This window comes from Thunnus maccoyii, chromosome 23, assembly GCF_910596095.1.
Source record: "Thunnus maccoyii chromosome 23, fThuMac1.1, whole genome shotgun sequence".
NCBI classification, from domain to species: Eukaryota; Metazoa; Chordata; class Actinopteri; order Scombriformes; family Scombridae; genus Thunnus; species Thunnus maccoyii.
Genome location: NC_056555.1, coordinates 11,708,576 through 11,769,523, shown reverse-complemented (window position 1 = coordinate 11,769,523; position 60,948 = coordinate 11,708,576). Strand labels below are relative to the sequence as shown.

At 39.3% G+C, this 60,948-nt stretch overlaps 3 protein-coding genes and 1 long non-coding RNA gene across 7 annotated transcripts; 1 reads left to right on the top strand and 3 right to left on the bottom strand.

Moving 5' to 3' along the window:
- Window positions 1-1,083: 1,083 nt before the first annotated feature.
- Window positions 1,084-8,279, bottom strand: LOC121890913 (tetraspanin-8-like). The gene is made up of 9 exons (XM_042403545.1): window positions 8,023-8,279; window positions 7,006-7,071; window positions 6,334-6,450; window positions 6,171-6,245; window positions 5,742-5,837; window positions 5,113-5,205; window positions 4,843-4,911; window positions 2,389-2,472; window positions 1,084-1,855 (listed from the first exon to the last, which is right to left on the bottom strand). The coding sequence occupies exons 1-9, from the start codon at window positions 8,080-8,082 to the stop codon at window positions 1,721-1,723; spliced, it is 795 nt and encodes a 264-aa protein (XP_042259479.1). The 5' UTR covers window positions 8,083-8,279; the 3' UTR covers window positions 1,084-1,720.
- A 9,691-nt stretch (window positions 8,280-17,970) lies between these two features.
- Window positions 17,971-23,216, bottom strand: LOC121890912 (tetraspanin-8-like). Of its 2 annotated transcripts, none has more exons than XM_042403543.1 (9): window positions 23,024-23,216; window positions 21,950-22,015; window positions 21,223-21,339; window positions 21,040-21,114; window positions 20,615-20,710; window positions 19,994-20,086; window positions 19,736-19,804; window positions 18,896-18,979; window positions 17,971-18,426 (listed from the first exon to the last, which is right to left on the bottom strand). In XM_042403543.1, the coding sequence occupies exons 1-9, from the start codon at window positions 23,081-23,083 to the stop codon at window positions 18,292-18,294; spliced, it is 795 nt and encodes a 264-aa protein (XP_042259477.1). In that variant the 5' UTR covers window positions 23,084-23,216; the 3' UTR covers window positions 17,971-18,291. The 2 variants fall into 2 exon arrangements, with proteins under 2 accessions (XP_042259477.1, XP_042259478.1); XM_042403544.1 differs by having other exon boundaries at window positions 23,134-23,185.
- Window positions 23,217-27,640: 4,424 nt separating this feature from the next.
- pus7l (pseudouridine synthase 7 like) lies at window positions 27,641-33,064 on the top strand. 2 transcript variants are annotated; one of them, XM_042403322.1, is made up of 10 exons: window positions 27,641-27,741; window positions 27,996-28,834; window positions 29,149-29,308; window positions 29,433-29,652; window positions 30,625-30,723; window positions 30,852-30,933; window positions 31,254-31,419; window positions 31,714-31,837; window positions 32,087-32,140; window positions 32,231-33,064. In XM_042403322.1, exons 2-10 carry the CDS (start codon window positions 28,021-28,023, stop codon window positions 32,612-32,614), a joined length of 2,103 nt encoding a protein of 700 aa, XP_042259256.1. In that variant the 5' UTR covers window positions 27,641-27,741; window positions 27,996-28,020; the 3' UTR covers window positions 32,615-33,064. The 2 variants fall into 2 exon arrangements, with proteins under 2 accessions (XP_042259256.1, XP_042259255.1); XM_042403321.1 differs by having other exon boundaries at window positions 27,648-27,841.
- An 18,976-nt stretch (window positions 33,065-52,040) lies between these two features.
- On the bottom strand, window positions 52,041-57,212 carry LOC121890980. 2 transcript variants are annotated; one of them, XR_006093997.1, is made up of 4 exons: window positions 56,681-57,212; window positions 53,178-54,005; window positions 52,753-53,045; window positions 52,041-52,545 (listed from the first exon to the last, which is right to left on the bottom strand). It is a non-coding gene; the product is annotated as an uncharacterized LOC121890980 (long non-coding RNA). The 2 variants fall into 2 exon arrangements; XR_006093996.1 differs by lacking the exon at window positions 56,681-57,212 and having other exon boundaries at window positions 53,178-54,533.
- Between the last annotated feature and the right edge of the window lie 3,736 nt (window positions 57,213-60,948).

Sequence of the window (60,948 nt, the reverse complement as noted above, 5' to 3'; positions counted from 1 at the left end):
ACAATGAATACAACCATTTTATTACACAATTCAAAGTATCCACAGGAATTCTCATTACTGTCTCTACAAGTACCAACAGACAGAAGGTTACAGTTGACACCTGATTGGGAGGGGGAGGGATAAGGGAGTGACAGGATGCTGTGACACGGCAATGCTTAAGAAAGAAGAGACCGGTATTGATTGGCAACTGCATCCAAAACATACAGAGGTCAGCTCACTGGTCGCACCATTCCTCTCATCTGTATTCCGGTGTCTTTTCCTAAGTTGCTACAGTGCCATGAACACAAGCACCTGATTCTGGAAATACGATAGACGATAAAACTGTGCCCAAGTAATCACTCACGCAGCTTCTTAAATTCAAAAGTGATTGATCATTTGTTTTTACCCTAACATTTGGCTGAATATGATACAGAACATTTCAGAAAGCTAAAAAAAAACCCTCACAGATATCAAACATTCTTAATAAATATGCATTGCATCCACATATTGTAAATATTTCTACAGTCATATCTTCATCAGTGCGGTTTCTTGAACCATCTCATTTTTTAATGCCTATTTTCCATACTTTATGCTTCAGTTTGCAGCTCATCAGTGCTTACAATCTTGAATCAAATGTGCTCATGATTAGACTCTGGGATGAAAATATGACAAGAAAGTTAAAAATGTATTTATTAGCTAAGACACGTCATATGAAAAAATGACATTTATTTGAGCTTTTTGCTGCCTATTGAAGACAGTGGAGGCAACAGTTCTACAATACTATATCCCACCTTTTTGAGACAGCAGGAGTGTGAGGGTGAAGCAACTTTTATGTAATTTATTGATTACATAATTATCCATTCTGCCTTAACTGGTCTCAGATTTAATATGCAACTTGTATAACTTAGTTTTTCCATCATCTTCTTTGATTATCGCAAAGTAAGGGAAATAATCAAAATAATTGTGGCCAATTTGCATAGCCCACAATTTTGCCATTGTGAGACAAAAAAATGTATTTGCACGGATGACAAAAAGATGTTCATGATGTAAGAGAACCAACCCTAATATAAAGACAGTATATTTTAAGTATAATTTAAGAAATAATAAAAATGCAGCCATGTTTTTATTGTTGATGCAATGTGGACTGTTTAAGAAATGAACAGTAAAGAGACGTGCTGTAAATACACTTTGTTTCCTTCAGTGATGTTTTACTTAAAGATCCCCTCCAGAAATGTATTACAACAAATTTAAAAAAAACTCTGCTTTAAGTAATTTAAAATGTGTCTGATATGTTTTTTGCACAAAAAGTCACCTTACAACTATGGTGTTGAACATTCTTAAAATGACATGTACTCCTTTGTCCTCACTGAAAAATACATAATCTATGAATATGGAAAATAGCTTTCATTTCAACCTTCTTGACACAAGATGTCTCGTAATTTACTGAAAAGTCTATTCTCAGCACTGGAGGTTTCAAGTTTCCACATCACACTTGTGGAAGTTGCAAACTGGACCACGATTGTTTTCCAAACTAGTTGTGACGTCACAATATCATCTCATACATACATACATGTATCAAACTCAGATTTAAGGACCATCTGCTAGTGTCAAACTCTGCACATACATCATTCTGCACAGTGAGGCAAAACACATTTTTGATTAGAGGGGTGGCTTTAACTCTTCTAGACATGGTGACCTTCACCATAGTGAAGAGCAACCAAAAATAAAAAAAATTAAAAATTCAGGTGTATTCTGCAGTCTCTGTGAGGACGGTGTAATTGCCACTTTTTGCCTCTGCACTGTAGACCACTGGAGGGGTGTCTTTATTCCGTCTCAGCTGGCACAGGATGATAATACAGAGCACTACTGACAATGTCTAGAGGAAAATGAAAGAGACAATTATATACTTTTCATTTGTGTTTTTGTTGTTTCAGCCAATAAATTGCTTTAAATTGAGCTGCAATTTTAGAAAGAGACTGCAGGTGGTGGAGGAGACAAAGAAAATGAAGTGACAGATTGACATGTTAGACTGAGCTGCTGAGATAACAGAAAGTACTGGTAAATAAAGTATAACAAGATGAAAGAAGTTATTTAAAAATTGTTTTAATGACTCTGACTTATGAAAACATAAACAACTGTGAATTATTGTTAATAAGAGCTCCAAAGGCATTGGACAGGTAAAAACACTTGCCAATGTCGTTTAGAGCAGAATGGAGGCTTTGCATTAAGAATGAAGGTCATGGCCAATCAATGCATATTGTGTGTTGAAATGGCAGAAACTGGAGAGAAAGAAGGATAAACAAAAGACCAAAAGAAAACAAATGTAAGTGAAACTATAGTATAGAAGATAATGAGGGAGGCAGGTAGGTGCATACAATCAAAATAGACATACAGACAGACAGTACATACCCAGATTAATGTGAGTCCCAATACTGTACCCATTACCAAATTTATGGCCATTGAAGCATGTGAGATCAAGTATGGAAGGCATGGCTGAAACAGAAGAGGATCACAGCAATTTATCATACAATGGAGAACTCATACTACATGAGCATACTTAGTAACACATTTTTTTTCATACAGCAAAAACATATTTGTAGTAGAAAAACAGTTCTTGCAGATGATTCCAAAGGAAAACAGGATGAGAAGGATATTGTAAACACCAAGCCTTGTCTGCTGCAAGCATCCTCAAGACTGAATTCTTATGACATCTGGGGTTAAGTCATCAAGCGTTAACATTAAATTATAATGAAGGTTACGATATTGTAAACCTAGTTCTATAGGCACAGGCGGAGCCCTCCATTGGACTCTATGGGTAATACTCTCACTGAAATTTGCAGAAATGTAGCTGGGCAATCAGGAAAGGCCTACCTGAATATGTGTGGAGCCCACAGTATATAAGGCAGCAGCATCACCACTGTCTGCCATCCCACAACCTCTTCTATTGAGTGGTGTAGGAGCAACAGGGCCTGTAGGTGGAAGGCCCTGCTGTGCTTATAGAACTAGAGTTACAATATCTGATATAATATATAATAGTAACCTTCATTCTATCTCATCTATCATCTATCTCTATTTCATTCTATCTCCTGACTGGCAAAAGGTTAGTCGCCACAGCCCACCTATCTTTTATAACCTAGGCCGCCTCAGCAGAGAAATAGGGGGTCCCAGCCAACCCAGGTAGTATGCAACTGAACTGGGTAAAGCCATGGCCTAATCTCACAGGGGTTCAATGACAAGCAACAGACCCCCTGCAAACCTCATTCCTTGGGTCATCAAGGAGTACGGAAATATGCAGTTGTATCATGCCTAGGGGGGGTCAGGTGAAACACAACTGACACATACCTACCCCTTTCACCGGTCCAGAGTCATTCCACAGACCATGAAAAGGAGTCTGACATATTCAAGGAACAGAACTGTTGAACTCTATGAACAGACAGTTCTATCGTAGACCATGATGCCGTCATGCATATGTCCTCAACACTCAATCCACTAAGTAAGGCCGCCAACACTGCCATGGTCTGTGTAGTGTGCGCGGACCACAATGGGAGGGTCTCCTCCTGCTAATGCTGCCACATTAATAGTGGCATGACACAGCCCCCATCCAGCAAACACTGCAAAAAGGAGCGATAGAACCGACTGCACGGTTCAGGGGATCTAACCTCCTTTCCTCGCATCAGCATTGGAACCCCAACCACTTTGCCCTGTATCAGGCAGGGGTGCCCCTTGCTGCCTGGATAGTCTGTACAACCTGTACAGGCAGCCCAGCCCACATCGGCTTGTCCCTCTCAGGAGCCAAGCCTGGAGAGGTTGGCCCAGAGTGGGCAATGCACTTCCCCCTGCTTCCTGAGACAGAGCCCCCCAAAACCGGGGGATGGTCCAGGGCTGGGCTGCCAGCATTTGAGACATCTCTACCTACCACAGTGCCCAGCAGCGACCTGGGGCCAGCAGAATGACTGACAACTGCTCCTGTCTCACTCTCTCCTACAGGAGAGGAATGAGACGGAGAGGTGGAGAGGCATAAAGCAGCTTTCCTGGCCATAGCACACGTGCAAACGTGTCCACCTCCAAAGGTGGTTCATCTTGTGGCATCAGAGAGAACAACAGTGGACAGTGGGTGTTAGGCCGGTTGGCGAACAGATCCACTTCTGCCTCCCCAAACTGGGTCCAAATCTGTGTCACCACCTCGGGGTGAAGCCTTCAGTCATCTGGCAGGTGTCCGCCCCTCAACATGAGGTTGAGCCCCCTGTTTTCCAGCCCTGGAACATAGAGAGCCTTCGGAGACAACAGATGCTCTGACACTCACATCCACAGGTTCTTCGCCATCCTCAACAGAGCAGCGGATCGAACTCCACCTTGCCTATTGATGCAGGCCATCGCGGTTCCCCTGTGCCCGGGGCTTGAGGTGTTGGAGGACCAAAAGACACCACCTGAAGCTTGAGGAGGTTAATGTGTCAAACCTCCATTGGAGGCCACACTCCACCTATCTCTCTCCCCATGCAGGTCCTTCCCCACCCCGTCAGGGGCACATTCATGAACACAGTGACGTAAGAGGTCACTCGTCCCAGTGGTGTTCCTTGTGACAGGGCTGTCTGTCTGAGTTTCGACAGAAGTCTGCATGAGTTGAGCACAACCCCCAGATATTCCACCTGTGGCTGGGGGCTGCTCTACTTTCAGTTGATTGCAAACCCCAACCTGGTTAGGTGCAAGATCAGCTGGGCTGTGTGGAACATAGCCCATGCCTAACAATTGCACTGCTATTTTATGTACATGATGAGCAAAATCACTGAGTATGAAAGGATACAAGCTTTTTAGTTACAGGTTTATGCATCAACCTGTGAACCTGGGAATGAACATTTTTTTTACCTCTTTATAAATCATGATGGGCTGGTCATGCTTCCGATGAGACAGACTGCTGTTCTTAGGAGCTTCCACCTACAATACACATAGACACGAATCATTAGTTCAATGACTAACAAATAGTAACAGGTGCCGCTCTACCAGTGGAGTACATGTCACAGTGATGGAGGTGTGCAGTTTGGATTTGAGCTGTTTGGTGGAAATCACAAAGCGTCTGTTAATTCTGACTTTTTGTAAATCATGTCACACAACACCAAGAGTAGCTTTGACGCTCACACATGGATTTGTGGAGTCTTGGAGGCACAGGCAGGATTCTGAGATGTTGTAGCCCCAGTCCTGGTAGCCTTGATCCAGTCCACAACACTGCAACTGAGAAGGAACCCAGAAGAAATAATTAGAATATATCAAAACAAATTTCGACTTTGATTGCTGATTCTGTATTCTTCCTATTACTAATATATTCAGCCTCTTATCAACATGTGTGTCACAACACATATGAGTTGCCATCAATGGGTCACCAAAATTGCAAACATTTGTTGGTCACATCTTGTCCTCAGAATACACTCATGCCTTTGTCATCTGCAGACTAAACTACTGCGATTACAATAGAATTTCAGTCTTTCCTTTGTTCAACTGCAGGGCAGTTGTGACAACGAATGATGTCCTTCAAGCAGCTGAACAATGAGCCTTAAGTGCTCACATTATCAGGGGAGCATGTGTTTTATCCACCACATCCGGCAAACTTCTGTGAAGGGTTTTCTGCATCATAGGGAGCCAATTTATATATATATATATACACATATACATATACACACACATACAAACATATACATACACACACACACACACACACACATACATACAAGTGAACTTGAACATGAACACACACACACAATGTTACCTACTTCCATCTGTACATCTTTGAGGCCTTCTATTTCATGCTCACTGGCGTTACTCAGCGGCAGCAAACTCAGGTAATGCTCCTTCATATCCTCAGCTACCTGAACAACAAAACGAAGAATTAGTGATTTAAAAATATTACTTTGTTGGAACAGATTAGGCATTGGTTAGGAAGTTATTTATTAGGTTCAACAGTTGTATGGCTCATTTGACTAAAACTAATGATCATAGACACTGGGAAGCTGCTTTCTTTATCTCAAAGACACATACAGATAAGCATGTTGATTTACTTGACCACAATAAAAACTGTCCCAAAGCGATGTCTCTGTTCAGTTTGCTATCTTTGGGTGGTTTGAGGTTAAAATGCTTATATATTGTGTGCAAGAAATATCTCAGAAAAGAACAATACATTTCAAAAGTCAGCTTTGTAATACCTTTGGTCGCATAGCCAGTCCTCGCCTTTCAAAATCAAACATGAACAGAGTGCACGGGATCATTCCAACTGTAAACTGAAACACACATACAGGCATGGGCAATCAGTTTCTGGGAAAAAGACTAAGGATTACTAAAACTAGTAATGTTTTCTTCTTTACTGACCACAATAAGTGCCCATTTCTTCTCTTTGCAGGTGCCATACACACCAATGATGGGCAAGAGCAGGGTTATGACGGAAATAGCATACATCAAATGTATACCTGCAAGCATCTTGTCTATCTGTGGAGAAAACAAACAAAAAAGCCAAGTCAGCAGGCTGAGTTCAGCTGGAAAAGGAGAAAATCTGGGTCCAATGCCACTGAGTCAGCATGCCAGAACTGTACTTACGGGTTAAACTTATATACTGAATAACTCATTGGAAGACAACAAGCTAGACAGACAGGTCAGGGTTTGGTTATGGTTGGGTGATATAAGATCTATACCATGAGACAACAGTAATTTCAGAACCATGAGAGATTTTGCTATACTTTAATATCTGTGGTTGTATTAGATCATTGTGGACAGTTTAGCATATCAATTCGCAGGAATGCTTTGCAGCAGTATTGGATTGTTGAATGAGGAACCTTGATGTGTCCACTCAGCTTTCACTCCCATGTGCTTATTCTATATATTTTTATCCAATGGATTCTCAGTTGAATTTTCTTGAATTGCTTGTTTCACAATACATATCTCAATATTGTGATATAAAATGACATATACCATGATGGAAGATGTTATCAATATTGTCAACTTCTAAGATAGATACACAGACAAACAGACAGATAGACGTGTTACCTCTTCATCCTCATGGAAGTATCCATGGCTAAACAGAGTGCCTGCCAACAGCAGGGCACTGATGATCTGCAACATTAGCAACACATTATGCATTACTCATTATTTTTAGGCCTTAAACTCTGTAATCCAAATATAAACTAGGGGGTAGCCCCACCACTGCTCATCAAAACATGGAATTAGAAAACTAATTTAAGTGGTTTACTGCCGTTAACTCCCAACACTATTGATACAGGGAAAGTTTATGATAAGCATCACTGCTGTAACTTGTTGAGAAATAAGTTATTTATTCTCCTGTACATTGTACTGACTATGTACTCTAGCTGTTACATGCCTACCTCAGTGCCAGTGTTGCTATTAGTGAGGCATCACAAAGTCTTTTTCTACTGTAAGAGCTTCGGGCCAAATCATGAGGAGCGTGTTGCTCACACAGCATGTACATGAAGTCAGAATGATCTAAACAGCAAGAGGGCAACCATCTTAGAATAACAGGAACATTTAAAAAACACCACAGGTTGCATAATCTAGTTCCCATAAACATTGTGCAATTATGAGGAGGAAGAAGAAGAGGTTGAGATTTATATAATTATAGGATTTTAAACACTCTACTTTTCTTGTTCTTGTTTAGTTTTAGAATTAAACTTTGAGTTGATATAAGAATCTCAGTTAAATGTGTGCTGAAAATACTGTGAAATATTGGGGTTATTGTAATAAGGACAAGTGTAACTGGGTTATTGGTAACTAATAATACTGAACAGGAAACCTGCTACATCACATGATAATAACAAATGTTATCAAGAGGAGTTTTCATTAGAGTTATGCCAAAAGGGGACTAATATTACTAAAAAAATGTGTTTTTATTATATTGACGAGAGGTTTGTTTTTGAATTTACAACACCACCCTGTTCTTCTTGCTTTACAACCCAAAACTGTATTTTTTTAGAGTGTGGCTGATAATACAAGTAGATATTCAGCTTTCTAACTTTTTCTGTCTAAAGCAGCAGCAAAAGAAACACTTACCCCAATCAAACTTGTCACGACAATGTAACTCCATTTCACACAGACGTTCACTTTCCCCATTTTCCTTTGCTTAAACTCGCAGCAATATTTTCCAGGCTTAAGAAATCATAGATCTTTTGAGAGAGATGATCCTGGTTTTACATAGAAACTTTCCTGCTAGAAAGTATCAGCAGCCTGATGATTATAAATGCGGAAGGGAGGGAACCCTGCTGCTCTGCTGGTAAAGGCCCACCCATCTGGGCAGACTGGCCGAGTATGTGTGGGTAGATGGGTGGGTGTGTAGTGAGAATGGATGAGGGAATAATGAGTGTCGTTTTTGGAGGGGAAAACAGTTTGTTCAGAAATATCTGTAGAAGGGATTTTAAAATGTAATTACATTTTTTTTCTGTTGGTCACAGACAGATTTTGAGGCTTGATCCAAGAAGTGAGAGATAAATGTCATATATGCAGTAAAAGTTTTCCTGAAGGACTGTCTCTGTCTAGCACTGCAAACCTCCCACACACAGGTGTGTTAAAGATTCCCTCCAGACATATTTTAAGACATAAAAATACCCTGCATTGAATAATAATGTGTCTGATGTGTTTCTTCTGCAAAAAATCACCTTGTTAAAAAAAATCCTAAAATTACATCTACTCCTCTCTCTCATTGAAAAATCCAGAATCTGTGACTATGCACATATTGTTCATTTGGAAAGTTAAACTGCTGGATGCAACATGTCTCTTACTTCACTGTGAAGTCTCTGGAAATTTCAGCTTCCCACATCACATTTGTGTAAGTTGCATACTGGAACATGATTGACTCCAAAATATTTGTGATGTCACAAATCCTGCTCGTAGGTACACACTTCAAACTCTGATTAAAGGTGAGCTCATCATTCTGCATAGTGAAGCTCAAACATCCAACTAAAGGAAAAGGAAGAACAACAGATTTTTGAGTGGTGGGGAGCTTTTCTGGATCAACCAGAATAGATTAATATGGATGAGCTCACTTACTATGCTGCTGTCTTAAGCGTGTGTGAGCGAGAAAGATTGATTTACAAAACCCGACAATGTGGCTAATGAAGAGAGAAAGAGACTGATAGGAGGGCTGATAATAAAGAAAACTGAGCTTAATTTGAGCTCAGAGGAAGTAGAAATATGAGGAAGGAGCGTCAAATTCTTAGATTGTGTGTGTTTTTGTATGACTGAACTTGCCTTCAGCTCAGTCCCCATAAAGCACTTTTTGTCTGTTGTTGTCTTGAAAGAACAAAGGAACTAGTGAGGGGCTGCATCACATGACCTCTCAGAGTTCCACACATACATCTATCCATCCATCCATCCATCCATCTCACCCCCCCCCCCCCCCCCCCCCCACACACACACACACACACAACATTGCTGCAATGTTATTGATCCCTAGAGTTCCCTGTAAGAACAAAAAGGTTCAATTGTTAAAACAGATCCAGAGTGGAGCATTTCCCGTTGGAGCATACGAACATCTGGTGAGCAGGATGAATACACACACACACACACACACACACACACACACACACACACACACACACACACACACACACACACACACACACACACACACACACACACACACACACACACACACACACACACATCATGCGCTCATGCAGACATCCCTGTACACACATATCTATACAGCTTTCTTAGTTCCATGCTTCCAAATGTTTTAGTGCACATCCTTGACACAAAATGTGTCACACATATGTGTACATATGCACAGCTGGTGCACGCACACACACACACACACGCACACACACGCACACACACACACACACAGGAAATCAATGCACAGTGACGTTCTGTGGTGCAGAGGATGTTGGTGGGTGGAAAGACGCAGAGGGCCAAAAGCCTTTACTGGAGATGCTTGGACAAATTCTGTTTTGTTGAGATAAATGTTGCATAGTTTTATTCTCATGGAGCAACATCTTCAGGATATGTGGGAATACTTAGAAATATTAGTGAAGGAAGATAAAAATGAATGTAGTGTAGTGTAGAGAGAGAGTTGTTATATGGCTTAGATTATCCTTGTGCAGACCTATAATGGAATATAATTACAAAATAAATAATTTTGAGTCTCCTACAATCTTAATATCTCTGGTTTTAGTTTGGTTAAAAACAGCTATAGGTTGTTGATGTATCATATCATTAAGTAAGTAAAAGTATCTGTAAATGCTGTAAGTGGTTCTTGCATTGAATTATAAATGTGCCTGTAATATTCAAGTTTATATTTGCAGGCATTAGTTTAAGGTGATGATAACATTTAATGTCCAATAAGGTTCCTGGCAAGTTGATGACATTGTTTCTTGGCTTCAAACCATCACAAACAAGAACTCTGACCTGCCGGCACTGGAATATGTTATACTGATAGTGAACACTTTGTCTACATGTGTGAATGTTATGTATAAAGTCATGAAAACATTAATAAGTGATGTAACCATAATTGTGAAAAGGCTCAAAGTGATTATTTTGTTGCACTATCCCGAGAAAAAAAACCCCCCAAAACACTTGACCCCATGTTCCCATTAATAATTAACCAGTGTAAAGTCAGGTTTCCACATAATTGGTATGATTGTAAATCCCTCTCCTCCTCCTATTTCTGCACTGTCAAATGATGTTTTGGTCAAAAATGTTATCTGCACACTTAAAGTCTTTATAGTAGATGCAAAAGGAGAGTGATAATGGTGTAGGAAAACAGTTGCAACACACCACACTTTATAAGCTGAGATATTGGCTGTCATAATCAGAGTATCATGAACACCACCACAGTCACTCATGATAGTAAGTGATCTCCAGACAAATTGTTTTAGTTTAACTAACAAATCACAATTTGTATGTTTCGTTCATTCATTTTGATCTTTGTATTTCTGAGAAAATCTTGGGGATAAGCATTTTTTGTCACCAACTATGTCACCAACTTTCATTTCTTTTTCATTTATTCCCAATTACTATGAAATAAGTTTTTATACAGAAGTGTATTTACATGGCTACTGTAGAAACAAGGGTTTTCGGCACCCTATCTGTGAAAAACTAAAGTCAAAAACAGGTATTCTCTGCCTTAAACATGGCCTTCCAAAGTCTCAGCAGATGTAATTCCTGCCCTGTTCCCGGGACGACTCTTTCAGGGTCTTGGTCCAAAGCAGCTGGGAGCAACACCATTTCTAAAAACCATAAATATGAGCAACATGTAGTGTGGTGTCATTGGGTCCACATTTTGCAGGAAATTATGTAAGTGCTCTGGGTCTCAACAGGCAGAAAAGGGACCTCCACTTTGGAGTAATGTGGTCTCACTCTTTTCATTCCATTCAAGACTAGTATAGTTACTACTACTATACTACTATAGTTTTTTTTTGTACAAATTGCAGATAATCTTTTGCCGTCCTAGGTAGCAATGACATTGTCTAGTCCACTTGTTATTATGTTTATATTGGAGGAAGAAAGAGTATCACTTTTGAATTATTTTTTTTTTTACATTTAGGGTTATGAAAAGGTTTTTTTTGTTAGATCTTTGGTATGTTGCTCAAAGCTCTTAGATAAGAGGTCAGTCTATTTGTCTGTGATCACTGAAATCAGCAGGTCTTTTTAAGAATGAAGGGTCTTTTTTAGTCTGCTCATTGACTTTTGTGTGATGCAATGATCTGGGCCCTTTACCCTGCCCCCTCTGGGAGGAAGGGCTTACCAAATAAAATGCCAGAGAATGTGGATGAGTTTGTTTGTGGCATTCTTTCATTTGTGATTTGTAGCAACCATATACAGGATTCAAGAGTGGACATACATGTAGCCAAGACAATCCTTTATGTACAGATACTTCTTTGTAGGATACAGCAGTGTAGCAGTTAACACCATCACATCCCTCTGCTGTTAAATATTTATAGAAATTGCTGGAGCCGTTTCTAGATAAAGATGAGCTGTTGTGCATCATGTGTCAATGGGCCAATGGGAAAATTCCAACACTCGGCCAGCTGACCAATGGTCCAACTTCATCAGTCAGCAACTTAGTCAGTCAGTCAGTCAGTGAGTAACGGACAGACATTCCTGTATAGGGCTGGCTCAGCTGTTGCGGTCAAGCCAAAAACATCTTTCTACAGAAAAGCCCTTCCTGATGGGAGGGGGTCATGTGACAATCACAGAGATATTAGAGGAAAATATTAGACTACGGTAGGTGATGTTGCAACACAAGACAACACTGGACAGAAACTTGCAGAGAGACACAGAGGCAGCTGTCAAAGTGAGAAGTTTCCAACAACTACTGAAATGTAGAAGTTGCTGCGCCAAAATGTGGTCATAAAAATCATAAAATCTAAAGAACCTTTTCAATAAATTGGCAGCCATGATGATGAAAATATGATAAACAGAATATAAATTTTGCATTAAGTTTGTTCTGCTTATATATTAAATAACTTATTATCATTTTTTGTTAATTTTGGTATCATATTTGGATTGAACTGTGCATTTGTTGGTGTTGTGTTTGGCCACCTGAAAGCTCTCTCAAAAAAACTGACTTTTAAACAGAATTATCAGGCTTTGAGCTACTTTTTACACCTCATGTTTTTAGATATTGGTTGTTTTTAACAATATCTTTTATTGGATAATAGGATTTTAGCCATTGGACATCCTGTTTTTAGGCTATTCAGAACAACAGGCTGAGCAAACAACATGACTCTACTTACCTCACCTTCAAAACTGTCTCTGTCTCAGTGAGAAGATCGCTGAGTTGGAGCAAAGAATTCACAACCTCTACATAATCCAAGAGGCTAAAAAAACTCTTGGACACAATAGTCTTCGAGGCCCAGCACAGGGCATCTTCACTGCACGTCTGCCTCACAACAGGGATAAAGTTGCAGCTTTGTCTCCATCCCGACATGTCTCTGCTGGTCTGGAGGCCCTGGGGGAGGAGTTGGCTGCCCTGCCAGGACCAGCTGCTGTCCAGTGATGGAGGTCTCAGTGCCAGGCTTCATCCAACCACTGTCATACCAAGCCAGTAACCAGTCTAGTAACCTGCATAGCTGCTGTCCGCTCCCACAGCCCCCATCAGCAGGTGCTGTCTCCCCCATCAACTCTCATTATGTACTGTACAAGACAAAGTCCCAGGCATTTTAAATTCCTATCCTGAGGTTGACAGGTTCCTTGTTCATGTTGATACAAATGACATCAGAAAACAGCAGTCTGAGCTGTTATACCAAGACTTCACCCATCTCTGTAACATCCTCAAACAGTCACACAGCAATGTCTACATGTCCAAACCAACCCCCGCTCATGGTTGCGGCATAGGACTTTTCACGCAGCTGCTCAGCCTCAACACCTGGTTCTCGTCTGCCTGCAACACCAACAACGTGCACTTTGTTCACAATTTCAACCTTTTCGGGAAACATGGTCATCTCTTCAGTGCAGATGGTCTCCATTTAAACAGAGTTGGCATACAGGTGCTTTCCAACAATGTGGAATACAGAATTTATTATAAACAGCACCCTGTAATCTGGCTGTGTCCCAGCTTGCTTCAAACATGCAGTTGTTCAGCCTCTCCTGAAAAAAAAAAGAACCTTGATCTGTACGTTCCCATTAACTACAGAACTATATCCAAGCTGCGTTTTATTTCAAAAAATTTAAAGAAAATTGTTGCCAAACAGCTCACTGCCGTCTTGACGAAGATTGAAGTTCTAATCAAGTTTCTGTCAGAAGCGTTCCACTGAAACTGCTCTTCTCAGAGTCTCCAATGACATAATGACGTCTTCTGATGTGGGTGAGTGCTCCGTTTTGGTGCTGCTGCATCTTAGCACAGCTTTTGACACTGTGGATCACAGAATAATGATTGAAAGGCTTAGGCAGTGTGTGGGTGTCTCAGGGAGCGCCCTGGACTTATTTTCCTCCTACCTCTTAGATAGGATTTTTTCTGTGTCACTTGGTCCTTACATGTCTGAAACTGTGGGCCTTTCTGTGGTGTGCCTCAAGGTTCCGTCTTGGGTCCTATGTTATTTGCTTTATATATGCTTCCCTTAGGTCATTTTATTAGCTAATTTAGGGATATATCCTATCACTGTTATGCTGACGATATTCAGCTCTATGTCTTTAAGCCTGATATCTGCGACAAACTGTCTGTGTTGCACAATTGTCCAACTGCCATTAAGGACTTTTTACAGCTTAATACAGACAAGACGGAGGTTCTTATCATAGCTACAGACAGTATAGTTCCCAAGGTTGTTCAGAGTATTGGGTCCCTTTCCTAAGCTGTTTGGTATAATTTAAGAAATCTTGGTGTTATATTTGATCAGGAAATGAATTTCGGTCAGCACATTAAATCATTGACCTGTACATGTTTTTCCAGCTAAGGAATATCATATATCGTCTGTCGTACCACAACCGGAGCCAGAGATGATTATTCATGCTTTCATATCATCGCAGCTGGACTACTGTAATTCCCTTTTCACGTGTCTCAGCAAGTCATCTCTGAACCATCTATAAATGGTCCAGAATGCTGCGGCAAGGCTGTTAACCAGATCCAGCAGAATGACTCCCATCACACACATTTTAAGTTCTTTACATTGGCTTCCAATCAGGTTAAGGATTCATTTTAAGGTTCTTGTTTTCACATATAGTGCCCTGCCTGGACAGAAACCTGAGTACATCTGTGACCTTCTCCATCCCTATATCACCAGAAGGTCACTCAGGTCTTCTGACCAGGGCTCTGCAGTCTCTGTAGAAGCTTTTAAAAGGCAACTGAAGACCCATCTTTTCAAATTGGCATTTGTCTCACCTTAATATGTCTAGCGATTGTTCTTTTGTGTGTTTCTTTTGGGGCACCTTGTTGCCTGTGTTTTTGTTTGTATGTTAAGTTTAACTTGTGGCTTATGTTTTTATTGTTTGTATGTTTTATGGTCTTATTTTTGACTTTTATTCTTGTGAAGCACTTTATGAATTACATTTCTGTGAAAGGTGCTATACTAAATAAACATTATTATTATTAACAACATGTGTTAACAACAACAACATGTGTTCTTAATCCTCCCAAAAAGGTCATACAGAATTCATAAGGCAACCACCTGGACCGAGACTTTTCGTCAGTGGCATTTTTGTAATAGATTCTGGTTCTTCTAATGAAATTTGACTTTCACAGAGCTCACAATTTTCTCTGGAGATTACTGGGATAAATGGGTTTACTTTGTAACAACAAGCATGAGGGTCAAAGGAGGAGGTGTATAACTTCTGACAAAAGTTAGAGATAAATGAGCAGAAGGCCTTCTCATTCTTAGAAAGACTTATCAATATATAATGCAGAAGTGTTCCTTGCATCACTGTGTTTTTCTCCAGATTAAAAAAGAAAGATGATTTTACCCATGTTCTAACCATCTGGTTCGAGATCTTATGAAAGCTCCTTTTGCTTTTGTCTGGAAAAAAGATCTATTTTTTTCCTTAATGACTGTAACCTCTCTTTATCATCATTGCTTGTAAAAGATATTTTAGTATATATTTCAAATCTTTTATATTGTCATAAGCCTTCTTTTGATCTTTTAAATGCCGCTTCCCAAATTGTATTGAGAAACTTTGACATTCATAATTAAATGACTCCCCATTTAACCTGGGCATAACTTCAGACATTGACTGGAATTTAATAATAATTTGCCTAATACTCAAGCAATAAGCTGGTTGTTGCAGAAGAAAGAAGAATTTAATTTCTAATATCCAGGTTTGTTGAGAAGGGTAGAATTTGAATTTGAGAAAGAAATATCTATTCCAGCATCTATTCCACCCAAATACAGTAGACTGTAGGCAGAGCAAGGCTGAAGAATAACTTCTTTATTCTGGACTTGTACAAGCAAAGCAAAGCAAAGCTGGCAGAAAAAAACAGAAATATGCAGTACAAAGGATCCAACGCCACTAAACTGAAAACCAGGACTTAAATACAAACTAAACTGACGAGGGGATGAGGTGCAGGTGGAACAGGAGAGCAGGAAAGGAGCTGACAGGCTGGGAAAGTCACAGGGAGCAGGGCAGGACTAACGAGACTAATGCAGGGCAGGTGTGGAGGGAAAATGTGAAGGGAAAAGCAGGCTAGGGACACCAGGAGAAAAACACAGAGCGAACCAAAAATCCTCTCTTCAATATGTTACACTAACATTTAAACTTTCAAACATACAAGTGAAACAAACATAAGGAACAAGTAAAATCTGACAGACATACTGTTGCTTCATTTGAGCATGTTAGATATTTATAGAACACTCACCTTCTGTCCACCTACAGATTCCCCTTCAATCTATCCATGAATATCGATAGTGAACACATCAATAAACACAAAGGGCATCTATGGTAAGAGCACACAACGTAGGATCAAACAGCCATTTCATTTAAATATTCAAAGTATTTGTAATTCTCCCATTCATTCTAGATTTAACATCACAGGGAGAAAAAGCTGAGGGTCACTGGTGGACTGGAGGACAATGAGAGGGAGAAAAGCCTGAGGACCTCTGGTGGACTGTAGGATAATGGCAACTAAGGAACATAGAGCCAGACTAGAACAGAACCATAACAAATTGTCAGGCCAAATTGTCAGAAATATGCCACCACTCTAAATGGGATTTTTGTGTTAAATCTGCTTTGAACAAAGTAAAGAGGTTTCATGAGGGTGTAAAATTCTTAGAGCGTCTAGTGATTATAGCCTACCACAAAAATCATATATAACAAGATTAAAATTATCTCCTCATGGGACATGTGAAATGTCTGGAGTGACTTAGCGGCACAAAAAATTACCTGTCTAGACTCTGCACCCCATAAACTGATGGTAGATTTGTTTCTGGATCTGTACACACCAGACAAAATCAAGAGACCCATGTATGCTTGGACGTCTGTCCAGTCTACCTTCTTCCAGTTGTCTTTGTAAACGTGATTCCCCTCCAAGTTGGTCATGTTTATCACTGTGATTTTGAGTGACTCTGTCAGGAACAGAAGCAAGATTTTATGTCATCAGCCCAGGATATGGCGTATCTCGTTGGCCCTAGGGTCATCCTGATTACATTTTCAGCCGACAGCCAACCTCTCCTCTTAGGTGGTGATGAAGACCAGGACAAATCCCCATTCTTTGACTAGAATGTAACAACAACCTCAGCAGGGCCCTCTTCTCATCACTGGATTGTTCCACATCAGTTGACTCTTGGTCTGGATCATATTCTGTGTTGTCTTCAACTTCTGACACTTCCTCCTCTAATTCATCTTCATTGTCAGTTTCCTGGCCTCTCTCCTCCACACCAGTGTCATGATCAAAGATATGGTCAAGAACCCCACATACAGTATATCTTTTGGTTATTGTGCTGCCACAGAATGAATGACGGAAGGTTTTGGTTACTATCCTGACTGACGGTGATTGACTCACTGTGATGCACCAAAAACACTCTGCAGTGTAGTTAACATCACTGGACAACTTAGATACTGGATATGCCTGTAACTATAAATGTATGATATCAACTACAAAGATCTTGTGATTCCTGTTCCCACTGGAGCAGAGGGAAACCCTGAAAACCCTCTGCATGTAAATGGGAATATTAGTGGAATATTAATTTTCATGAACCATGTCAACAGCTCAGTAGGAATATTGCCTCTTTCAGAATAGCCCAGAATTTTTTGTGCATGTAAATGAAGTCAATGTGGTGATTATTTGTGAGAATGCCAACAGGTGTGATTCCTGTGGGGGAAAGATTCTATCGGAGAAAGATTCCCGTGGGGGTTGCCATGGAAGCCAAGAAGGGGAGTGAGGTGTGTGTGTGTGTGTGTGTTCAAACACACATGCATGTGGGGGTTTAGGAGAGGGAGTGTGTCCATCTGATGAATGGGCATGGCCCAAGCTCAATTTTATACACTAATTGTAGTCTCACCTATTCATTTTTAATGACCAGTCATTTTTGACCAGGACCACCACAGCTGTACAAAAGTTAAATAAAACACCCAAAATGTAATGAAAATTATCAAAATTTATTTTTTGTGTTCAGATGCCCTGTGTGAGCAAAGTCATGGAACCTTATGACAATCAAAATTAATTAAATGAACTACATTTTTCATAGTATAAACTTGTAAAATGATCCAATTCGACCGGAAAACACAAAAGGAGCACCATAGCATCAAACTCTGCACATACGTCATCCTGCACGGTGAAGGTCAAACTTCCAGGTGAGGTAACAGTAAGCAAAACACATTTTTGAGTGGAGGGGGATATTAGACATGGTGACCTTCACCATAGTGAAGAGCAACCAAAAGTTAAAAAACACAAAGAATTCAGGTGTAGTCTGCAGTCTCTGTGAGGATGCTGTAGTTGCCACTTTTTGCCTCTGCACTGTAGACCACTGGAGGGGTATCTCCCTTCTGTCTCAGCTGGCACAGGATGATAATACAGAGTACTACTGACAACGTCTAGAGGAAAATGAAAGAGACAATTATATACTTTGCATTCGTGTTTTTGTTGTTTCAGCCAATAAATTGCTTTAAATTGAGCTGCAATTTTAGAAAGAGACTGTAGGTGGCGGAAAAGACAATGAAAATGAAGTGACAGATTGACATGTTACACTGAGTTGCAGAGATGATAGAAAGTATTGCTAAATAAAGAATAACAAGATAAATTATTTTAATGATTCTGACTTATAAAAACAGAAACACCTGTGAATTATTGTTAATAAGAGCTTCAAAGGCCAATTTTGTTTACAGCAGAATGTAGGCTTTGCATAAAGAATGACGGTCATGACCAATCAGTGAATATTGTGTGTGGAAAGAGCAGAAAAAGGAAGGATGAACAAAAAGCAAGTGTAAGTGAAGATACAGCATAGAAGATGGAGGCATGTAGGTGCACACAATAAAAATGGACATAGAGACAGAGAGCACATACCCAGATTAATATGAGTCCCCACTCTATGCCAATTACAAAATTTATGGCAGCCAAGGCCAACTGGATCAAGTATCGAAGGCATGGCTGAAACAGAAGAGGATCAATCACTGCAATTAATCATACAATGAACAGCTCATACTACATTAGTGTAATTAGGAACACATTTTCATACGTCATCTTCATGACAAAAACATAGTAAAAAAAAGTTCTTGCAGATGATTTCCAGAGGAAAAACAGGAAGAGAAAGCGGGGATATTGTAAATGCCCAGCCTTGTCTGTCGCAAGCATCCGCAAGACTGAATTCTTATGACATCTGGGGTTAAGTCATCACACCTTAATGTTAAATTATAACTGATTTAATAAATGTGTTAATATGGGTATGAAGAAGAGAACAACTTCGTGAAACCAGCTGCTGCTCTGGGTTGATAACTCACATACTTTATGTCTTACAGAAGACATCTGAGTTTAGAAGCGATGTAGGGAAGTTCTCAGACTGCTTCAGTAAGCAGGGAAGATCTGTGGTTGATCTCGCTGCTTGGTATAATAATATCTTTTAGACTATTGAAGGGATATTACTTGGGAAACATCTTGATTAAATAAAAAATATGACCCTTCTTTTTAATAGTAGGGTTTGCCCTATGCAGACATAGAGAAAAACAGCACTTTGTTGGACCTGTTGTTGTTTTTTTATAATCAGCTCAAATAAATTCAACAATTGCACTGCTGTCTTATGAACATGACAAGCAAAATCACTGAGTATGAAAGGCTGCAAGCTTTTGAGTTACAGTTTATACATCAACCTGTGAACCTGGGAATGAAAATTTTAAGATTTTTTTTTACCTCTTTATAAATCATGATGGGCTGGTCATGCTTCCGATGAGACAGACTGCTGTTCTTAGGAGCTTCCACCTACAATACACATAGACACAAATCATTAGTTCAATGACTAACAAATAGTAACAGGTGCTGCTCTACCTGGAGTGGAGTAGATGTCACAGTGATGGAGGTGTGGAGTTGGGATTTGAGCTATTTGGTTGAAATCACAAAGCGTCTGTTAATTCTGACTTTTTGTAAATCGAGAGTAGCTTTGATGCTCACACATGGATTTGTGGAGTCTTGGAGGCACAGGCAAGATTCTGAGATGTTGTAGCCCCAGTCCTGGTAGCCCTGATCCAGTCCACAACACTGCAACTGAGAAGGAACCCAGAAGAAATAATTAGAATATATCAAAACAAATTTCGACTTTGATTGCTGACTCTGTATTCTTCCTATTACTAATATATTCAGCCTCTTATCAACATGTGTGTCACAACACATATGTGTTGCCATCAATGGGTCACCAAAATTGCAAACATTTGTTGGTCAAATCTTGTCCTCAGAATACACTCATGCCTTTGTCATCTGCAGACTAAATTACTGCGATAACAATAGAATTTCAGTCTTTCCTTTGTTCAGCTGCGGGGCATTTTGTGACAACCAATGATGTCCTTCAAGCAGCTGAACAATGAGCCTTACGTGCTCACATTATCAGGGGAGCATGTGTTTTATCCTCCACATCTGGCAAACTTCTGTGAAGGGTTTTCTGCATCACAGGGAGCCAATTTAAGTAGTTTCATTTAGTTTAGTTTTTTATATGAGATTGTGCTCTACAAATGAACTTGAACACAGAACACACGAACACACACACACACACACACACATACACATGAAGTTACCTACTTCCATCTGTATATACTTGAGGTTTTCTATGTCATTCATAGTGGCATTACTCAGTGGCAGAAATCCCAGGTAATTCGCCTTCACTCTCTCAGCTATCTGAACAACAAAATGAAGAAATGTCTGATGACAACATATTAAAACATTTGCCAAGTAGCAATTTAAAAATGTTACTTTGTTGGAACAGAAGAAGGTGTTGGCATTGGTTAGGAGGTTGTCTATTAGACACTGGGAAGCTGCTTTCTTTATCTCAAAGACACATACAGACAAGCATGTTGATTTACTTGACCACAATAAAAACCTTTCCCAGAGTGATGTTTCTGTTCAGTTTGCTATCTTTGAATAGTTTGAGATTAAGAAGTTTATATATTGTGTGTGAGAAATATCACAGAAAAGACCAACACATTTCAAAGTCAACTTTGTGATACCTCTGGTCGTATAGTCAGTTGTTGCCTTTCAGAATTAAGCATGACCAGAGTGCACAGGATCATTCCAACTGTAAACTGAAACACACATACAGGCATGGGCAATCAGTTTTGGGGAAAAAAGACTAAGGATTACTAAAACTAATAATAATAATAATAAAATAATGTTTTTTTTTCTTTACAAACCACAATAAGCGCCCATTTCTTCTCTTTGCGGGCACCATACACACCAATGATGGGCAAGAGCAGGGTTATGATAAAAATAACATACATCACAATGAAACCTGGGAGCATCTTGTCTATCTGTGGAGAAAACAAACAAAAAAAGCCAAGTCAGCCAAATTACTCATTTGAGAACAACAATTACCACCATGTATGAGTATACTGTACATGTATGAGGCATCTTAAGAAAGGAAATCTTTTGCAAAATGAATATACTGTATGACATGGAATTATATCTTCCATTTTTTCCGTGATAATGCCTCATTGATTTCATTTGATCATTTCCATATAGATGGATGAGTTGAGAGGACAAACAGATAGGTCAGAGTTGGGTGATATAAGATCTATACCATGAGACAACAGTAATTTCAGAAATATGAGAGATTTTGCTATACTTTAATATCTGTGGTTGTATTAGATCATTGTGGACAGTTTAGCATATCAATTCGCAGGAATGCTTTGCAGCAGTATTGGATTCTTGAATGAGGAACCTTGATGTGTCCACCCAGTTATCACTTCCATGTGCTTATTTTATATATTTTCATCCAATGGATTCTCAATTGAATTTTCTCGAATTGCTTGTTTCACAATACATATTTCAATATTGTGATAAAAAAAATGATGATAGAAGATGTTTGTCAACTGCCAAGATAGATACACTGACTGACAGACAGACAGATAGATGTGTTACCTCTTCATGCTTGTGTAAATATCCGTGGTAAAACAGAGTCCTTGCCAATATCACGGTACTGACGATCTGCAACATCAGCAACACATTATGCATTATTCATTACTTTAAGGCCTTAAACTCTGTAACCTAAACATAAACTAGGGGGTAGCCCCACCACTGCTCATCAAAACATGGAATTGGAAAACTAATTTAAGGGGTTTACTGCAGTTAACTATTGATACAGGGAAAGTTTATGATAGACATCACTGCTTTACCTTGTTGAGAAATAAGTTATTTATTCTCCTGTACACTGTACTGACTATGTACTCCATTTGAGCTGTTACAGGTCTACCTCAGTGCCAGTGTTGCTATTAGTGAGGCATCACAAAGTCTTTTTCTACTGTAAGGGCTTCGGGCCAAATCATGAGGAGAACTGTGTTGCTCACACAGCATGTACATAAAGTCAGACTGAGCTAAACAGCAAGATGGCAACCATCTTAGAATAACAGGAACTGTTAAAAGTGACCACATGTTGCATAATCTAGCTCCCATCTACATTGTGCAATTGTGAGGAGGAAGAAGAAGAGGTTGGAATTTATTACTAGTTATAGGATTTTAAACACTCTACTTTTCTTGTTCTTGTTTAGTTTTAAAATTAAACTTTGAGTTGATATAAGAATCTTATTTAAATGTGTGCTGAAAATACTGTGAAATATTTTGGTTATTATAATTAGGACAAGTGTAATTGGGTTATTGGTAATTCATAATACTGAGCAGGAAACCACATACACATATGCCAACTTCCTGCTGCATCACACGATAATATCAAATGTTAGAGTTATTACAAAAAGGGACTTTTACTGCTTATGCATTATTATTAATAATCATTTTGTTTATCATGTTGTAGAGAGTTTTGTTTTGGTACCCTTTTCCTCTTGCTTTCCTCCACTGGCGGCTCACTTACCAACCCAAAACTGTATTTTTTTTACAGTAGGCTAACATCTGTGCTTATGTTTTTGGTATCTTGGGTTTCCTTCCAGGTTGAGTTCATTGTTACTCTTTCTGTCTTACGAAGCAGCAAAGGAAATCACTTACCGCCAGCAAACTCGCCACAATAATGTAACTCCATTTCACATAGATGTTCAATTTCCCCATTTTGTGTCGCTTGAACTCGCAGCAATAGGCTATATTTAAAGCTTTCTTACTTAAGTTCTTTTGAGAGAGATGATCCTGGTTTTAGAAAAAACTTCCCTTCTTCTTGCACTCAGCACCTTGATGATTATAAATGTGGGAAGGAGGACCCCTGCTTTTGCTGGTGAAAGGCCCTCCCATCTGAGAATATGGGCTGGGTGTGTGGGTTGATGAATGGATGTTTAGTGGGGATGGAGGGGGGTTAGGGTTAAATCAACTTGCCACTTTAATTTTCCAAGTTGTCTTTTTGAATATGAGCAGAATGCAGCAAATAAACAGAGCACAGATGGGAAGCTTGCTGCTGAAAACTAAGCAGTCTTAGGTTTATACACTGTGACTGACACCTCTTTCTAAGTCTAAAATTACATCATTCATTTTCAGTGAAACTCTTGTTCCTGTTTAGAGTGTGAATATGAGTCAAACTATAACTTCCTATAGTAAACTACATTTTACTATAGTAAAGTGTTACTGCCACAGCTGCCACAGCCTGCGTTCTGTCTATTGACATGTAAAGTTTACACAAAGTATCTGATTGTGCCAGTGACATAGGCTTGGGTGGTTGCTCCATGTTGTCAAATTACATCAGATACGATCCTATCTAAGTTTAGTTCAGCTAGCTAAGTTAACTGCTGAAACAGACTTAAACAATGTAACACACATCATTGAAACAATTTCATTGGTTGCAGTGTACCCTGTACGCATTTGATTTGTCACACAAATCAAATGCGTCTCCATCTATATGGAATGGCCCCATGGACCCCTTACCTCCAGCGCCTTTGCTCTCAGTCACAGGTGTGTTAAAGATACCCTCCAGACATGTTTTTAGTAAAACAATACCCTGCATTGAATAATAATTTGTGTCTGATGTGTTTATTCTGCAAAAAAATACCTTGTTAAAAATTCTTAAAATTACATCTACTCCTCTCTCTCATTGAACAGTCCAGAATCTGTGACTATGCACGTATTGTTCATTTGGAAAGTTTAACTGCTGGATGCATGATGTCCCCTACTTCACTGGCAGGAGCTCAGAGCTCAGAGCTCAGAGCTCAGAGAAACCTTCCCCTTTCAGCAGATGCAATTATGTAAAAACAGCCTTCATGTGTCACATATATCATTCTGCACAGTGAAGCTCAAACATCCAACTAAAGGAAAAGGAGGAAACTGAGACTGATAGGAGCGCTGATAATAAAGAAGACTGAGCTTAATTTGAGCTCAGAGGAAGTAGAAATATGAAGGAGGAACATCAAATTCTTAGATTGCGTGTGTTTTTAAAGCACTTTTTGTCTGTTGTCGTCTTGAAAGAACAAAGGAACTAGTGAGGGGCCAAAAACCTTTACTGGAGATGCTAAGACGAATTCTGTTTTTGTTGAGATAAATATTCGGTGGTTTTTATTCTCATGGAGCAACATCTTCAGGATATGTGGGAATACTTCAAGAAATATTAATGAAGGATAAAAAAATGAATGTAGGAATGTAGCGTCATGAGAGAAAGTTGTTGAATGGCTTAGATTATCCTTGCACAGACCTATAATGGAATATAATTACAAAATAAATAACTTCTAGTCTCAATCATAATATCTCTGGTTGGTTAAAACAGATATATGAAATGTATCATATCACTATGTAATTAAAAGTATCTGCAAAAGCTGTAAGTGGTTCTTGCATTGAATTATAAATGTGCCTGTAATATTCAAGTTTATATTTGCAGGCATTAGTTTAAGGTGATGATAACATTTAATGTCCAATAAGGTTCCTGGCAAGTTGATGACATTGTTTCTTGGCTTCAAACCATCACAAACGAGAACACTGACCTGCCGGCACTGGGATATGTTACACTGACAGTGAACACTTTGTCTACATGTGTGAATGTTATGTATAAAGTCATGAATACATTAATAAGTGATGTAACCATAACTGTGAAAAGGCTAAAAGTGATTATGAGAAAAAAAACACTTGACCTTTTTGATATTCAATGCATTCCCTCTACTTTTCTATATACCCCATGTTCCCATTAATAATCAACCAGTGAAAAGTCAGGTTTCCACATAATTGGTATGATTGTAAATCCCTCTCCTCCTCCTATTTCTGCACTGTCAAATGATGTTTTGGTCAAAAATTCTATCTGCACACTTAAAGTCTTTATAGTAGATGCAAAAGGAGAGTGATAATGGTGTAGGAAAACAGTTGCAATACACCACACTTTATAAACTGAGATATTGGCTGTCATAACCACACCACCACAGTCACTCATGATAGTAAGTGATCTCCAGACAAACTGTTTATTAGTCCAACTAACAAATCACAATTTGTATGTTTTGTTCAGTCATTCTGATCTTTGTATTTCTGAGAAAATCTTGGGGATAAGCATTTTTTGTCACCTTTGTCACCTTTTTAAGAATGAAGGGTCCTTTTTAGTCTGCTCATTGACTTTTCTGTGATGCAATGATCTGGGCCCTTTACCCTGCCCCCTCTGGGAAGAAGGGCTTACCAAATAAAAGCTTTACCAATAGTCTGACTCAAACCTTATGTGAACACTCAGCAACCACAGGTTCCTCAAAGCAACTATGTAAGACCCTGAAAATAAAAGTTATTGATGTCCACAATGCAGAAGAATGCCACAAAAAGATAGCAAAGTGTTGTCAGTCAGCAGTTTCCACTGTGTGAAATGTAATTAAGAGATGGCAGTTTAGGGAACTGTGGAGGTTAAGATGAGATCTGGAAGATCAAGAAAACTCTCGGAGAGAACTGCTTGTATGCTGGTCAGGAAGGCAAATCAAAACCCCCATTTAACTGCAAAAAATCTGCAGGGAGATGTTGCAGACAGGAGTGGTGGTGCACTGTTCCACTGTGCAACAATGTTTGCACAAACAAGACCTTCATGGAAGAGTCAGTAGAAGATAACTTTACGTGTGTCCTCATCATAAAATCAAACATCTGAAGTATGCAAAGAAACATCTACAGAAGCCTGATGTTTTTTGGAAAGAAGTGCTGTGGACTGATAATATTAAAATAGAACTCTTTGGCCACAATCAGAGGTTTTTAGAGAAAAAAAGGAGTAGCATTTCATGAAAACATCTTGCCTTCACCACGGGTGAAGGGAAGAATGAATTCAATTAAATACCAACAAATTCTGGAAGCAGACATCCCGCTGTCTGTAAAAAAGCTGAAGCTGAAAAGAGGATGGCTTCTACAACAGGATAATGAAACCTAACTAGGAACATAACTAGGAATCCACCATGGACTAGCTCAAGAGACACAAGCTGAGGGTTTTGGAATGGCCCCCACAGTCCCCTGACTTAAACATAACTGAAAATCTGTGGGTAGATCTTAAAAGAGCTGTGCATGCAAGACAGCCCAAGAATATTGCAGTGCTGGAAGTCTTTTGCAAGGAAGAATTGGAGAAAATCCCAAATACAAGAACTGAACTGGCTACAAAAAGCGTTTGCCAGCTGTGATACCTGCCAGAGGGGGTGTTACTGACTATGTAGGGTGCCCAAACTTTTGCAAATGCTACAATGATGTTTTTTAATTTACGGCATAAAAAGTAACTATGCATTATTGTTTGCTGAAAATAATATGTTTTTTCCCCATATCCTAGAGACACTGTTTACATCTTTTCAATTAAAAAAATCACCAAAATATGTTATTTGTCAAGAGGTGGCCAAACTTTTGCTTATAACTGTACATGATTTAAGAGTGGGCTTACATGTAGCCAAGATAATCCTTTATGTACAGATGCTTCGTTGTAGCAGACAGCAGTGTGGTGATATACAAGGATATGACTCAACATGATTCAACACCATCACATCCTGTTAAATACTGATAAAGTATTTATGGAAATTTCTCAAGCTGTTTCTAGAGAAAGATGAGCTGTGGTGCATCATGTCTCACCATGTGTCTCTTTTGCCTCAAGTTACCCATTCTACAAATATCAAGACACATTCAAATTCTTTAAAACAACTGTCCTTTTGAAATGAAGGACACGTTTGTACAAATAATAGTGGATAAGGAATGGGATCTGGTTAATTTCTGATATGTTTCATGATATTTTCTCTCAATAACAGCCTTCTGTGAGTAAAGCCATTTTGTGTGTTAACAATTGATAACATAATAATTATAATAAACATTTGTTGTTGTTGTTTCGTTTAAATAAAGTTGTTTTTTTGTCTTTTTTGCTGGAAAGATTTTCCAGCAAAAAATGAATGAATGAGTATGAATGAAGAGTTCTTCTTCTTCCTCTTTTTCTTCTTGTTATTATTGTGACGTTATTGTTATTTCTTTATGAGTTTATCCAATTTTTAACCACTGTGGACAGTATTAACCTGTTGACACACTGACATTGAATGTGAATAAATTAAAACGAATGTGATATCAGGCTATGCAACTTCAGTAAAACTTGAACTGAATTCTGCTGTTAGCTGTAAGAATATCCTGTACTGTACTGTACTGTACTGTATTAGGGTTTAAGGCTTTCAAGGGACCCGAAGAAGAAGAAAACGCTCGTCGTCCCCTTTAAGAAAACTCACTCAGGTGGGTTACGTCACGTGACGCGGAAGTAAACTGAATTGTTTCAGCGTGGTTGTTTTTAAATGCTACAGGCGGGTTCATCACGAAAACAAGCAGTTACGTTGTCATTATTCATTCACAACTACTGTATATTCGCTTTTACAGAGAGAAATGCGCTTTACTTTTCTGCACAGCTCTCTGCGTCGCCAACTCGAGGTAGTTAACGTGTAGGACGCTGTTGTTATTGTGCGGGCTATCTTTACATGTAATACCTATTCTGCAGCAGAAATAAGCATTTGTCATCTTCCTAATCCTCCTAACGTTACGTTTGTCCTTAGTAACATTTGATTTGTGTCCATTTCCGCAACAGGACTAAGTGTGTGGATGAAGTGACCATGAAGCAGGACAGTGATGCTGTGAACGTCCCTGCATGCTTCATATCCAGCCATGAAGGCTTTCTTGGAAGCATCAAGAACTTTATCAGAGACTTTGTGGTGACTGAAATAGACATAAATGGACAGCAAGTCAATACACCAGCAGCAACACACGCTCCTCAGACACCACACTGTGCATTTCCAGAAAAGACCAGTGAAACCAGCACAGAATGGAAGCAGCACTATGATTTCCAGGTCATACAGGATACTGATGGCTCAGCTGATTGTAGGGTGGATGTCACCATACCTAGCCCAGGCAGTTTTGACCTGAGCATGATTTTAGGCCAGTCAGTCAGTGAGGAGCTTGAGCAGTTTGTGGTGAGTCTCAGAGATGAGAAGGAAGAAGATGAAAAGCCGGCCAACAAGGAGCTATCTCTGGGATACTTTGCCGACAAACACCAGAGAGCTAATGTCCACCGTGCTGTCAGACACCGCTTCCCCTTCCTCATGACCGTCACCATACAACCTGAGATCAGGGTGAGAGAAGACCCCGATTACAGAGAGCTCTCCCAGCTGGTTACAGAGGAGGAAGCGGAGGACTTCTTCAGGTTCATAGATGCCAAAGTGCGAGACTCATCATACACATTTCAACCTGATGATAATAAGGAGCACAGGACTGCTGTCCACCACTTCCTGAGCCGACGGTTTGGCAAACTGGTGGAGACAAAAAGCTTCAACGAGCAGGAGAGGACAGCCATCTCGGTTAGACTGAGGGAGAGAGGCAGGCCAAAGAAGAGGACAGCGGAGGACCGTAAGGAAGAGGAAGTTTACACCGGTATGGTTATAATCATATCAGAAAAATCACTGTATCTGCCAATTTGTTCTGTCTCTGATCATTTCTGCTGGCACTTCTGATATGCATAAATCTGGAAAAATGGAAAAGCTACTTTCTGTAAACACAGGAGAACACATTTACTGTTCATTTAGGCCCTCAGTCAGTTGACTCTCATAGGATGACTCAGCATAAATCATCAAACAAAGTCACACACCAACTGATTAGGTATAGGAAGTTATTTGTTGAAATAATGTAGGAAGTAAGGGTTTTTATAAAGAAAAACATTATTGTGCCACACGTGTCCTCCCTTTTAGCGTTCACTCTGCGTAAGGAGAACCTGGAGACTCTGGAGGCCATCAGCTACATGGCAGCAGCGCTCGGCGTCCTACCATCAGATTTCACCTACGCTGGGATCAAGGATAAGAGAGCCATCACCTACCAGTCCATGGTGGTTAAGAAGGTCTCACCTCAACGGTAGTGCTGGGTTTCTTTCATGGGTCTGGTTTGGGAATTATATACTGAAATTCACAGTTTATGTTTCTTTTAAAGCCATTTTATATCTGTTCCAACACATTCATTTAATGTCTCTTTTCATTAGGTTGAAAGAGAAGACAGCAGAGTTCGAGAAGAGAGGGATGTGTGTCTCTCAGGTCCGCTCTGTCAGCGAGCCTCTGAGGCTTGGACGACTGCAGGGGAACCACTTTGACCTGGTGGTCCGCCACCTGAGGCCACACGGGGCCGGTGACACACACCCCTCTGGTGCAGACACACACACTCGCCTGGTAGGGCTGGTAAAGGAAGCAGTGGAGAATGTCAAGGTACTACTCATTTTTATTTCTTTGTAGTTTGGGACAAGACACATTACCTCCTCTATTTTTCTTGTTACTATAATACAAATGAGAATTCTTTACATAGAAACCACCATAAAGGATCTCCTTTTTTAAGTCCTGCCTATCCCTATATGTACTGCATTTATTTGGCCCCATCCTAAAATAAAAATAAATTCTAATAAATTTATAAAAGGGATATTACATATGAGGCTGAAATCTGTTATTTCCTTTACAATTCTTCTCTTGAAGGTTGTGATGAGGCCAGTGGTACAGCCTTAACAACTTGAGGATCAGAACAAGGCACCATTTATATCACATCATTATATTAGCGTAATGAGAATAATTTTAAAGGATGTGATATTTTATATTTTTCTTATTTCATGAAAAGACCACAACCATCAATGAATTGATCCCACTAACAAGTATTGCCTATGTAGCCAAAGCCTGACACAACTCATTTTTCTGTAACATAGCCCTCCATTGTTGTCCAAAAGTTATTAAAAGCACATAAATGAGCCACACAGCTGCACAGGGAGACATGTTTCTTCATAATGATGTAGCTTATTTTGAGTAAATCCCACATACACTGTCCTACTGCCAGAAATACTCACCTGAGCACCAAATGTATATTAATGCACAACTGAAAATAGTCCCCAACAAATGCACCATTTCCTCTTTTTTGAGTAATATTTGCTAAAAACTACAGTGCCCAGCTGTTTGAGGACTTCGTTGAGCCTTGTTTAAAACTTGAATTATATGTATATATCTTCAGTAGAAGCACATTGCTGGTTTTGGTCTTTTCATGTAATTTGTTGACAGTAAGGAAAATATAAAACACCACCAGCCTCATCTTTAAAATAGTAGATACCTGTTGTTTCTGTCTCACTTTTAATGTTCAAAGTAGCTACAATACCAGTAGACAGCCACTGCTACGTTCACCTTCGTTGTTCTTCTTTTCAGGCCAGAGGTTTCGTCAACTACTATGGGCCTCAGAGGTTTGGGAGCGGGCAGAGTGTTCAGTCTGACCAAGTAGGGCTGGCTCTACTCAAAGAAGACATGGTAAGTTCTGCAGACCATTTGCATTTCAAAGTTGGCATCGCTCACTGCATTGTTCCTGAAAATCCAGAGGGAACACTATCAGGCTGTACAGTACTGTGTTGTGATGTATGTTCTTCTTCGTGGGTCAGGTGAATGCTGTGCGTCTGTTCTTCACTCCAGAAGATGGCGATGATCCTCAGAGCCAGGCGAAGAGACATTTCCTTCAAACAGGTCAGAGCTGGGTCAACATGGACAGTCTCAGCTTCATTTTTTCTGAAAGAGATAAAAGATGATGTGAAAGTTGCCTCCCATGAACTTTTTTGTCTGGAACTGGAGGAACTATGTGTTTCTTCCTGTTGTTCTGCCTTGCTGCTAATACTCAGTTCCTCTATTTGATTCAAAGAAACTGCTGAAATCCAAAGATTTTTGTTGAAAACCCCATTGTTTTGCAGAACAACAAATAGCAATTTTATTGACGTAAGAATTCACATAACATAAGAGTTTTAATCTCTCTTTCACTCTTTATTGTCTTTCCTGCTTCTCCATAACAGATAATGCTAAGGAGTCTTTGGCATTGATGCCCTTGTCCAAAGCGAGGGAGCGGCTGATGCTGCGGGCCCTGAACCGCTACGGTACTGGTCCAGATGGTTGTGCCCAAGCCTGGCTCAGCCTGCCCCATAGCATGAGAGTCTTCTACCCACATGCCTACTGCAGCAGGTCAGCAGCAGGAATATACCAGACATGGCTCTCTTTTGTTTGCTGACACAGCTGGGAGATAAAGACTTTGATCAGATTGTTCCAGTTTTGGGGTTTAACCCAGCATCACTTGCTTTCATCCTTTCAATTCATAAATAAATCCTGCCTTGAGTTTGTGATTTTCTTTCTTTTTCTTAAGGATTAGATGTAATCATGAAAAACTATCATTAAATATGTCATAATCAATTGAATTCATTTCATTTTAAAAATGAAAGCTAGCTGCCAACTTTTGATCCATCTGCTTGCGGTTGACAGAGTGTGGAACGAGGCGGTGGCACACAGGTTGGCTACTCTGGGCCACAGTGCCAGGCAAGGAGACCTGGTGTGGATCCAGTCAGGGCAAAACAAACTGGAGGACAGCGAGGAATCCAGCGCTCAGGTAAAATAGAATAGAAAATAGAAAAAAACAAGCAGCTGAACTCATATTTCAGGGGAGTTGAAACAAGATTATTGATACAAACTGTCAATCAACTATCTTTCAGCCATCAACGATTAAAGGAACAGTTTAACACTTACTTATACTCTAACACAGTATTTAGTATAGTTTCATATTGGGCGTTTTAGCTGCTGTTAACCAGAGGAAGCATCCTATCAGTGTTGCTGATCTTTCCTTTCTTTGCTTTTCCAGATACATGTGGTGACAGACCAAGAGGAACAAGAGGGAGTCTACTCTCTGGGACAAGTATGGAGCTTAGACAAATACATGTGCAAAAATGCTACTATTTTCTCTGTTACTACTGTTGCTACTGAGTGTTTATTATTTCATCATCAGGTATTACTACCGATGCCAGGAAACACAGTGAAGTATCCAGAAAATGCCATGGGGACTTGGTACCAGGAAAGACTGGCCAGAGACGGACTGGAGAACTGTCGCTTCAGAGTCAGCAGCCTCAAATTGAACCTGCCAGGCTGCTACCGCCCCCTGCTGGCCTTTCTACACAACCTCAGCTACCAGCTACAGAGAGCGGCTGCCGGTGGGGAGGGAGGGGGAGAGATGACAGGAAACAGCAGTAGAAAAAGTGACAACCACCTGAATGTCACAGCAGTAGAAGGAAAGCAGGACTCAGACTTGCTCACACTCACCTTAAACTTCGACCTGGACACCTCCTGCTATGCCACTATCTGCCTCAGAGAGATTATGAAGTGTGATCCCTAGAGGTCAGATGTCATGTTCCCAGTTGTGTTAGTATACACTTCAAAAAAAAAAGAAAAGAGAATCTCTTCTCTTTTTCAAAGAGACAGCTTTTTGTAATCTACCGACACTGTTTTGTACCTCAGTTGACCCCATGGTGGTTGTGATTTAGTGTCAGTAGCATTTGTCGTTAAAGTACTGAGCACAAGACTCATCCTGCATGGAGAAAACATACAGTCTAGTTGATATAACTCATAATAAAAAGACGGCACTACAAAATGTGAACAAGTCTTAATGAGATAGCACTTGAAGCTGCTTGGATTTGGTTAAAACTCCTGAGTAAGAAACATTTCATTTTAGCTTTGTGTTACATTGTGGCCAATAAGTTACATCGCCATTGTTTACTTCCAAGTGTGCAAAGTTTGTATTTGTGTTTTGTGCCATTAATTAAACTTTTAGAATGTAAGGAATCAATGTACTATGTTTTTTCTTTTTCTGTCTTTTTAATTAACTTTCTATACTTTTAGTTTTCCCACTCAAAACAGTAGTTTGAACTCCATCCCCCTGAAATGATGTAGATTTCATCAATGTTCTCTGCTTTTTAAAAAGGAACTTCATAATTGATACTAAGACTCAGCATTTCCGCAAAGTTCCTGAATAGTCCAGCAACATTCAGATTTTTTTCAAATAAAAAAGGGAAAAGAACGAAAAAACCCATACATTTAGTTATCTAGTAATACTACTAATAATATGTATGTATTGTCACATAAAAAATACAAATCCTTAAGCAAAAAAAAGCCAAAAACAAAACAACTGTTTAAACTAGAATGAAAGGTACCTAACAATTTGCACATTTGGATAAATCTACAAGTCCCCATAACTGCAAATTTTCCAAATATGAAAAAAAGGACCCCAAAATCCTCAAAAATATGCCCACTGTCTATCTATGGTAAATTTTTCACATAGCAAAAATTTTGATAATATCCATGAGCATTTCTCTTCCAAGATAAGACCAAACATTACTTTGTAAAATAAGTAATCAGGTGTGGTGTTTGTAAGTGCCCCTCTGTGTCTTTTAAAGAAAAATTAAATCAAATCTTTTTTTAAAAAAATGCTACATTTTGGTATCCTAGTAGCTCCCTGGAGTTGTTTCGCCATCATTGCAATTTTCATCATCTGCCTTTTTTCCAGCTGTGATTATTTCCTTTGTGTGCTGCATTGTGGGACAAATTCAATGGATTTCGTGTGCTTAGTGACTGCTTTCAGTATACTTAATTTAGTCACTTTCCATTGTGAACACACCTCATACACAAAGCCTGTTAAGAATACAAGAAGTGTGTGTGGTGTTGAAATTGGACACAACTCGTGTTTGGTTAATGTACTTCCCACTAATCACAACTAGGTGGAGACAACAGGCAAAGATTGTCAAGCACATGTCACAGGTACTCATTGCTCCAAGTGTCACATAGACAGATAGTTTTAACTAATTTGTTAAAGTGTGATTATTTACTTGTGTAAATGCCCACAAAAATTACCCTTGGTCATGTTGGCACGATATTGAGTTCCTTATCAGAGAGAAAACATCTGCGCCTCATGGCTAAAAGACTAACGATGATCACACTCCTAATCTGAGACTTAATCCACCATGCCAGTTCATATGAGACACACTTGTGTAAAAACGAACTATACACCAGAAGGAGAGGCATTTAAAGAACCACTATAAAATATAATGAAGCATAAAACCACGGTGTAATTATACTGCTGAGAGGCAGCATTCGATCTGTATTAAAATTGAGCCAGCTATTCCTCCTGTGACTAATTTATGGACTTTTGATGAGGATGTTTAAAGACAGCAGCATATAAAAACCTCCTCCCTCATGCATAACTCGCATTGGATTCCACTGGGCTGTTTTTAATACCTGTTACTGTAAGCAAAGTGAAAAGTAACTGTATGGATGTTTTGGTTGGAGGTGGGTTCTGACATGCAACCTGTCATCAGCGCTGTTTGATAAAGTACCTGCCTCTAAGCAAAACTGTCTGCCAAAGAGAACCATTAGTAATAATGAGTTTCTCCACTTTTTGAAGAGTTTTGTTACAAAATGACATACTATCCACTAGAAAGGAGAGTGGATAATTAAAATCCTTGTAACACTTACAGATTGAATCGTACTGTATATTAGAGGAGTTTTAATGTTTTTATGCCTCGGGAATCAAACTAAAACCTTGATAGATGACTTGTTCTTTATGTTCAGAATGATGCTTTGAGTTTCTTACACTCATAATAATATAATGATTTTTTTTTGTTAGTTCTCACATATCTCCCCATATCCCCCCCCCCCCCCCCAGGTGAACATCTACAGTAGTTTTGAGCATCTCTGGCCTCTCTACAGTCTCATTACATCCTCAACGCTTAGGTGGAACATTACAGATGTTTTGACTAAAAACATTCCCAGAATGTCTCAAGCAACAATTTTTATCCCAGAAAACCATGATGTTTAACCATAAAAGGATGAGACTCTGTGTGAATTGCACCTCTATTAAGAGGTCTCTCTCAATTTTGTATGTGGTTACTGCGACAGTTTAGCCTGTCATGTTGTGTCTGAGTCATTCTGTCCGTTTGGCAGTTAGTTGTTAATCTGACGCAATTTAAGGAAAACATCCCAACAGCACTTCCTTCATGTTCTCCATTTGCCTTCTTTCCCATCAAACTACGTACTGATTTTAACTCATAGATGTCACATCAATGACTCAAATCCATTTATCGATTTTTAAAATAAGTGGCAACAAATCAATGAACTGACTAGTTGCTGCAGCTCTACTGCTAATGCAAAGCCAACATTTTCTACTGCTGCTTCACACTGACAGCACTCAACCAGCGAAAAATAGGATGGTTTTTATTGTTAAGCAGCCACACCAAACGCAATTAATTTGTCACCGAGGTTACATTCATACCTTTTCTCTATCACTCACGGTTATTTTTCAATTACATGTTTTGTGAAGCATCAATAGTGAGGAACTGGCTTCACACTTTTAGCTCTATCTTAACTAAGTCAAGGATGAAGTCCTAAAATTTTATTGTAAAACAAGGGAAAATTTTTGTCAGCAGGTAACATAATTTTGGTGTAAGGAGTTTTATTGAATCAAGTGTCTTCTTTGATGATAGTAGGAATGATGTGAATATTAACATCACACTTTTAGTGATCATGTATACCCAGCAGAAGACAGAAAAAATGCCCAGTACATTTGCAGAGGAAACAACATGGTACTTTCAAGTTGTCAGATTCTACATTGCAGATTCTTTCACACTGGAAATGAGCTACCATGCTCTACCAAATAATTACCATCAAGATTTTTGTGTGGCGATAATAAAGTATCTATCTATCTAGAACAGGGCTGTATCTTGCTCAGCAATCAGCTCTGCCATGGGGGGAAGGGGAGGACCCTGGCCCAAGGCCCAAGGGGGACCCATGGAAAGGTCTATGGTTGACCCTTAAATGGGATCAAGTACAATAGTTTACTTACTGACTTATATCACTGACAATACAATTTATATATATTTACATGACAAATAAATGTATTGTTATCATTAAAACAGATTTCAGCTTGTTATCTGATACCCCACCCCCTGCTGTTATTTTGGAAACGGTGTGGTCAAAACACTTGTGCAGTCAGACGTGCAGAACATGTGTCGCGAATGTAAAGCAAACGGCAGCGTGACTTAAAAAATTGTTTGGCCTAAAGTCAGCAAGAAAATAATCAGACTGTTCCTATGATATCACCCTCTATAAGAACCTGATTTTTCTCTGTGTTTTGAATTAACTGGCTTTACTCTTTGTGCTTTATAATCATATTGAGTATAGGTATGCAAAACAGAGCATGGTGCTGGAATGGGTGTGGATGAGGGGCCTAATTTGGAAAATTTTGTCCCCCTGTCCATAATTCCTAATGGCTGGCTTGTCATCTGTGACTCCCCTACACAGGCAGACATGGGTGAATGACTTCTCTGCATCCCTAGGCTGATTCCCGTTCCAGCCGGCTGTAGATAAATGTTGACCCACTTCAGCGGCAAAGATGACAACTTTACTACATGTCTCGCTTAGTTGAAAAGCAGAGCAAAGGCTTGAGAATGAAAAGGAAGTCATGGGTTATGAAAGATATTCACCATGCACGTACCGTAATATGTATTTTCCTTGGAAAGAGAGTCGGAGGAAGAGGAGGAAACCGAGGGTTATGAAAGACACTTACCATGAAATGGAGGAACTGTATAGCTTTCTCTGGCCAAATGCCCCTGTTTTTTTTTTCAGCCCTTTAAAGAAACATATTTTTTCAATCAGCTTCTTACTATGAGTGATGGGGTCCTACATGAAGACAAAGTTTTCTGGCAAAGTTTGAACAGTTTTGGTTGTTTCAGTTACAAGATTTCTATCTTTGTGTTTTTCTCGCTAGTTTGAAGTGGGCGGGGTGCTCAGTTGGCAGATTATCTGAGTTTTTGAACATTAAAACCTTGATAAATAATAATTAAGAAGGCTATTTTCAAAACTTTAACTTTTTGTTGTTGCTTATCAGTCATGAATATTTAACGTCACAGAGAAAAACGAATAATGCAACACCAACTTTGTGTGGGAGCCATAAAAGCGCATGTAAATAATAGCTTGCAGTCAGTAGTCATGCAACACCTGTCATACTGAGGAAGAAGAAAATGGAGGCAGGGAGAAGAATAGAAAAGAAAGGAAAGATAAAACAATGGATAGAGAGAAGTATAGACCGTGTGAAACTGATAAAAATGGAGATAGAGATGCAAGAGGCAAAATAGGCTGTATAGCCAGAACATCCTTGACCAAACCACCAAATTCCTACATTCTCATTCATTTTAAAAATGTGATGACTGTTGTGACTTTTGCAATGCACACTAGTATGTTCTGGTTTGATTAAACCAGCCTATTTGGTGCTTATGGCAAACTAGGAGGTAACACTTTACTTTAACCTTTCTACTTAACATTTATAAGCACTTCATAAACAGTTAATAAATGGTTTATATACACACACTATAACAGATATAAGTGTTTATTAATGTATTTCCATAGTGGAGGCTGGTGTATAATCAGATAATGAATGACAATTTAGTAAAACACAGTTGTAATATAAAATGTGTGTTCATAGGAGAAATTATAATTGTCAGACTGTACATAATAAACATTTAAAATGTCCTTATATCTACTTATAGCTTCATTATACTGTGTTTAAAGAGTAACCATTGATAGAAAGTTTGTATATTGATTATAAATGCTAAATAGGAGGACTTAAAGTCAAGTGTTTCCAACTAAGAGGTTCATACACACACACATGCATGCCGGCCCACAGTTTCTGATTAGACATATAAACATTCCAGCGGCCTTTGACCTTTTTTAAGCTGTCTTTCCTCCTGTCATCTGATTGGCAAGTAGCTCAGTGTTTTTACAAGAGCAGACACCGATATGGGACTGTGCGTGTGGAAATTTTGAAAATGTATGTGTCTGTTTATGAGCTTGTCTGTGCCTGTGAAAGAGAAAGAGAAATAGAGTGTGCGTGTGTGTGTGTGTGTGTGTGTGTGTGTGTGTGTGTGTGTTTTCTAGGCCCTGTCAACCGTGTTGTTGCAAGAGTCACCACTGAGTATTGTCCAGACGTGACAGTCTGTGTATACAAGGTGGCTGAGCACGGTCAAGAGTGGTTGAATAAGCATAAGCAATACTGTTGTTACAGTGTCAAAAAGCATTTTGACTAGTCTCGGTAAAAGAAAACAACTGCCTTCACTGTTGTGGACTTATTTTTACAGTATGTGCCTTTTTACTTTTAAGCTGCCTGTTTTTTTAAGAGCTCTTGTTGGCATTTATTTCAGTGATTTATCTAACCGACACACCTAAGTGACATTCTCTGAGTTTGCCAGTAGGTGCAAGAAGGCACTTGGATTAGATTCAGTTACTTTTGATTGCAAGGAATGAAACTAAAGGAAAAGTTTGAAGTCAACCTTGGAAATGGTTTTACCACACTCTGTTCACATTTAACACAGATGCCTCTTTTCATGGAAAACAGAACTTTTTTTTGTTTGAACTGATTGTAAGAATTGTCACTGCAGTAACTCCTTATTGACTTTACTTTCATGCAAAAATGAATGCAATAAGAACATAAGGTAAAAATAAACTTTGTGTGTTAAAGAAGTGTGTCACTGTGAAGGGAACACATTTATTATTTTTTAAGCTTTTCTAAAGTGTCATACAATGAGCTGACAGGGTGTTTGTAACTCTAGAAAAGCACATGAGTGGACACATGAGCCATGTCCAAGACTTGACATGTGACCTTTTCATTATGGGATAGTCATTCAACAGTAAAACTACTGGACTACTGGACCTCTGCTGCCCAGAGGCTGCTCTGTCACCTATTTAGCGTACTCCAGTCCGTGTCCCACATGCGAGAGGCCTGCATGTGGAAAATACACTGACCTGATAACTGCAGGGAAGCTATTGACAAGCGGAAAGAGAAAAAAAGACTATGTCTGTGTGAAATGAGATTGATTAATGGATAAAGTTAATGTTGAGTCTGTGCTGCATTGCGTTTGGAGCATTGCTGGTTCCTATAAAGCTGCTGGATCCATAGGATAGAAAAAGAGCATGTGAAAGTGAAATGAGATGTTCCCATGATGTCAATCCATAATGTGCATGTGTCAGGAGTGAAATGATACATTTAAATTCATGTACCAAAATAAAAAAATATCATTTTGGTCCACTCTGTTAGATTAAAGCACATTATACAACATTATATAGAACATTTTATTTCACTTTTTCAGATAAGACAGTATAAAGCAGCTCCATGTCCCTCATTAAAAAACTGTAGTTGCACTTGAAAGCCCCCAGGTGTGAGTATGTCTTACTGTATGAGTTTGAATCAGACGCTGGTTAAAAACAGAGCGCATGCTCAGGCGGCCTTCACTGGAAAGGTCATGATCAACCAAAACATGACTAATTTGTGGTATGTGCCTGAGCCCAATTAAAGCTTTAGGATGCCCCAAATTTTGTCTTAGATCACAAACATAGTTTGTTCCAAACAGCAACTGTGGCACAATGTGGTGGAAAACCAATGCTAAAACCATAAACTGTAGCTAGCTGTGAATGAAGCACTAATCCAACACAGCTCCTTTCTATTATAAAATAAATAAAAAGCCATAAAACATCTGGCTGCTAAAATATAAGAAGTGACTGTCGTATTTTGGATCCTATCAGGCGCCATGTCCAGTCAATGGAAAAACTTAATTTCCTGCCCTGTTTGTGACCCAACAAAAAACCCCAACTTTTTACACTCTTAGGCACAACACCAGAGGGATAGCGGTAAAACTGCCTACGCATAAGCCATTAATGGGTTACTCGCTACAACTGGGATTTTTTCTCACACTGTTAAAAGTTGAGGGGAAAAAAAACTGTTAAACCCTGCCTGGGTACAGTGAGCACTCTGTGCCAGAGTGGAAGAATCTGTTGACTGGCTGCAAGCACAGGGAGGTGAAGGAAAGCTCATTATTTTTAATGGCATCTCTCCCCTGGTTGAGAGAAGGAGGAAGCGAGAGAGAGATGGACCATAATACTACCTAAGCTGGGTCCAGACTACAACAGTGAGTTCTATGCGAGCTTGTACTGTTATACAAAAAACAAAAAACATGTACTTGCCATGCGTTTCCATTGCCATCATCTCTTTACTGACAGAATGAATAGTGCCTAAGATTAAATTTCCAATTAGTTCACTTGAATTACACTTCACATAAATTATATATATATTATTCAGTTAAAACCAGTGGTGGAAGAAGTACTCAGATCTTTTAGTTAAGTAAAAGTAGCAATACCACAATGAAAAAAAAAACTCTATTACAAGTGAAGGTTCTGCATTCAATAATCTTAAGTAGAGGTATATAAGTATTGCCACCAAAATGTACTTGAAGTATCAAAAGCATACGTACTCATTATGCAAAATGTACAATATATATAAAATATATATTATTTGAATTTTGATACGGATTCATTGATGTGTACATGTACGCAGCATTTTAATGTTGGCAAGGTGGAGCTAATTTTAACACCTTATAACTGTTGGATAGTCTAATCTATCACAATGCATGACAAACTGATCATGTTTTACATATAAAATATTGATCTGAAAATTAACTATAGCTGTAAAATAAATGTAGTGGAGTAAAAAGTACAATAGTTCCCTCTGAAATGTAGTGGAGTGGAAGTATGAAGTAGCACAAATGGAAATACACAAGTACAGTTACATGAAAATTTTACTTTAGTTCTTGAGTACTTCAGTAAATGTATTTAGTTACATTCAACCACTGGTTAAGACACCAGTACAAGAATCTATCTATCTTTAAAGTAGTCTTACATTAACATGATTTCCAAATACTATCTTGCAAATAAAGATTAAGAAAGTGTGAAAGGCTGAAAGAAGGCCTGGATCTCATCTACTTTTTGTTTATATAAATGACATGTATTTCAGCTAAAACACTTCATATCTTCACAGATATATTTTTATTTATTTTTTCTCTGATTAGTCTACTGTGTCAAAGGAGATTTTTTATTTTCTCTCTCTCTGTCTCTGTCTCTCTCTCTCTCTCTCTCTCTCTCTCTCACACACACACACACACACACACACACACACACACACACACATAGCTGAAGTTTGTCCCCCTTTATCCTTTCATTGCCATCAACCTTTCTTATTCACATCAATCAGTGTCTCAGTGGTGTAGCTAGTTTGGAGCCTGACTGTAGTCCTGTAATTACCTTGTTGACTAAATCCCAGCTGTGTGTGTGTGTGTGTGTGTGTCTGTGTTCATAGACAGATAGGAATGAAAATGGGAGGCAGGCCACTTTTGGAGCAGCTGCACCGGTGCGTCTGTCGGATACAATGCCTTAGGAGGAGAGAGAGAGAGAGAGAGAGAGAGAGAGAGCTGTCCTCATAGTGATTGACGGAGCAGCTTCCTGTCCTACATGGAGCATAAATAAATAAATGGATGCAGAAATATATGATTAAATACATAAATAAATTAAAAAAAACAAACAGATTTTGCTAAATATCCTGTTCCGACTCTTTCTTCCTTCCCTTCTACCCCGGCTTTGACTTTCTCACTCCGTCACCCTCCTCTCAACAGATCCCCCATTCCCCTCACTCTCCCTCTTGTTTTACAGAGGAATGACAGATATTGTTTACATACGGACTGCTGATATCTCCATACACCAAATTATCTATACACTATCTCACATCCAGTCGTGCTTAGACCATTAGATAATATGTTGAGGAAAGTAAAAGCACTATTTATCAAAGTTGTGGGCTAACAGACACTCTTATAGCCTGCCAGAGTTGGATATGGCATACACTTTCTGCTGTTATTCTCTCTTTGTCCATACAAACAGTCAAGCATTGGGCATATGGCACTTAGTATATCTCGCCTGTGTTTGTCCACTCCCTCTCTTTTTTCTCCTCCAGATTCACTCTAATTTTTCTCCTTCTTTTTCTCTGTTTCTCACTACTTTTTCTTTTCTGTCCCATGTCTACACTGTAGCAAAGGTTTCCAGGAATAGTTTGACATTTTGGGAAATATGCTTATTCGTTTTCTTGTCAAGAGTTAGAAGATCAATACCACATGTCTGTATGCTAAATATGAAGATAGAGCCAAGAGACTGTTAGTTTAACATAGCATACAGATCGCAAGCAGGGGTTTATTTGCTAGTGTATTTCTTGGACATGTACAGTGACTTTCCTTGAGTTTAGATTAAACAAACCTGAATTAATAGGTCAATTAGTGAGCTTTACAGGTGTTGGCAGACAGTTTTTTTGGTACCAGGCTAGCTGTCCCCCCTGCTTCCAGTCTTTATGCTATTCTTAACTATTCTTTTAACAAACAATTACAGTATCCAGTGTCTTGACATACATTAAAACAGTCTGCCCATGTAGTGAGACACAGAAATTTCATTGAATGTTGAGTCATTACCTGAAAAAGTAGTTGTGTGAGCTGCCTTTCTTAAGACAAAGTTTGTAACTTGTTTTCCCAGAATAATCTACATCAGAACTCTTTAAAAAGGTACCCTGTGGAGTTTTCCTTTAAACAAACAAAGTTTCTGGTTACCCAACAAAAAGGCAATGTGTGTATCCTTGAGGTCTAACAAATGTGTTGAATGCATTTCTTTCCTCATAACACATTTGCAAAGCCCATTTTTCTTAAAATTTGAAACCAAGCAGCAACAACCACGGCTTGAGGCTGAAGCTTTAAGTACCTTAAACTGCAATACTACCAACAGCTGCTAGATGCTGGCTCCATTTGACTCCCATTCAAAAAGCATCAACTTCTCTCTAGAAATACTAAGTCAATCATTTTTTTTCAGCAAGTCATTACGATCTTAAGCGCTAAATTCAGACCCTCTAATAAGTGTGCTGGTGGTCATTTTGGAAATTACTGCTCCATTGATAAGATTTGAAGACTTACAGTAACACTGTAAGTACAGTACAGTAACACTTTGATGCCTGCCGGCATTGATTGACAGCTGTGATCAACAGTTGGCTCACCTGCTTGTTCTCCCTGGCTCCGGGACTTGCACTGAGTTGGACTGTAGTTTACTGTTATGTGACTATGATACCTGCCCTGTTAGCACAATTTAGCTGAAGTAGTGAGTGTTAGCCGGCACCACTCCATGCGCCCCGCTCAGTGTTGCCATTAAGCTTTGCTTCGGTCCGAGGTAGCAGGGCTTGTTTCCAGAGCAAGAGTATGGACACTGATACTCATATATGACCTACAATTTATTGTAACATATAAAATTACACCAGACCCAAGCCACAGAGTGTGAAACTTTACTCAGGCTTTCATAGTTTTCTTTCTTGTCAGCCTCCATATATCTGTTAAATTCACAAAACTGAACAAGCACTCTGACTTTTCCTTAAACCCAAATGACACCAACTACCAGTGAGGAGTTCAGAGACAGATGGAGGGACAGCGAAGGGCAAAGGGGTTGAGAAGCAAGGACATAAAGTTAGAATGTAAAATCAAATTTACTATGAGGGGAATTTGCCATTTGAATTGGGCCATTGTTTGGGGCATCTGGAAAAACCTGACATGCATCTGTGTGTGTGTGTGTGTGTGTGTGTGTGTGTGTGTGTGTGTGTGTGTGTGTGTGTGTGGTTCTTTTAAAACCATTGCAGCAGTAATGATGATTTTGATTGAGTTAGAAGAAGATAGGATTGTGAAGACAAAGTTAAACTGAAAGGACATAAGGTTAGCCGAGGAAGGATGGTTGTATTTTTAAAAAAAAATCAGTCATCATCTTAAATGAACGTGAAAATACTGAATTAGCGCAGTAGAAACAACCAAGCACAACAGACTGGATGACATGCATTGCGGTTGGTCTGAGATACGTTTAGGTCATTAAGAGAGATATGAACATAGCTTTTTGTAGATGTCTGAAATGATAAAACGTATCCACTCTGTTGCCACATAACTATACCATGAGTGATCCAAAACATCTCAACCATTTTCTTTCTATTGTTGAACTCTGTTATCAGCTCCTTGCTATGATTTGTGTAAACACACAGGTTCAATGGACCACCATGCTCTCACTTTTATTCACTGACATGGCTCTTTGGGAGAACACAAAAAGCCTGCATGTCTCACTGATCTCCTATGAGAATTCAACACATTCAGATAGAAAAATGAGAACATCTGTCGCAGCCAATTTATCCCAAATGGATTAATCTCCTACGTCAACACAATCAACTTGTCAGAAGAAGTCTCGTCTGAGGGAGAGTACAAGACTCGGGGTTGACTTTTGACTGGATGTTTGAGTTAAAGTAGTCACGCATGCCTTTGTGTTTGTGTGTGTATGAGAGGGGGAGAAATGCAGTTTTAATGGAGGTAAACTTTCACTGCTCCAGCATTAAAAAGGCTCATGATCGCAGGACTAAGAATGGTGAAATATTTCTGGAATTGCTAAACAAAACGCGAGGATGACTCATGGCCTGAATAAGCCACTCAGCTGAAGGGTTTTGCCCTGTTGTTCAGAGACTAAAATGTCCAGCGTTTCCATTGTTAACACAAACTGAAGACACTTTATCCCGTTTATCTACAAGCACTGTTTCCTCAAAGTGAAGACAGTTTGTATAATACCAAAAAGATAAGGTGACTAAATGAATGTATTTTTTTTAGATGAACTGAACTGAAGTGAACTACATCAAAGATAAGAACAAACAAGAGGAAAGGGACTCTATCCAAGATATCTATAAAGACTCATCTATTCAGATAAAATCCTATTAATTTTTTTTACAAATAGTAAATGGTTAGTATGTAAAACTGACTAATCTATTTTTATTTTGTCTTTTACTTTTGTAGCTTTCTACATTTATCTATTATCATTTATTTAATATATTTCTGTGAGGTTTGTTACTTTGGTATGATCATTTCTATTTACTGTTATTATTGCCGAAAACTAAATTCGCTATAATTGACAAAAAAAGATGATTCTGATACACTGTGTGCTCCAGGATTGTTAAATGATTAGTTGAAGTAGGCCAATTTTTTTTTTCTGTCAGAATGGAAATGAAGCCCTCTCATACAATCTGGAATTGTTAGCACTGGAATCGGCTAACTGGTGACCCAGAGCATTTGACTATACTGAATTTGAATTTGAATAAACTTTATTTACTTACTTATTTACTGTTGTACTGAAAGGGCAGCAGAGGCTCCAGATTTTACCGGTAGGTTGTCTGAAACAAGCTGGCACTGCTGAAACACTATGAGTCCCTTTATACCTTGCATTCAAATGTGTCTTGTATCCAGATTGTATCTAGATATGATTTAACCTGATTACATTTACACCTGGTACTATATGTTTCTCTAGTGTCCACATTGAGATCGCTCTCCGATCGCTCTGTCCAGCTCAAACAACCGAACGTCACATCCTCCTCATCCCCTTCACTAGGGCAAAACATGGGTCGATCACACAGTACTGCATCCAGTTCATTAAAAAGGTCACAAATTACCCTGCCCCTGCCACTTTTCTTGTTGTCGTCCTTGGCTTTTCTATAAAACAAGTTCATGTGTTTAATTTTTCATCGACATTGCAGCCAGACTGGTTGTAGCCATTCTCCACCATTTGCTTAGCGATTGCTTCATAAATGGCTCTGTTGCGATATGAATTGCCAAATTTCACTTGTATACTTTTGTGGGACCTAACTGAAAGCAGACACTTGGTGTTGTCTTGACTCCATCCACGAGTGTCTTGAATATCCTTAACTTTCATGCTGCTTTCTTGCTAGTAGCTTAGCTCGCTAACTTGCTAATGGCTGCTAGCTTACTGGTTTGGAACAGTCTAGTGCAATTACATATTTCTGCCCACGTGGTTGTTGTATATGGATTGACAACACAATTGCATTTACACTTGTGTTCAATGTGGTCACAATGTATCCCTGACCACCTCTGGAGGTGATTTGGCCTATTGGATCACAATCCATCCTCAGTGCATCTTGGGTGCATTTACACCTGTACTTTCATGTGGTCAAGCACTATCCGATTGCACTCCAATGACCCAAAACGCATTTTAATGCAAGGTGTAAAGGGGGCCTATGACTCCCCCCCAAAAAGAAAATGGCTGTGCTTCTTTAAACTCCATCCATGCCTCCAATGTCTGACTGTTTATGTAGATGTGTTCACACTAGCAAGAGGACACGGTGTGAAATTCATCAGACTATTTCAAAAGCACAGTTGATTGTACTACTTTGTACAATCATGTGTATGGCAGTGGAAAAAAGCTGCTCATATTGTGTTCACCAGGATTTCAGGAATGACTCTAGGCTGATGCTCTTGACTCTGACACACAGATTTGATGTGAAGTCTGTGCAATTTATCAAGATAAGGGCTGAGTGGCTGTGTAGAGTCATCTATTGCATCTAGGTATTTGTTTTTCTTTTTTAATGCACAATCTGTCAGAGCAGATCAAGGAAACATTCTTTAGTCAACACTTTCTGTGTGGGAATATCCAGCACTCATGGAACAGAAAGGCAGATTCTGACATGAATCAGTATGACTGTGTATAATACAAGCTTTCCTTAATTCTGTCACATCTGGATTATTACGTCAACCTTTTCATGTGTTTTCTTGTATCTCCACTGGGAGCAAAGACAGAGGAGGAGAGAGAAGGAAATTACCCTACTTGGGTATATATTTAGACTCACCGGTTAAAGAAACATTATCTAAATGATGTGGACGATAAGGGTTAGAAAAAGAAAACAGTAGGTTTATGAGCAATTTCATAACTCAACTCTTTAATTTTTTTAATTCCCTTGCTCTCCTGTGAACAGTTCAATTGGAATTAGTGCTGCTGAAGGCCTCAGAGGAACAAAAAAAAAAAAGTATACAGATTCTTTTCAAACTTTAGTTTATGAACTAAAATAAGGGACAGCCAAAGAACTCAACATGCCTTCAAAACTTTATAGTGAATTATTCATAATTTTCCACATTTTTGTCTCTAGTTTCTCTCTTGTAGAATTTCACTCACAATAGATTCTCTTTGTCTCTGTTTTTTTTCCACTTTAGTTTTTTCTTCTGTCTCTCTTGTTTGTCTGTCTTTCCTATTGCTCTCCCCCTTCTCCTCTCCCCTCTGCTATGCGAATGACTTAATAGAGTTTCAATGGCTTTCAAAGCCAGACCTCTGTGGTTTGGAGACCATGTGATGGTCAGGCAGGCTGCGTTTGAGGTGCTGTCACACATCTACATTATGCAACTACAATGTGGATTTTATTACTCTTGTAAGACATCTAAAAAGAAATGTTTTACTTCATTATGACACAAATGTTCCCAAGTTATAAAATGACCAAACTCGAACAGATGGAATATTTTTCATGTAGATACTGAATATTGAATAATTCAGCGATTCAATCCACAAAATGGGGTTTTCACTTCAATCTAGTTGTCTGAGTGTCTCAATTCTGAAGATTTGTCCTTATACTTTGTATATTTTGTGTATGTTCTTAATTATTTCAGGTTGGTTTTTGATGTGAAAGTCTTCAGCCGGATGTTTTTCACTTACACTTTGACCAGAATGGTTGACCGTCACTCTGATGACAAACATACTATACAGAGACTGACGTGAGACTGCACGTAAAGCATGCAACACTTACACCATGGAAAAACTAATGGTGTTACATCCTGATTTGGACTGAAGGAAATCCCTAAATTAAAGAAAAAACCTACATACGTGTATATGACTCATTATAAACTGGCAAAACAGCTTCAGTATACTTTGGCCTTGATTCAATATTAAGGGTGTGACACTAATTTAAATTATCCCAGTGGTGTTCATTTAGGTTGAGGGTATTTCCATTGCAGCTGAAAAAGGCAGGTTGCAGCACCTGAGCAGCTGTTATCCCTTTGTGAAGAATTTAAATTGACGCATAGTCCAAGTTCCTACATCATCTGCTGGGCATATTTTGTTTCAGCTTGCTAAAACAAGACCTAACTGCACTTTAACGTTATGAATTATTGCACTGCAGTGCAGCATATATCACTCCCTTAACTTCCCTCCCATCTGCATTGCTGTGTTGATCTGATCAGATCAGATCAGATCAGATCAGGACACTCCCCTCTCTGACTCCTTCCCCCTCTCCCCCTGGATTACCTTCCCTGTCCTCACAGGTCTTGGTGGAGGTATGATATCGGATGACACATTCCCACACTCCCAGTCAGGCATGGGAGAGAGTGTAGGGTGGGTGGGCAATATCTGGCCTCACACGTGCCTCACTGCCTCTGTCAGGACTGGCTCATATACAGCAGACAGGGATGCAGACACCTACACAGATAAGCCACATTGACGTCCCTGTGCGTGTGTGCCACTCACGTGTACACAGCGTGCAAAATATGCAAGAAATGGAAAAGCACGCACACATACTGTACATACATGTACAATGAGATAAGAAACGAGACAAGCTCAGGCTGTCGACCAGATTAAGATGATTATCAAATCTTTGTGAGAAAATGGGCAACAAGGTTTCTAGGCAGAGAGAGAGGGGGATAAAAGCACCAGAGAAGATATAACGCTCAGACTTCAAGACAGTGTAAGCAGTGACTGACTTTTAACCCCAGACACTGAGGTTGCTGTGATGGACTACATGTCTGATCACACTGCTGTGAGGTCCTTGAGTTTTGCGAAGCGTTTGTGATGTTCATGCTCCCACTGTGACCCTTCGTTGTAAAAAAAAATCCCCCCCCTATTGCTTTTACAACACCCCCATGGGACTCGTATTCCTCAGGTCGAAGGAGTAACGGGTGAGAATTACACGTCAGAGTTCAGCACTGTCACGTGAATAGACTGACATTTTACAGTCGGAAAGAACAGCTTCACACATACCTTTGAGGGTAGATTTTAGCTGCCTTTAGTCACTGTGTGTGTGTGTGTATGTGTGTGTGTGTGTGTGTGTGGGTGAGCGAGAGAGAGAGACAGACAGAGAGAGAGAGAAAAAAAAAGGACTTACACTAAATCTGTAACTAATCCATTTCCCACATGCATCAGGCTCTCTACATCTCAGTATCACCGGTTTACGACACCACATCCACATGCTCAGCGCTGGCTGGCGAGTAAACAAACATGTGTTTGTGATGTTTATCGTCTCTGGCTTGAGGTTTTAGCATTGAGCATACAATTTCATCATGAAAAAGTACTGTTGAACCACCCCTCAGAGCACAGTGCTGATTAAGGACAGATTTGCTTGTAACAATAGACAAGATCCAAGAAAAAAAAAGACAGCCCAACTGTTGTTAAAATAGCACAAGGGCTTTGGCTTTTGTTGGAAATATGGCAAAGGAGCTGGTTAGGCTGTATGTTACTGATATGTCACTGATTGTATTGTATAGTCCTGAGGCGTGGAATCCGTCTTACTTGCCCAACTTTACATTCCCCACATTAAGTAGGACTTCAGGGATATATGTGATGAAAAACAATAATTTCCATATTTTTGGCCATCAGACCCTCGTCAACCCGAAGGGACTGCTACCCTGATTGCACACCTCCACCCATGGCTTCATCTCAGAGCAGTTAGATGGTGGTCTGGTCTTGGGCTATCAATAGCCTCTTGTCCATGGAGAGGAACCATTGTTTGAAAGTCAAATTGCACTGGAAAACAAATGAAATGATCTCACTTGCTGGCAAACATTGCTGGCGCAAAAAAATCAGACAGAATTTAAGAAAAAGTGTATGGACATTTTTTCAAAGTGGTGGTCTGTGTCACTGGGTGGCTGGTCATTAGTGTCACAGGCCATCACCTTTAGCCTGGATTAAACCTCCTTAAAGAGCTTGAGCAATGTCTCAGACTAAACTCCGTACGACAGGATTTAGTGAAATGCGTCTAAATTAGCGTGTGATAGTGCCTTAATGCCTCTGACTTATTTTTTTCTTTGCCATTTTTTTCCTGCTCTTTTCCTCCTTGGCCATGTGAAAGGTGCAGCCAGCCAATACAAACTGGATCAGGTTGATAGTTCCGTCACTAATGGATGTTATTGTTAAGTAATATGAGAATTCACTGCCAAGCTCTATCATGTGTTAGAGAATTGGGATGGGCAGAAACTTATTGCAGGATACCTGCCATACACTGCAAAAAAATATTTTTAATATTTGTTCTTACTTAGTAGTTTAGTCTAGTAGTATTTAGGCATATCATGTAATGGATCCGGGGATGGAGGGGATTTAAATTGATCCCAAAACTGTTTCATTTCAGTTTCAGTGATTATACTTCAGCAAAAGTATATCACTTCAGATGTTTAAAGCTGCACCAGTCAATAATTTTTATATTAACAATGAGTCAAATAACTTTGTGTAATGTTAAATAGGTCACTTGTAGTGACGAAGACCCAGTAATTTATCACCCAACTGCAGTTCCTCTCAGCTCTCTGGGCTTTTTAACTTCTCTCAGCTCTTTGTTTTGGTTTTACAGCCCACAACTTTACTGTTTTGGTTTCCTTTCACCACTCTCATCAAGTGCGTTTCTAGGTGGCAGCTGTTTTCAACAAAAAATGCTTTGATAAACCCACTGTGCACTACCTGCCAAGCACTAAACAACAGACTGCCAAACATAGTTGAGCATCTAGCAACTAAAGAGTCAGATGTGTCCCTCAGGAGTTACATTGGTTGGGGTGGTCAGAAACTCGACTCCAAATTAATGCTACCATCGCTCTATGTCTGCTGGATGTGTAAGTACGAAATCGTTTGCTAACATCATATCAACTTCATAGGGTGGCAAAATGTCAGCGTTTGGTTTACAGCTTGTCCCGCTGCCCCCAAAGTAGTCAAAAATAAAATAAAATCAATTAATAACACTTTAAAGATGATAATGTTTTTAATAATCGTAAATTTCATTTAAAAATCTGTTTTGACTTGAACAGATATGGAATTACCTTACCCTCACCATAGTATTTTCACTTTTTAAATTTTTTTACAGTGTATCCAGACTCCAGGCTTCCCAGACTGAGGCCAAAACAAAGCTTTATCTTGAGATCCGACTCCTGACTCTCAAAGCCTCTGAGCCTGTCTGCTTTAGACAAAACCAGGTTCATGCCAAGCCGAGATATCCTCCATCTGACAAGTGACACCTACACTTGAAAATACTTTGTGGCATTTAAGTGCTTGCTGTAGTAAAATTAGTTAACGATGTGGTTGAAGACACTTGACACTTGAGATAAGAACGCATTTTTTAAAGTTAATGTCCAACATCTTCCCTTTAGATTGAAAACACGTGTGTACATTAACATTCCTGTTAAGGAAATCTTTGTTGAACCTTTTATCATCAACCTATAAAAATTACCACCAGTTTGTCAACTTAAGTAACCTCAGTGTATTTTCACTTATGCTACAGTGTAAATCATGTTGAAAGAGCACCTGTCACTTTTTTTTTCCTCAAATGGATTTTTCATGACAGAAGATGCATTCCAGGTGGCTCATCCTGCACACCTGGTAGGCGGAGTTTAATGTTCAAACAGTAAAGTGAAAGTTAAATATATATCTCATATATCTCTCATACATATGTATATATATGCATGTGTGCAACTCTTTCAATATGAGATATTGACATAGCTTATGTAGTCATGAGTGACTAAGACATACAGTATAATGTATGTTGTCCAAAACTAGTAAATTGGATATACAGACAATAGCAGTGGTGGATGAAGTACCTGAAAGCCACACTTGAGTAAAAGTACACGTTACCAGAAAATGACTTTGGTCACCTATTAGAATATTTTGATGAGTAAAAGTCTTGAAGTATCTGATATTTACTGTACTTAAGTATGAAAGCTAATTTTCTGATATTAAGTGTACTTAAGTATTGAGAGTAAATCTCAATTTAAAAAAGCAGCAGGTTAGAATTTTGAGAAATATGAAGTTTATTCGATTAAACATGTACACCACCTTAAAAATCTAGCCCACATTACACTTGAAGAAAAACAAGTTCTTCACAACAAGGATTTGAAGAACAAAATCCAGTTTTTCCTTCCCTCCCATTCCTTCCTTCATTCATCCATCCCTCCCTTCCTCCTTCCCTTCCCAACAGTAACAACCCAGTCATTGCTTGGAACTGAAAGATTTGCTGATCATGTTCAAAAGAAGTGGGTTTTCAAAACTGTGAGAATTCAGTCTCTCTCCTCTTGGGCTGAAGACAGGTCCTGCAATGCTAAATAGCCTTACACGGGCCACTGAGGCAGGTAGAGGCGTGTTCAGCTTCACAGACAGCTTGCACACATCTGGGAAGGATTTCAGAAAGTCCATGTGATCTGCTGAACAGGCCAAGTCCAGTTGTTTGGAGCTGTCTTGAGCTTGAGACAATTGCAGGGCAGAGAAGAAGTCAACTTCATCAAATGAACTGGAGCTGGTGGCATCACCTAGCTGCAGGGAGGGTTCTTCCATGTGCTGATGTGGTCCATTCCCGAAATATAGTAAGGATGAAGACATAAATAATATGTTAGAAAGGTGTATTAATCCTGTCATGACCCCAACCTAAGGTTTTGTACTAAATATTGTTTTAATTTGAGGTTTATATGTGAAAAGGTGAATTTATGAAAAGTGTCAAAAGGTACTCCCATATACTTATTTTTCACTATCTCCATGTTGTCTTACTCATTCTGATTGTGGCATCATCTTTTGTCCAAGTTGTTTGGAATTGTGGAAGAAGAATTGCAGCTGCAATCAACTCAGGGTCTCCTGACATGTGGCCAAAACGATTCTTTATTCCCACATGTAGAGCATCCACCAGAGGCTTGCAGTACTTCAAACCGGTCACCTAGTTGATTGTTGGAAGTAGCCACCCCATCTGGGCATTTGCTTTTGCTTGCAAGATGTTGACTGCCTGGGTGACTGGGCTCATAGCAGTGGCACACTCTGTGAGGAATGAGAGTTCAGCTGGATTAAACCTGTGATGAAAACAAAAACAACACCATTTTATAACACTACATAACCATTTCATTGGATTCAACAAAAAAAATTGCTGGATGAGTAATTAACTAAAATGGCCCAATGATAAGTGGATAAGTGGTCTTACTTACATTAGTCTTTCCATGGCCAGGAACAACCAGTTCCACCTGGGAGCATTTGGGCACAGCAGCTGGAAGGAGCAAGCATCTTCAACAGTTTCTGCTGCAAGTGTGGATCTTCCACATTTGTTCCAGGGTGCATTGCTACCAAATGTTGTATGGTAAACCTTTAGCAAGTTTCATTGGATGTTGCTTTCATGGCATCAACTGTACATATTAGGTTGAGTTGGTGACGAGCACAATGCTGGTGCTTTGGGAGCTGGAATTTGAAACCATCATCTTCAATCAGAAGCATTGACAAATCAAAAAACTCCACTTCTTCACCCCCCTCTTGATCCACTTCATCCTCTCCTGGTTGAGATGCATCACCATCACTTCCGACTGCAGTGTTGTTCTCATCTTCACCAAAAACATGGATAGCTTTTATGAAGTTAGAGCTGCTGTCTGTTGTTGTTCTCAGAATAGATGTCATTCAGGGTGCTTGCCAACCCATCAAATGTGTGCAAACCTCTTAGTTGTTTACAGGTTAGGGCTGCTGAGCATCTTTGGAGACGGTCAGGATCAATCAAATGGGCAGTAAAACCAATGAAGCTCCACCTTCTAACAGACCAGCAGTCGGTGGTGGTGGCGATATGGCCCGCATGGCCTCAATCGCTGCCTTCTTCATTCCATTGGAGGATTCAGTCATGAAGCACAGGGTCAGCTCTGACATAATTTTTGCATTAGGCAGCAGTTCCTTCACAAAACCTCTAAATGGTTCTTGTTCACCATCACAAAGACTGGAGCTCTTGGATCACATACTTCACGACAGCTTTGTCAATGGACCTCTGAGACACAGTTCTGGTGTTAAACAAAAGTAACTTCAATGAGCTACTACATTTTTAAAACAGTGGTGAGGTTGTGTATTGTGTATATTGAAGTGTCTTTCTTCTCTTCAAATGCTGTTTACCATTGCTTTTTGAAAGTTACTTTTGTTTTCCACTGTCTTAATGTGTTAGCTAGTTGCTTTTGCTGTTGGTACTTTTCCCATTCGTAAACAATGAAATACAGATAGAAAAAAGAAACATGGCAACATCCATTTTGTTGTTAGTTTCCTAGCAACAGTGTTCACATAATGAACATTTGAAAGCCAAGCATATTATCATAGATGTATTCTTGTGACGCAAATATGACTTTATCAATTCAATTTCAAGGTAATAATATCATCATTAAAATAAAACTTACTTCAGGCCCTTGTTTTTTGCGATAAGCTAGATTTCTGCTCATGAGTCATGAAGGTGATGTCGTTTTCTCCTCTAGCACACCGGCGGGAAGCCAGTGTGCTATACAACTACTATATGTAGCTATTACAGTAAAAGAAAACACTGACTGTCCAAAAGTCGTACAAGAAAGCAACAGACGTACATTTAAAAGGACAGGTCCATTATTTTTGAGGTTTTTATATCAATCTGTAGCTTCCCAGTAGTGTTCCATATGTATTCAAATCTGAAAATTCTAATTTTGGCCGAAGTGGGTGTTATCTGTCCTGAAGCTCCGGCTCTGCTCCTGGCTCTCTCCTCACACACTCAGACTCAGCACTGCGACATCGCTCGTAGTATATCTGGACAATTTCTTATGCTCTAACATAGAGCAAGCTAGTATGGGCAGCATCAGTGCTCCCCACGTCACTGCTTTTTGCTAACGACTGAGTGGGCGTTTACATTTGAACAACCTGGGAAAGCTGAGTTGAATTAATTCAGATAAAATTTAGAGGAACACATTATATCTGTGATTTTAATGTAATCAGCAACATTAGCTAGCCATCACGTTAGCCAGATATCTGACCAGGCTTAATGCTAGTTATAACTAAACATTAATACTGTAGCTTCATGGGATTAATCTTAATTTACCTCAATGTATTTTTTAAGGTTGGACGGGGAGTTTTTAAATGCCAATATTTCTGTATCTTTGGGTAAGCATAAAAGGGACTTCGTCCTGTATGAAGAATCTTTCACTCCAACATGAGAAAACATTTCTTGCAAGTATGGCCACTGGTGTTTGTCTTCATCACCACCGTCATTTGTTGCTGGGGTAGCAGGTGCTGTTGCTATTTCTGCTTCCATCATGAAATCAGTCTCATCCACAGACCGTATAAAAATAATGGATGTATCCACCGTGACATCACCCATTTTTGTGGACTTGCGTTTTGAACCTTGAGTTTGTCATTTTGACTGTCACCATCTTGAATTTTTGGAGCCAGAAGTGATGAGAAGTGACTATATTTGGATGAGAGGGTGGAACTCTATCTGGTGGCTTGGTTAGCACGGTGCATTTAGTCTATTGTTAACTGTGATAATGCTAATGCTAATTTTCACTGGCAAAAAGCGGGCTTAAGACCATCAAAACAAACTTACTTAACGGAAAAACAGAACATCCGACTCTTTAGAGGGTCTTTTAGTACAACCAAACGCTGAACAAGACTTTTTAAGCGACCAAAATGTTACAGTTAATTTCATGAACTAAAAACAGGCAGAAATAACAACAGCTACGCCTATACTTTGAATCTGGGGTTATGGCATGTTTACCATACCTAACCAACATTATCGCTGTGGTAGCGACTTGTCAATCACAATATAGCCACACCTTAAAACATACCCTGTTTTACCATCAACTTGTAATTAAATGGGACCATAAGTTACAAAATGAACATCATGCTGTATTGGAGAAGACTTGAAACAATTGAGACCATAAGTAAGGAAAGTGTTTACTGAGGTAATTAATCAAGTGAGACGTAGGGTAATTTTCCCATAGACGTCTATACAATAGAACTTCTTTTTGGAGCCAGTGGAGTTGCCCCCTGAGAGAATGCAGGTTTAAGGCACTTCCGCATTGGCTTCACTTTTCAGACCCGAAACTACCTGCTTAGTCTCATCGTCAAGCGGAATTGTATTCATGTAGTTGTTACCATCTGACATGCCTGGGCTTGAGTGGAAATCGAAACTTAACCGCGGCTTTGAGAGCACTTGATTGCACTTCCCATTGACGTGATTAACCACTGTGAACAAACTTGCAAGCTAAGACCACTGATTCACCAAACCTGCTTGCTTGCAGTCTTTGTTCTAACTTCATTAGGCTACCAAATTTTACTTTGCAGTAATGAAGTGACGGAGATGCATAGGGTAAATGTATTGGAGTAACAGCATACATTTTGTTTAGAAAATGTAGTAGAGTAAAAGTTAAAGAAAGATAAAGACAGATAAAAACTCAAGTAAAGTACAGATACTCCAAAAAAGTACTGCAACAAAGTATTATTTGTTACATTACACCACTGGACAATAGTAAACTTAACCTAAGAGGCACAAAGACTCAGTTCCTCCACTCCTTCCTTAAGAAAGTGGATATGACTGAGTTTGTGGCTGTAATTTTGTCAAACAAAACCTAAAGCTTACTGATAATCATCCAAGCTTAAATTCCTCCTTAACAAATCTCAATGACAACAGTTTGTGGTTCACCGAGCCAAGCCGACAATGGCCTACCTCTGCAACAACGCTGTCACAGATCCACTGGGGAAAGGAAGAGCATGTCACAACAGATCAGCCATTTGTTAAAAGGCAGAGTCACACGCTAATAGCAACAATGTGTTTTCTCTCCCTGCAGATGCCTCCGCAGCCGATAGCCATGTGCGCTCCCGGCTAGCTCTGCTCATACCCTGCAATTTTCCAAGGATAACTGAGGAGGTTATTTCCACGCAGAGGTCAAACACAAATACAGGGGCATCATTTGGATGCTGTAAGAAAGGTTCAGGAGAAGTTCAAGGGAAGCAGGGCATCATTTTCACAATTAGCCTTGCTGTAAGTACTGAGGCCCTTGCCATGATTGAGGCTTTGGGTTTTGACTTCAGTGTTTATTAGCTCCATTATCACTGAATCAGAGCTGGTTTGACCAGTTCCTGTTGCTTAATTTCTTTAATTTCTTAATGATAGGCTAAGCTATGCTTCAGGTGGTTTGTGTGCTTGCATATCTGCATGTGTTTACTTGTGACAGACTGTGTGTTTGGCGTTTTACACACAGAAATTGTAGCATTTTTAATTAGATAAAGCATAGAAAGTATGCTTTCATCATTCTATTTTTTCCCACTGCTATTGTGGCTATATGGATGACAATGTCAATGACAATGTCTGTCAGTTAGTTGGTCCACCACTTTGGCCCAGAGTAAAATATCTCAACAACTATTGGATAGATTGCCATGAAATTTTGTTTAGACATTCACGTCCCCCAGTGGATGAATCCTACTGACTTTGACTTTTCCTTTAGCCCCACCAGCCAGTCAAAGTTCAACATCTATTGGATGAATTGGTGCAATATTTTGTACAGATATTCATGGTCCTCAGATGATGAATTCTACTGACTTTGATATACCATGACTTTTCATTTGGTGCCACTGCGAGGCTGACATTTGTGGTTTTGAGTGAAATGTCTCAAAAACGCTAATAAAATTTGATGCTCTGAAACTTGGTACATGCTCTCCTCAGGATGAATTGTAATAACTGATCCCTTAAGTTATTCTCCAGCACCATCATCAATATGTCAAATGCTTTTGTTTACGACCAAGTACCTGCAAAACATCAGCTTCTGCTTAATTAGCTAATATGCTAAACAAAGACTGAACAGGCTAAATGACTTGATAATATTGTCATTGTAAGCATGTTAACATGCTGACGTTAGCATTTAGCTCAAAGCACTGTGTACGGCCTCACAGAGCCTCTAGCATGGCTGTAGATTAGTCTTGTTTACCCCAAATATTCAGTTGCTATCTCAACTTTATGTATCACCCAAAGGTGCTCTCTTCTCTTCTTTACTGCTTTATTGGTGGTAGGGTGAAGAGGACAAGAAAAGGAGGAGGTGCCTCTCTGTCTGTCAGATGTTTTATTCATTTTGTATCTTAAAGCCAGATGGAAGAGGTTTGTTACGCAGCCTGTCATATAAATTCTTGAGACATAGGTTCGGGTTGGGCATGGAGAGAAGGGAATTCAAGGGTTATAAAGACACTGACCATGGAGAGAGAGTGTGATATTTTTCTTCTGAGACAGCAGAAGAGGCAGAGAAAAAGAGAGAAGTTGATACATTTCCTTTGGCCATGTAACCTGTCACATAATAAATCTTTGTTTCACTTAAAGATTTAGGTGCGTTGTTAGATCTGGACAGTGCTTTTCACACTTCCTCTTCTTTTGTAAATGTCTGTGTGTGCAAATGAGGAAAACAAAATCATAAGGGAGGTAGAAAAGTGGCAAAAGGGAGGGCAGAAGGTTTCAGGGTGCTCAGACAGGATGAGGAGGTTACGGCAACTGGGAGAGCAAAGGGCAAGGAAGGTAGACAAGGGTGAGAAAGGGGAGACAGAGGAGAGTCGTATGAAGAGGATGGGAGGAGGAGAAAGAGGAGGGGAGGAAATGCTTTAAAGTGTCTGGGACAGATTATCCTTGGAAGGCAATCAATCTTCCTTGGGATTTAGACAACTGCAGGGGGGCCAAAGCGTGCACACACATACACACACATAAAAAAACACACATTGAGAGATCACCCCTCTTAACCTCGTCTGTCTCTCTTTTTTTAATCTCTCCATCCACCTTCTGCCACCTTCCTCCCCTTCTTTCTCTCTCTCTGAACGATTGCTTGCTCTTTTTATACACTCCAAAGTTTAAAGTCAATTGTAGATAATAGCGTTGTTTCTCAAGGTGTGTGTTTGAACCTGGGGTCCCCTCGGACATATGGCTGCAATTTTCTGAGATGTGGGGGGAAAAAAAAAAAGAGCGACACAGAAAGAAACAGACAATGTGGTGGGAGTATGGTTCTGTTTTGGGGGAACATGAGGGTGCATTTAGCTGTGTGGAGAATCGCTGGATCCACGTGAGTGCTGGAAAATAAAGACAGTCTGATCTGCAGATGGTCAAATCACAGTCCTGTATTGTGTCAACAGCTCAGGCCTCAATAAACCGTGGCATCCTGGCTGGAAGTGGCCGGGGTTCTCCACACATTTGTAACTCGGCACAAACAGAGCCATTTTTTTTCAGGGTAATTACTCTACATTTGTCTGCTTCCTTGTCCAGTTGTCTGAAAAACCTCTTCCTCATTCATGCCTTTGGCTTAGTGTGCTATCAGACCAGCCAGATGAGATAACCACACCACATCAATTATGTAGAGCAGCTTTGCTTTAAAGGTGGATCAGTGACTTTGATAGAGGCTTTCACAATATTCATCCATGACAGCTGCTTGTCTCCATAATAAACAGCACATCAGAGGCCACCTGTGAATACATTAAGTCCATCTACTTAGTATGGACTCCATGGTGACGAGCTATGTAGCAAAAATCAATCTGCTCAGCAGCAGCAGGTGAGACATGGTCAGACACGCTGACAAAATATGCTGAGAGAGAAGAAAAATTGATTTAATTAGCTTGACATGTCAAATGGTGGAACAAATCATCTCAAGGTGATTGAAGCTAATGGGAAATTAGATTTATTTTTGATGACTTGGCAACACTGGTATGCTTGCTCTAAAAGTGATATTTGAGATTATGCAAATTAAAAATTACCCATTAACTTGCACAAATGAGAGTGAAATGTTAAAACTTTCTTTTAATGCTGTGTTAAATACAAAGTAGATTACGGGTTTTCTTCTACTTGAGTTCACTGACAATGAGGAAAGGTTTGGATGCTGTTGAGTCAAGGGTTATCAGGAAGTGATATCATGTGTATAAGGCTAATGTGATCAGTCCCTACATAAAAAAAGACAAAGCCTCAAAAACATAAAAGAACCTGGAAGATGCTCTTCAGATGCATACAAGGATCAGTTAACTTCGTATGCAAAAACATGACAAATGGAGGGAAGTGACTGTTTCAGTCATTAGACAGTCTCCAGTACAACTTACAGACCATGTAACCCTGGGGACTTAAATAGGCTGTCAGACAGACAGCAACAGCCAATCAGGCGGAAGGAAAGTGGTGGAGGCAGAGGGTGTTTTCAATTAACTCATTAAATGGTTGGGTGTGCTCAAAAGGAATACATGTGTTTCTGAATAAACATAAACAAACAAGACATTCACCAGGACATATGTATTCACCAATACATATTTTGCATGTCCATGTGTATAAGCACATACAGAGAAAACAATAACAGGCCTTTTTCACATTAAACATTTCAACTTGTCATAGCAGGAAAAGCACAGGTGTCACTAATAAGATTAACGATGGCTTCATTCATGTGTCCCTGTAAGCCATGACAGCATGAAACTGAAATCAGCATTCATTTGTTTTATTATTCACATGTGTATACTTCATCTTCACACACTATCCTTCACCTTGACCTTTCATATCGTCACCTTCTGGATATGAAATTAATTGCATCTGAGGGAACTATTTTTCTTCGATGGTGTACACGCCTTTTATCTTAAAGGAATTTTTTATTTATGTCATACAATTCAAACATTCCATTATTTAGTACTTCAGAATCTCAACATTATATATCTTCACATATATAAACTTAATATTTGGAATAGAGAATTCATATAAAAGAAAAACATGGAAAAATTAAACTAGTAAAAATAACAATAATGGTGAAAAAAAATTGACAACGGAGATAAGACAAGATCTGAAAAGGTGGGAGCTTTTACCTAGAGTAGAAAATATACAAATGAGTATAATACCATGCCTGCTTTTCATGTTTTACTTCACATTCACTTCTTTGAATTGTTTAAAAATACTACTTTTAAAATCTTACATGAATAACAAGAATAAGTAAGAATAAGTTT

Bases quoted from the DNA above. Each gene is read 5' to 3' on its own strand.
- LOC121890913 (XM_042403545.1), bottom strand. From the start codon at position 8,082: ATGGGGAAAGTGAACGTCTGTGTGAAATGGAGTTACATTGTCGTGACA. The intron at 6,246-6,333 runs GTCAGTAAAGAA...TGTGTGTTTCAG, and splicing joins AGAAATGGGCACTTATTGTG to TTTACAGTTGGAATGATCCC. The intron at 5,206-5,741 runs GTAGGTAACATT...GTTCCTTCTCAG, and splicing joins TCAAAGATGTACAGATGGAA to TTGCAGTGTTGTGGACTGGA.
- LOC121890912 (XM_042403543.1), bottom strand. From the start codon at position 23,083: ATGGGGAAATTGAACATCTATGTGAAATGGAGTTACATTATTGTGGCG. The intron at 20,087-20,614 runs GTAGGTAACTTC...GTTCCTTCTCAG, and splicing joins TCAAGTATATACAGATGGAA to TTGCAGTGTTGTGGACTGGA. The intron at 18,980-19,735 runs GTAAAAAAAAAT...CTTCTGTTTCAG, and splicing joins CCATCATGATTTATAAAGAG to CCATGCCTTCGATACTTGAT.
- pus7l (XM_042403322.1), top strand. From the start codon at position 28,021: ATGAAGCAGGACAGTGATGCTGTGAACGTCCCTGCATGCTTCATATCC. The intron at 30,934-31,253 runs GTCAGAGCTGGG...TCTCCATAACAG, and splicing joins GAGACATTTCCTTCAAACAG to ATAATGCTAAGGAGTCTTTG. The intron at 32,141-32,230 runs GTATGGAGCTTA...TTTCATCATCAG, and splicing joins GAGTCTACTCTCTGGGACAA to GTATTACTACCGATGCCAGG.